Genomic DNA, 72,089 nt, shown 5'->3' with positions numbered 1-72,089 from the left:
CTTGACTAAAGCCCCTGATTATTCAACTAGGCTATCCAAGTAAAATTGACATACTTAATTCTGATACCGATATTTTGCAAGAACTATCGCTTGACTAAAGTCCCAGATTATTCAACCAGGGTATCCAAGTAAAAATGACATCCTTCATTCTAATACCGGTATTTTGCAAGAACAAAATTGGCCCCTTTTGTAAAATAATGCCAAATTCTACAACACTTCCTGGTATACATACATGTAAAGACAAAATCCTGCATGATCTCTGATACAAATCTACTAGGAAACCTGCAAGAAACTTCAAAAAGCAAGAGACAATATTCTTTTTAACTTGTAACTTTCCAATACTTAGTTATCGTGATTACCTTACAGTTATCTAACTTACTGTTGCTCTTTTGGGATAAAGTCAAGAAAGCTCTAAATTTCACATAATTTTCAGGGCATAACATACTGTTTATGCTAGTGAAAACTGAATGATTTGAACAATGAGTATGCTGAAAGTACAATGTATTGCCAAAAGTTGCACTTCAGAAAGAAAGTCATCTTATTTGGAATATTCAGACTTCCAAAAGTAAAGTTCATCAGAAAGAAATGAATGAATTCATTACATGTATTACAAGAGTCAGCTTAGCAGAAAATATCTACAAAAATGTAACACAAGACAACTAGCATCTCCTAAATTTTAGCAGCATGGACCTGCTGCATGGTGCACCAAACATTTAGCAAGATATTTCACCAAGACATCGTTCTTATATGTCCTTCAAAAATATACAGTGATTGGATTGATCTCCCAGTGTATTCAACAGCACATTGCTCCCAGATAATTGACACTTCCTACCTCCAGAATTCCGTTAAGTTCAGTAATCGTGATATCAAGTATTGACAAAGAATTTACCTGAGGCTTGTATCCCAGCTTTCTAAAGTAAGTAAGGCATCTCAAAATAATCTTTTTATCAGCCTCCCATTTTCTCTGCAGAAAGAGGTAACCAGCACACTGCATTGCCCAACCTAAAAGTGCAATGAATTTCAGAAGTTTAAAAGTGCAATGAATTTCAGAATTTCAAGCCAGATTGTCACATTCTGTAAGCAATCAACTGTCTGCTGAGTGAATTTTAAATCATTAATATTTCCCTTATTTTCAAATAAATAAATATTCAGTTGAATTTTTCGAAATTAAAATTAAACTAGTGGGTATTGTTTTTTTTTACAAAAAAACACATGTCTCCCCTTCTTTACCAACATTAACGAGTGCAAATATATGATCAGGGTAAAAAATAATAATGCAGTGCATCTCAACTCAAATTCTGTGTACAAAATTTCAAGTCTTCATGTCAAACAGATCTCAAGTAATGGTCTGGTTGTGTTTTTCTTAATTTGACCTTAAAGAAAGTGGTCAAGGTCAAATATTTTGATGCAGTGCATTTAGTCTCGATGTTGTCTTTCCTTGTTCCAAGTTTGAAATCCTAATGTCAAAAAGTTCTCAAGTTATGACCTAGACTATATTTTCAAGTTAATGATTGACCTTGACTTTATTAATAAGTCAAGGTGAAAAAAATGTTGCCATTCACCCTTCCTCTATACCACCTCTCCATGTTCCAAGTTTGAAGTCTTAATGTCAGGGTTCTCAAGTTATGGTCTAGTCATGTTTTCTCTATTTGACCTTGAAGAAAGGGGTCAAGGTCAAAATTTTGAAGCGTTGCATCTTGTAACAATGTTTTCTTTCTATGTTACAAGTTTGAAGTCCTAATATCAAAGGATACTCAAGCTAAGGCCTGGACTCTATTTTGATGTAAAAGATTGACCTTGACATTATAATAATTGGATCAAGGTCAAAAATTTTGGTGGCATGCATCCCTCCTTCATACCACTTCTGCATGTTCCATGTCTGAAGTCTTTATAACAAAGGATTCTTAAGTAATGGTCTAATCAAGTTTTTTCCCTATTTGACCTTGAGGAAGAAAAGAGGTCAAGGTCAAACATTTTGGTGTGTTGCATCTTGTATCAATGTCTTCTTTCTCTGTTACAAGTTTAGGTCCTAATATCAAAGGGTACTCAAGCTATGGCTTGGACTCTATTTTGATGTAAAAGATTGACCTTGACCTTATAATAATTGAATCAAGGTCAAAAATTTTGGTGGCATGCATCCCTCCTTTATACTACCTCTGCATGTTCCATGTTTGAAGTCTTAATGTCAAAAGGTTCTCAAGTTATGGTCAGATCGTGTTTTTTCCCTATTTGACCTTGAAGGCAGAAAGGGGTCAAGGTCAAAATTCTAATGCAGTGCATTTTGTCTCAAGGTCTTCTTCCTATGTTACAAGTTTGAAGTCCTAATATCAAAGGGATCTCAAGTTATGGGCTGAACTCTATTTTGATGTAAAAGATTGACCTTGACCTTATAAATAGGTCAAGGTCAAAAATGTTGGTGGCTTGCACTCCTTCTCAATGTCATCTATCTATGTTCCAAGTTTGAAGTCTTAATGTCAAAGGGTATTAAAGTTACGGCCTGGACAAAATTTGGATGAAGAAGAAGAAGAAGAAGAAGAAGAAGAAGAAGTAGATGAGATCTCGTTGCGAGCAATGAGTAGGTCTTCCGTCCGATTTTTCGATGAGATGAGATGTGATTTTGATTAAGTTTTTGTTTCCCCCCTTAGATTTAATTTTTTTGATTTAAATAACATAATCTTGAACATCTTTTGTTCAATATTGCTTTTCAAAATGTTTCCCCTTTTCGAGATAGGAAGCGCAAAAGAGTTAACATTCTGGCCCCTTATGGCTCCTAATTACGCAATAGAGAATCAAAAGTTTACTACATATTGTTGCATATAATTAAGTTAAGCATTTTTGCTTCAGTAATTGATAACAAATTCTTGATCATTGAAGAGTTACATATTAGTCTTTTGGCCCCTCTGAGCCCCTACTTTGAAGAGTCAGCCCCTTTTTCTTGATATCAAATGAAAGGTCTTGTGATTTTAAACATTTTTTGTTCAACAACTATTCAGAAGTTTCTTCTCGTTTTCGAGATATGTAGAATAGAAATATTTAGGGGCCAACCCTTCAAATCCTTAATGGGGCCGTTATGCAAAAATTGAAATGATGCATATTGTTCAGATCATTATTCTGAACATCTTTTGTTCAATATTGCTTATTAAAATATCTCCCCTTGTTGAAATATAAAGCGTCAAATATTTAGCATTCTGGTCCCTTTTGGCCCCTTATTATGCAACATATGATCTTCATTTTATAACATATAGTGGCAAATCGTTAAGATGCGCAATTTTGCTTCAGTAATTGTTAACAAAGTATTGATAGTTAAAGAGTTATAGATGAAAGACTTTTGGCCCCTCTCAGCCCCTAATTTGAGGGGTTAGCCCCTTTTTCTTGATATCAAATGAAAGGTCTTGTGATTTTGTAGACTTTTTGTTCAACAACTATTCAGAGATTTCTTTTCGTTGTGGAGATATGCTGATTTGAAATATTTAGGGGCCAACCCTCCAAGTTCTTAATGGGGCCGTTTGACAAAAATTGAAAGGGTGCATATTGTTTAAAACATTATTCTGACCATCTTTTGTTCAATATTGCTCATCAAAATATCCCCCCTTTTCGAGATATAAAGCGTCAAAGATTTAGCATTCTGGCCCCTTGTGACCCCTTATTACGTAACCTATGATCAGAATCTTATCATATATTGTTGTAAATCGTTAAGATAAGCATCTTTGCTTCAGTAATGCATTACAATTTATTGATCGTTAAAGAGATATAGATGAAAGACCTTTGGCCCTCCTGAGCCCCTAATTTGAGGGGTTAGCCCCTTTTTCTTGATATCAAATGAAAGGTCTTGTGATTTTAAACATTTTTTGTTCAACAACTATTCAAAAGTTTCTTCTCATTTTCGAGATATGTAGAATAGAAATATTAAGGGTCCAACCCTTCAAATCCTTAATGGGGCCGTTATGCAAAAATTGAAATGATGCATATTGTTCAGATCATTATTCTGAACATCTTTTGTTCAATATTGCTTATTAAGTATCTCCCCTTGTTGAGATATAAAGCATCAAATATTTAGCATTCTGGCCCCTTTTGACCCCTTATTATGCAACATATGATCTTTATATTATAATATATAGTTGCAGAATGTTAAGATGAACATTTTTGCTTCAGTAACTGATAACAAAATATTGATAGTTAAAGAGTTATAGATGAAAGACTTTTGGCCCCTCTCAGCCCCTAATTTGAGGGGTCAGCCCCTTTTTCTTGATATCAAATGAAAGGTCTTGTGATTTTGAAGACTTTTTGTTCAACAACTATTCAGAGATTTCTTTTCATTGTGAAGATATGCTGAATGGAAATATTTAGGGGCCAACCCTTCAAGTCCTTAATGGGGCCGTTTGACGAAAATTGAAAGGGTGCATATTGTTTAGAGCATTATTCTGACCATCTTTTGTTCAGTATTGCTTATCAAAATATTCCCCCTTTTCGAGATTTAAAGCGTCAAAGATTTAGCATTCTGGCCCCTTTTGGCCCCTTATTACGCAATATATGATCCTCATTTTATAATATATAGTTACAAATTCTTAAGATGATCATTTCTGCTTCAATAATTTATAACAAAATATTGATAGTTAAAGAGTTATAAATGAAAATATTTTGGCCCCTTTGAGCCCCTAATTTGAGGGATTAGCCCTTTTTTCTTGATATCAAATGAAAGGTCTTATCATTTTGCACATCTTTTGTAATATATGTTTTAACAAATATTTACAGATAAAAAGATAAAAAGGAAAATGTGTCAAATTTTGCGAGATGCTTGTGAGCCTATTTTTCGAGCCCAGGCGAGCTTCGGCGCCTTTTGAGCTGGAAAGATGTAGATGCCAAATGGCACATCTACAATCTTTCCTCTATCTTCACTGAAAATCTTATCTCTTTATCTCTATTCGTTTAGGAGAACACTCCAGTACAAGCCGACCCTCTGAAAATCAGAAAATCGTCCATATCTCACAACTGGAAGTGACGTCATGAAAAAGCAAAAAAACCTATCAAGATCAATAGAATATCTTTTACATCTGAAAGTTTGATGTAAATCGGCCCAGCTGTTTCTGAGAAATCGCGTGCACAAAATCGGTTGGAAGAAAAATAATAATAATAATAATAGGGAAAAAGAAACCGAACGAAAACAATAAGGTCTTCCGTTGGAGACGGAATACCTTAATAAGAAAATCGACAAAAACAATATGTCTCCCCTGGAAGGGGAGACATAATAATAAAAATTCCCCTTTTTCAGGGAAATATTTGCAATATTTTAAAGCTACAATTGATTAAATCAATTTCTATTTTAAAAAAGAATATTCTAGAAATAATATACAACGCAAGGGATATATTACCAGGCCCTGGTACATATTTTAGAATGTCTTTCATGCTGATCTTAAATCTACGTAGAGGCCCATGTCTCAGGATATAACAAAAGATAAATAGCCAATCAAAGCGCGTCCTGTGGTTCATCAGGATGATGGTGCTATCGTCACAACCCACTGGTTCTCCTGTGATCACGACCTTTACCCCACACAGTTTCTCAATCAAAAACTAGAACAGAGAATAAATGTGTACAAAACATTATTTTCATAAACAATTTTATAGGTACATGTTTATTTTTACTGTTTACCTCTCAAAAGAGAATAGACACTACTATAGTCCTAATATTAATGCTATATATGGCATATTTTCGATAATTTCAGATGACAGAAATGGAAAAAAATTTTCTATCTATTTCATTACTTTATATAAAGAGAGGACTTTTCTGTAAATTACACAATATAAATCAATTGCCTTTCAAATATATTAACAATTTAAAACAATAACCGATTTATTTACTGACTCCACAAAAATAATACAGATTTGAATAACTCTGCCTTAATTTGATGGCTTGACACTATATTTAGACAATCAACAATAATGACGAACAATGTGAAGGAGGGGTAGACCAGCAAACACAAGCAGTTTAACAGATTCAGAGAGAAAACTGAGGAAGAGATATCATAGGCAGATATGGAGAAAAGTAAAGAGGAAATTATGTTATATCAACAGTATTATGTACATTTATATCTCTTCCACCATCATGGCTTTAATGCTGTATTTTCCTGCAGTCATGCGCATGGCAGATCTTATTAATATTCAGCACAATTACAGCAAAATTTAAAGTCAATTTAACTGTAATGGTTTGGGCTGTGGATATCAGCCTGGGTAGCTCAGTCGGTAGAGCACCTGACTAGTGATGCAGGGGTCCCAGTTTCGATTCCCAGTCCAGCCATACATTTTCTCCTTTCTTGTTACAGATTTGGTGCCGTTGACCATCCCTGGACTTGCAGGTGAAAGTCCTGCCAGGGGCAACCAAGAACTTGGGTTGTGTCTTCCAGGGCAAAGACAATTTAAGGAGGGAGGAATGTAATGGCTAGGGCCGTGGATATCAGCCTGGATAGTTCAGTCGGTAGAGCACCTGACTAGTGATGCAGGGGTCCCGGGTTCGATTCCCGGTCCAGCCATACATTTTCTCCTTTCCTGTTACATAACCATAGAAACATGAGATTATCCAAGTTCAAAATCAGTGAAAATTTTAATTAGTACATCATGTATATATATTCACACTCAATTTCGTATTATTATTTTTTGGACAGATACACCATACATAGCTTTAACAAAGTCCTTAAAGGGCAGTGCTTATTCAATTTCCTACCTTAAATAACACTGCTCGTTTTGCTCTCACATGCAGTTTTATAAAAATTGATACTATGACTCAAACCAACAGGTGCTTGACATCACAAATTAGGACTCAATAATTTACCAACTGGAAGTAATTTTTAGAAAAGAAACTCACCACAGCATAAATTTGCCAGATCCAGATCATTTGATCCATCATTTGTCGTCCCACTTTTGGTTGAAAGAAAACCAAAGGGATGAGAGGAGTTAGGAAAAAAATTGCACCAAAAGTGCTGCTATACAACATGAGAAAGGAAAACAAAATTCCTTTGAAACGCGACATGACTTATTTATAACGAATTACACCTAAACGTGATCACGTAATGCGGCCCACCATATATGAGCAGGCGCGATATGCATCTTAAATGATCTTTCCTGTTTTCTGCTTTCCTTGTGATAACGACATGACGATAAACTAGTACTCGTCTCTTGTTTACATGAGAACCAGACATTCACCTTATCTATACGCTATACGCCAACAAAAACAATTTAAAAGAAATCCTATTCCTTTATTAAATTAAAAACATAGTTTTAAAAACAAAGGTTAATGATATAAAATACTACTTTAATATTTATATATTTTTGCAGCCTATTTAAAAAAGGGGGGGGGGTGTGGGTGGTATTCCGGATTTTGTTTAAGTTGAATCTAGCAATTACAAGGTGCTTTTTCTTAATCTTGTGAACGTTTTTAACAACGAGTAAGTTTAAGGTGATCTTAAGCTTTATTCTGGGGAAGATTATATTTTTGTTGGCAAGTTTTGGCAACGTTACTAAATCCTGGATTTTACATGTAAGGAAAGATTAATGATATCGTGATAAAAATTGAATGTGGAGAGTGGAAGTCATTCTCCTGAATTGATTCTGACGTTTTCCAGGCGGTCATACGCCTGCAGGGGGGAACACACACAGACACTTGTTTAGTATACAGGGGCACCCCCACCCTTCTCTTTCCACAAAGTACCTAACTCAATTTCAAGCACCCCTCACTTCAAGCTTCTGTTTTTATTTATTTATCAATCATTAACATAATTCGCTCCGAGAGACTTTTTAGGAAAGAGAAAGTTGGGGGTGTCCTGTAATACAGGCTTTATACGAAACAAGTGTCTGTATGAAAACATGTCTGTAAAGATAATCCTTAACATTTGTTGTTTTATTTATCCAATTCTTATTTTGTGATTTGATGTAATACATTTGGTGGTGCAAACTTTGGAGCAAGCACTGTTGTGTGTTTTAATAGCGAGCACAGTGAGTGATGTTAAGCGCCACTCTCACTTTGAGCTCTTATGACAATGCCTGGGTGAAGAGAAAATTTAGACTTCACACATTGATCCAAATGAATTTTTTCCACAGTAACAACTGGATCCACAATCCTTTGCAAATTGCATCTTGCTGCAAACTACGTTCTGGTAGTAACAACAAAAGTTCACCAAAAAATAAACTCACCATGCTTTAATGGATAAATAGAAGATTAAACATTCTTAGTTAAAATCAATTTACTCTTTTCAGACTTTGTTATGGTAATGCAACTAACATACGATCTCATGTGACATCACAGTCTTGATGTTCCAAATGTCACATGCATTTTGAAAGGGGGATCTAAATTAAAACTTAGTAGGTATCTGCTCTTGTCCTGACTGTCCGACCGTCTGCATAATATAATTTATAAATACCATTAGGGATATATATACTAAAGTAAAACACATTCTTATAATGAATTCATGCTTGCAGCGAAGTCATTTTCATTACCAGTGGGTTTAACTCATATTATAAACTCAATGGATGTAACGATTTAATTTATTCATAACGAAGCAAAATTGCTCATCCCTGGCACTTCGCTTTAAGTGTGTTTCCTTGATACCATCACAGGTACTTGCCGACAGAATTGTCCCTTACCCCCCTCCCCCCCACCCCTCATTCTTTTTGATTTCTAATCTCTTACAACTTCTTCTATATGTTTCTGTTTGAAAATAACATATAATAAAACTCGGATGCATTTTCTGTTCATAGTTGTTTCACATACAGTTCCCCTAACAATGAAAAATCACCCTTTGCTTAAAAGTGCTCAAAAACAGCAATGGTTTAACTACCAGTAGCCCATGATACAAATATATATAGTCTTAAACTTGTGACTTTTTGTTTATATAAAAAACATAATCCTAAAAAAAAGAAAGAATGCATTTCAATAAAAAAAGCAGTTGAATAGATTGTTTCATCCTCACAATGTCAGGGGTCCTGAGTCAACACGTTGCCATTGGACCCCGACAAAGAACAAGTCTCAATAAGGCTTATCTGTGGTCCCCAGTTACTTGTCATACTTTAAACATTTATTAATTTTTTTTAGAAATTAAATTTTATTACTAACTAATGTCTATATTATTTGAATCATCATATAAAAATGTCAAACAATAGGTATAGGCAGCATACGAAGCTGCTCATTGAAGGTAGGGTCCTTTGATTTTCATGAATATCAAAAGAAGTCAGTGACAGGTACACACAGGTTTGTTCAGAGTCGAGTTTGAAATATAATGTGTATGTTATATGTTAAAGGTTGAGTGAAAATATCTTTGTTGAACAACCTTGTGCTCTATGTTTTCTGATTAAGCTAGCGCTTCATGAAAAATATGCCTACGTGCAAGTCTGTGTGATTTACACACCAATAATTCACACTAAACTTAAAAACATCCCTTATATTTACATTTTAATCTCACTGCCCTATATCGTCATATTTTTATTAACGTTTTTGTAGCCTTATTGTGACGTCACTTTACAGCAAGTTTCTCCGTGTATATTTCTACGCGTGAGTTTACACAAAAATGACTTTAAAATCAATTTCTTGGTTGGCTTAGTAGAAAAACACAGCAAATGTAAATATTTAGAAATATTTTGTTATACACAATGAAAACAAACAAAATACCGTCTGCTAATATTTAACCAGTAAACCAAGGGTGTAAAAAGGGACCACAGTACTATACTAAAGAAGAATACTCCTTTTATTCAATATTCTATGGGCTGACTTCAGAGACATCTTTCTGGGAAAATATACTAATCTTGATTGTTTTTCATATCTCTTTACCAATCACATTAACCCTTTTGGTGACAAACATCCTGTAACACATGCATTGACGAGTCAACTGCTTACTTTCTGTTAATGTTTTATATCAACTGATGAAAGCCCTGATTTGATTGGTGCTTCTCAATAAGAGAGGCAAGCCCGTAGAGTATCAAATAAAATATGTCAGGGGTCAAACTGCAACGTGTTGACTCAGAACCCCTGACATTGTGAGGATGAAATTGTTTTGACAGTCATCTTTTCCTCAGGAAGCATTACTTACTTAGTCCTCTTTGTGCTGGTCAGCAAATAAGGCTGTCACCAGAGACTTCGATGTTGGTCTATCTTGTGTGCATCTGTGGACCTACCCCCATGATTAGTTGTTCTCTTTTATTTCTTTCTCTACCTATCTTCTCCAGGTCTCTTTTGGTCTTCTTATCTTTCTCTTACTGATTGGTGTCCATCACAATGCAACCCTTGTATGGAGGTTGGGTGCTTTCTACATATGTGTCCTATCGACAGCCATTTTCTTTTCTTTATAACGTGGGATAGAGGAGTGGTGTTAGTCCTTTTGTACAGCTCTTCAATTGAGATGATATTAGGCCAGAAAATGCGTAATATTCTGTGAAGGCAATGAGTCTGGAAGGCATCTAGCTTGTTTGAAATGGCTTTTGTTACTTTCCATGATTCAGCACCATACAGGAGGACCCCAAGCACATTACTCTTGGAAATCCTAACTTTGGTATTTATGCTGATCTTTGCTGACCTCCAGATGTTTCACAGTGCAACATACTCTACTGTGGCTTTAGGAATCTGAGCTAGTACATCTACCTCAAAATTCCCATCTGTGGTGATTTTGCTTCCTAGATAGACAAAGTCTGTGACCTCTTCTATTTTTACATTTTACATTATTTAGGGTGATGTGTTTGTCTGATTTAGTGTTGACCTTCATGATCTTAGTCTTGGTGTTGTTAATTTTCAGGCCAATCTTTCCTGCTGTTTTTGCTAGGTGGTTGGTTTTTTTCTTGCATATCATGATGTCGGTGAGCTAGCAGTACTATATTATCTGCAAAATCTAGGACTTGAAGCATTTCTGACATAGCCCAACTGATTACCATCTTGGTGGTTTCCAGTCAATGCAGAATGTGAAGAGAAGAGGGGAGAGCAGGCATCCCTGTTTTACTCCAGTCTTCAATTCAAACTCCTCTGATAGGTTTGATCCATAGATAATTCTGGCATTTATGTCTGTGTACAGCATCTTAATGATGGAGATGATTTTATCTGGGATCCCATATTGACTGAGAATTTTTTCTAAGGCATACTTTGACTAATCTGGATATTAACATATATATAAAATATATAAAAGATTACACCAGAAAAAAATATTAAAACCAACACAAAAAGTATTTCATGTAATTTAACTGCTTCCAACCAGAGGTGGCATTCTTGGGTCAATTTAAATACTTGCTGACTGCAGTAAATGTCAAATTAAAAACATATAGCTCAATGCTTCAAGGTTTAAGTTCTCACCGATGTCTATTTTAAATTTTTCTACCAGTACTTCTTGAACAGTCAGGCAAAAGCATTAAAACCTCAAGGTTTGTTTTCATTTGTGCATATGTGTGAGATATTGAATGTATGTTTAAAAAGTTTTATAGAGTACACACAAGAAATATCAGATCAGATAATTAGATTGATTTCTTTTTTTCCCCCAGATATATCATTATTATGGCAGAGAGCTTTCTATATAGTGAAGGTGATCTGACAGGTGTCTTGTCATCAGAGAGAGAGAGATATGATTCCAGTAAGGTAAGCTTTTGAGCAGTTTTAATTTAATTTTTTTTCAAAGGTTAAGCAATTTCACATTTAGAAAACATTAAATAAGTTTTTTTTAAAAATTACCAGTATGAAAAAATCATTGACTATACATGTATTTATTACAAAAAAGTCATTTGTAAAATTCTTAGACTGACAAAAAACATTTTGAGTAGGCATAGTTGAAATGAGGAGCAAGATAAGAGGTACTGATGGACCATTTAAAGTCATGTACAGGTGAAGTGTCCTCTAGCTGATGTCAGAAAGTCCATAGGCCCTAGAATGAAAGAAATGTAAAACAAAGAATTTGTGCAGAGTATGAATTGTTCAATAGCCCAGTTACGGTATTAAAAGAGGAGCAATTTTTGAAGATTCCATATTGTTTTAAGTTACCTGAGTCACTTGTGTGATATCTATTAAAGTATCCTCTTTTGAACATTCTCAGCTTTTCTCTAAAACCAATTTAAACTTTCTCACCGTTTTCTGAGCTTTGAAATCTTTATTCCTTACATCTAGATGACAAACTATTGGCATGCTGATATTGAACAATATATGTACATGTAAGTTCTCCACTAATATTGTGAAATACATGTCCATTGAGCTATGGATTTAAGTTTTGGCAGGGAAAATTGATCATCTATTAAAATATCCTCAGGATGCAGAGTTTATGCCTTATAGAATCCATAAAGTCTTCAAAATTGTCTTCTTTACCTGAGAACATTTATCAGACAGTCTATTTGATAATGCTAAGCAGTAAGCCCTCTCTTACCATTTGGAATTATTGTCCTGTGGATCTGGGTTTCACACCTCTGCAGCCTCAGAGCAGGGGCATGTTAGAAAATGAAAGAAACCTTTAAAAAAATCTTCACTCTTAGATATCTAGCAGATAAACTGATATTTTTATGATTTTTTTTTTTACTTTAAAAGATATTCTCAGGTATTTAAAACCTCTTCTAAGATTTTGTAAGCTGTGTCATCTGCATATATGGTTCATGCTGATGGCTTTGGAAAGTTTGAGAACATGATAAATCTTCAAAAGTCATCCCTCTTACTACTGTACCTCTAGCAGACAAATTGTCAATATGATAATAGGAAGCAAGAGTCTTAAAAAAAAACTTGTTTCTGAGAGGTGGCATATTTATAGAGAGCACGATGAGAAAAGTTGCATTGTCATAATTAGGTGATAGGGTGGGCTTCTTGTGCATCATAAAGCAAACCATTGAAAATACATGTATAAGTTAGCAAAAAGAAGTTGGCAGTTAGAAATCCAGTGGCCCTTTATGTTGCATGCTCTGTGTTTGGGGAGTTTTTTCCTTGTCTCACTTTTCTTGCTTACTAAGTTTAGCAGTTGGCAGTGAATTCCAATCATGATTTTAGAAAACTGTTGGCTTTTGTAAGAAAGATTTTGATGTTGTAGTTTGATACTCTTTTGCGCCAAAAATGGGATCAAGCAATGAAAGATGGTCATTTCCGATATCAACTTGACAAAGTAGAGAGTAAAATTATTCCAGGACAGAAGAAATATGTAGCACAGGTAATGAGTTGAAAAGAATTCCATAAAAGTATGTTTATAAAGCACACAATTATGCGTTAAACTTAACAACTGTTACAACAGGACATTTTTCATTTTCATTTAACTTAAATGAATTAAATGTCTTCAAACAAAAATTTATACAAAGTTTTGACAATTCCATTGTATAACCAAACCTTACTTTTTCAGTTAAATGTGAAAAGGGCCACAGAAAGAAGGAAACCACAGGAAATTACAATTGTCAACCAAAAGTTTGAACCTAAACAATTCAACTTCACCAAAATCAAATCTGAGGAAGTTTTATTTGAACTTGAAAAAGAGGAAGCAAATGTCTTATGTAATGGAGAAACCAAAAAGGTAGAACTTACAATCAATAAAGGGTGTCATTGTTATACATAGAAAGACAGGATCAATGACATTCCAGGCTATAGAGATGCTTTTGTCACTATAGTATTTATGTAGCCTATTTATTGTGTCCCCACCCCCTTCCCATTTTAAGTAAGAAGATCAGTGTAAGAGATTTATCAGAAAACAAATTGTGATTGTGTTTATAATTTGTATAAATATTTTTGCAACTGGTAAAATTAGAAAATACTTTTAATAAAACAAAATGTGTTTGTGAAACACTGATGCCCCCGTATGGCAGCTAATGGCGAAGGTTAAAGTTTCTCAAATGCAAGTCAAACTCCAGGTCAAGAGATAAAAAATGTTGGTACCCAAAGAAAGGTCTTGTCTCAACTGTTCAAAAGTTATGGCGAAGGTTAAAGTTTTTTTAAAAGTAAGTAAAAAAGTCAAACTCCAGATCAACTGAGGCCCCAAGGGAAGGTCTTGTCAAAAGTGATACACATGTTCGTGAAACATGAAAGCCCTAGAACCAAATATTTACATGTTATGGCCAAGGTTAAAGTTTTTTAAAAGTAGGTCAAACTCCAAGGTCAAGGCCAATGCCAAAATAGTTAGTATCCAAAGGAAAGTCTTATCCCAAGGAATGCACATGTGAAGTATGAAAGCTGTAGCACCAAATGTTTAAAGGGTATGGCCAAGATTAAAGTTTTTAAAAGTAGGTCAAACTCCAAGGTCAAGGTCAAATGTTCAAAGTTGTTGGTATCCAAAGGAAGGTCTTGTCATAAGGATAACATATGTGAAGTATGAAAGCCCTAGCACCAACCATTCAAAAGTTATGGCCAAGGTTAAAGATTTACTAAAGTAGGTCAAACTCTTAGGTCAAGGTCAAAGGGTCAAAGTGGTTGGTATCCAAAAGAAGGTCTTGTCACAAGGAATAGACATCCGTCCGTCTGTCTGTTTGGCTGTTTGTCCGCAAAAACTTGAACCTTGCCCCATAACTTTTGATTGGTTGGAGCTATGACTTTCATATTTCACATGTGTATTCCTTGTGACAAAATCTTTTTTAGGGTTTCATCATATTTGATCTTTTGACCTTGGCCTTGGAGTTTGACCCACTTTTGCAAAATTTTATGAGACTTTAACCATGGCCATAACTTTTGAACAGTTGGTGCTTTGGGTTTCAAACTTCACAAGTGTATTCCTTGTGACAAGACCTTCCTTTGGATACCAACAACTTTGAATTTTGACCTTGACCTTGGAGTTTGACCTACTTTCGAAAAACTTTAACCTTGGCCAAAACTTTTGAACGGTTGGTGCTAGGGCTTTCATATTTAACGTGTCTATTCCTTGTGACAAGACCTTCCTTTGGATACCAACCACTTTGACCCTTTGACTTTGATCTAGGAGTTTGACCTACTTTTGAAAAACTTTAACCTTGGCCATAGCTTTTGAATGATTGGTACTATGGCTCTCATACTTCACATATGTTATCCTTATGACAAGACCTTCCTTTGGATACCAACCATTTTGACCCTTTGACCTTGAAGTTTGATCTACTTTTGAAAAAACTTTAATCTTGGCCATACCTTTTAAACATTTGGTGCTGCGGCTTTCATACTTCACATGTGCATTCCTTGGGATAAGACTTTCCTTTGGATACTAACAATTTTGGCATTGACTTTGACCTTGGAGTTTGACCTACTTTTAAAAAACTTTAACCTTGGCCATAACATGTGAACGTTTGGTTCTAGGGTTTTTACATTTCACAAACATGTGTATCACTTGTGACAAGACCTTCCCTTGGGGCCCCATTTGACCTTGACATTTACTTACTTTTAAAAAACTTTAACCTTCGCCATAACTTTTGAACAGTTGGAGCTAGGGCTTTAAAATTTCACAGGTATTTTCCTCGAGACAAGACCTTTCTTTGGGAACCAACATTTTTGAACTCTTGACCTGAAGTTTGACTTGCATTTGAGAAACTTTAACCTCCGCCATAAGATGCCATACGGGGGCATCAGTGTTTCACAAACACATCTTGATATTTAAATGCAGAAATCATTATGTCATATTTCACAAGAAATACTTTAAACACCCATTAAATAAACGTTTGGTGTGGCATACCTCCTTAAACACTGTAACATTTGATATGCTTTGATAATTTTAAATGTACACTCATGTACATAAAAAAAATAGTTGAACATTTATTGATTTCAGAGACGTAATCTAGTGATAATCAATGTGAGCCCCCTGGAGTATGGACACATTCTTATTGTTCCTGACTCTGATGCTTTTTACCCACAAATTCTTACTCAGTTTGCCATTAAAACGGGACTAGAGTGTATGTTGCTGAGCAGTCATAGGTAGGGATTCACTTTATTATTATTGTTGAAGGAAATTTTCTAGTTTACATTCACTAATTATATCAATGTAAAGAACAAGGTGTTTTAAGAGTTCCCCTTTCTTAATCAATGACTACTCGGAACAATATAGTAATTTATAGCCTGAGATTATAACCATATCAATACGAGTATTGAGTTGTGAATCGTGTGATCAAATTTGAACAAATAGTCATGGTCATGATTTCTTGCAATTTTCAAATTTCTATGAATATTTTTTTGTCATTTTTCAAAGCATATTTTAGAATTCATGGGGTGCAAGCTAGTCTTTGAAATTTACATATTTTAATATGTGCTAGATTTAGCTACATTTTGTGGCAAAGATCCTAGATAGTGATTTTTTACTACAATGTATGTGTTTTTTGAAGCAAAATGTATTTTGTATCAAATGTTAGCCTCACTTTTATGACTGTATTTTACAGAGGATTCAAAGTTGGGTTCAACAGTCTGTGTGCTTTTGCTTCTGTTAATCATCTGCATCTTCATGCTTACTACCTAGAGCATGATTTATATGTGGAAAATTGTGTGAGTATGGATAATAATCATAGAAAGGCAAAACAAAAATATTTTTAATAAAAAATCATGTGACAACAAATAAAAAAGAATTAAATTTTATAAATAAGAGGCCACAATGCTCACCTGAGTAACTTTAGCCCTGCTGTTCTTCTTCAGATTTCCAAAAAGATTTTTACCCATGAAAAATTGTGGCCCAATATTATAGCCCCATTCTAACTCAAAGGGTCTCTGATACCACTCAACATGGGGATGCTACAATATCATTATGATCAACATGGCCTTGCCTTAAGGTCAAGATCTAGTAAATGAAAGGAGCCTACAGATTTCTCAAATTTTGAGAAATAATTTCCTTTAAAGATGCTTTTTTAAGTATAACTTGGTCAAATAAGGTGTATCGGGGCAAATTGTGTAGGTAAACAAGATGAAAAACCATATTTTAAACTGTCTTTTTTGATGAAAAATTAATAAAATCAGTCATGAATATGGGAGTTTTTTTCTTATCGGACAAAGGAAATGTATCCAGATTGCCTACAGTCTCTCAGAAAACGGTAATTTGTTTGTTCTTATCCTCTTCTTTAAATTAATATCAAAATAAATATAGGTTTCGAGATTAATTTTCACATGATTTCAAATTAAGTTCCATGAAAAAACTTTATTTTCTACATAATTCTATTAGAGCCGTAAAGTACGGGAAAAAGAAAGTTTAAATTGATTATGACGTCATAATGGATCTAGCACCAAAAAGACAGTCTAAAGTCATTTACTAGATCTTGACCTTAATGGAGAAGAAAATTCTTTTCGTGTATGCATACATTATGTAAAATTTGATCCCTATTTTAGCTAACCCAACCCAGGGTGCATAATTTGAAAAAAATAATCATCCACTTAACTTGCTATTGCTTGCATATGAATGGTGCAATTGTGGTTCTTGAGAAGATTGTCAAAATTTATTTCCTATTAAGTCCCATGTAAAACTTTGATCCCCTGTTGTGTCCCCAGACTCCCTGTCATATCCTCGGGGGCCATGATTTCTTCAGAAGATTTTATTAATGACCCCACCCTATTTTTGCCTTTTCTTGATTTTCTTCCCTTGGAAGAGAGCTTGGTCCTTTACCCAAGGATGCTTTGTGCCAACTGGTTAAAGTTGGCCCAGTTGCTCTTGAGAAGTAAAAATGTGAACAGTTTATAGAAGGACAGTCAGACAGACAGACAGATGCCGGGCAATGGGTGATCAGAAAATCTTGCTTGAGCTTTCAGCTCAGGTGAGCTTAAAAGTAGAAACTCGGAAAATTACGCAAGTATTTCAGTGTATCCTATAGAAAATTAAAAAATAATTACTTTTTTTTCCTACAGCCTGTAACACATTTAAAGGGACCCCTGTATGAGCTGAATGTCATGCCATGTCCAGGATTTGCCTTTCAGCTTCACAAAAGTACCACAGAGGATTTATCAAGGTAAGGAAGTCAGGAATATATCTCAGAAAGCATGAAAAGCAACACAAATTACAAATGTCTCTCAACTCCTTGTTCAATTTTCTTTGGAACAAATGTGACTTATGAAATTCCATTTCTTTGAAAGAGATATATATAAAGTTACCCAGTACTTATCTGAACATGAGATTGCCCACAACATGTTCCTGACGTACGGGGAAAGTTTTGATTCCCAATCCTCTGTACCTACAGTTCGGGTATATCTGTGGCCACGCAAGAAGTTCATAGGTAAGAAGCAGATTTTGGCGAACACAGTTTTAATGAATCCTATTACCTGAATTATCACAACTACAGTATTTGTGTAAATTTTTTATACCCCCGCTCTGAAGGAGAGGGGGGTGTACTGTTTTACCCTTGTGTGTCTGTCTGTCTGTGTGTCCGTGTGTCTGTCCATAACAAATTTTCGTTGCAGTTTTCGCAGCAACTACTCATCACAGATGCTTGAAATTTTAGGACAATCTTTGTTAGGCATGCCGTATGGTGGGATTCATTTTTGTTTAAATTCGATGTCAACTTCCTGTTTATCCGTGCGTCTGTCCATACCAAATTTCCGTCACAGTTTTCTCAGCAACTACTCAGCTCAGATGCTTGAAATTTTAGCACAATCTTTGTTTAGGCATTCCATATGTTGGGATTTATTTTTGTTCAAATCCAATGTCAACTAACTGTTTTTCCCTGCACCTGTCCGTACCAAATTTCCGTCGCAGTTTTCTCAGCAACTACTCATCACAGATGCTTGAAATATTCACACAGTCTTTGTTTAGGCATGCCATATGGTGGGATTCAATTTTGTTCAAATCTGATGTTAACTTCCTGTTTATCCGTGCGTCTGTTCGTACCAAATTTCTGTCAAAGTATTCTCAGCAACTACTCAGTGCAGATGCGTGAAATTTAAGCACAATCTTTGTTTAGGCATGCCAAATAGTGGGATTCATTTTTTTAGGAATTTAGTGTCAACATGAGAGGGTATATTCACATCAGAGCGGGGGTATTACTAGTGAGCATTCGCTAACAGACTTCTTTTTTTTATTTTTCACCACTAGTAAATGTATGTGATTGATACATGTATTTTGAATGCTAAAGTTAATTTCTATATCAGTCATTTAATAGAAATCAATGTGCAATAAAGTTTCAAAATCGTTTTGTTTAAAACTACTCTCACTAAGAGCTTTATTTTTTCTTGTTTATAGGTATAAAAGAAGAGGCTGCTTTTAATGTAGCTGTTGTTGAATTGGGAGGACATTTGCCAATCAAGGGTAATCTTCCTTACTAGTTGTGTATGAATATGAATTTTTAAATTTAATCAGACTGAATGCTTCCTCAGTACCTGATTTTTTTTTTTACAGTTGAGGAACTGTATGGAGGATTGACAGAAGACTCTATAAATGAAACCATAGAAACAGCGAAGCTAGAGGACAAGGAATATCAGTCAATCAAAGATGATGTCACACAACTGTTCAGTTGATGTTTGTGACTCTAGGGATTCTATGGCTTTTTTACTTGTAATTGTTATTTTCTTCCAAAAGTTTTTATTATTTTTAAACTATTTTTAAACTGTACGACATGCAGTTTTCCAGTATTTTTTTAATCTAGTATTATTATATATTGATATATACAGTACATGTATTTCAATGAATTAAATTCTTTGTGGGAACAATTTATCCATGTGGAAAAAATGATGTTTTTCTCCATGTATACTTAATTTATCTACTTAAAATGTAGTTAAAAATATGCATAATAATACATGATGCAAAAGCAAACATTTGTTCTGCTCCTGTTCATGAAAATTACATCATCCTTGGATAGATTTATACATAGATTTATATTGAAGCAGTGATCATGATTAAGTACAGTAACAATGTGCAAATGACCAAACTACAAATCTCATTTGTATACTAGTTATGCTTGTATGTGAAACATTTTATATGCCTGTCTGTGATGGGATGTATTATGGTATGGCAATCATGTCTGTCTGTTACATGTAGCTTTTTCATGTCTGCCCATAACATATATACTACGAGGCCTAGAATCATCAAACTATGTCAGCAGATGCATCTTGTGTAGAAGTGTGCCACACTTTAAAGTTAGGTCACTATGACATTTAATTAAAATGATATGGCCAAATATGGCAAAATCCTGTTTGGCTCATAACTGGAAAATTATTTGACCTAACTTGGATAGATAATGCATCTTAGGTGGTAGGTGTGTCACACCATACTTTAAGGTCACTGTATGGCCAAATATTGCAAAACCTTGTCCGACTCATAACTGTAAAATTATTTGGCTGGTATCTTCAAACTTGGATCAATAATGCATGTATAAGATGTGTTGCACCCTACATTTAATGCTGTGATCATTATTTAAGGTGATATTAAAAAAAAAAGATTTGTTTCAAGGGAGGTAATCCTTACAAATGTAAACATATACAAAAAAGTTACATCAAGAAATACACATTTTTATGATACAGTACCAACCAGACCCAACCTGACACCTAAGCAGTCCCAGAAAGCAGTCCCCGGGACTGCTCTGGGACTGCTTTGTGTCAGGTTGGGTCTGGTTGGTACTGTACATGTATACAACTATCTATTAATTTTCAAAAATAATTCTATTCAGACAAAAATGACATGAGTATGCAATAACATTGTACTTCAAAGATGCTAAGACTTAACTTCAAACAAGATATTGAAGGATCTTGTTGGAGTTCAGTTGAAAATGAAAAGGATATTTTGAAAAGGGACAAATTGCATCTGTCAAGTTAAGGATTAATTAATGAGTTTAATGTAAGAAGTCTGCCTTCATCGTTTTTGTGGGAGCATCTTTGATCAAATAGGTTTTGTCTACCTGGGTATATCTCCCAAGGGATGGGGCGAAAACCATCAAAGCTAATACAATCTTTAAAAATCTCTTGGGAATGGGAGAAAAAAAATTGGCCTCTTAATTGCAATTCATAGCATCTATAAAATTGAACTTCTCGATTGCCAGCCTTTGTTTTCAAAATTGATTTGGTATAAAATTATTAAAATTGCTTTAATATTGTATAATATCTCACTCAGATGATGAATGCAGAAGTTTTGTCAGTATAACAAACATAATGATTAGTATTTCAATGTTTATCAGGCAGTACGTGGCATTGATCATCTGTCATAAACAATACAATGAACAAACAAGTTATACATTGGGCATTTCTTTTACAACCAGTAAAGAGAGATATGACCTACTGTTTGTTATAGAATAGGTCCACACAAACAAAATCATTGCAATCCTTGTACCAATGTTCACATGATTTTGTTCCATACACACTTAAACGTTTATGAAAAATAAACAATATCTGACGTGTGTCATGTGCCTTGATTGTGCACTTTTTAGCTCACCTGAGCTGAAATCTCAAGTGAGCTTTTCTGATCACATTTTGTCTGTAGTCCATCTGTCCGTCCGTCTGTCTGTAAACTTTTCACATTTTCGACTTCTTCTCCAGAACCACTGGGCCAATTTCAACCAAACTTGTCACAAAGCATCCTTGGGTGAAGGGGATTCAAATTTGTTCAAATGAAGGGCCAGGCCCTCTTTCAAGGGGAGATAATAAAGAATTAGTGAAAAATTAATAACATCTTTTAAAAATCTTCTTCTCAAGAACCACAGGGCCAGGAAAGATGAAACTCATGTGGAAGCATCCTCAGGTAGTGTAGATTCAAGTTTGTTCAAATCATGACCCCCGGGGGTGGGGCGGGGCCACAATGGAGGATCAAGTTTTTACATATAAATATATAGGAAAAACCTTTAAAAATCTTCTTCTCAAGAACAGAAAAGCCATGATGAGTCATATTTATATGGAAGCATCCTCAGATAGTGTAGATTCAAGTTTGTTCAAATCGTGACCCCCAGAGGTAGGGTGGGGCCACAATGGAGGATCAAAGTTTTACATAGAAATATATAGGAAAAACCTTTAAAAATCTTCTTCTCAAGAACAGCAAAGCCCTGATGAGTCATATTACATGGAAGCATCCTCAGATAGTGTAGATTCAAGTTTGTTCAAACCATGACCCCTGGGGGTAGGGCGGGGCCACAATGGAGGATCAAAGTTTTAAATAGAAATATATAGGAAAATATTTTCTTCTGAAGAACTGCAAAGCCATGATTAGTCATTTTGATATGGAAGCATCATCAGGTAGTGTAGATTTATGTTTGTTCAAATCATGACTCCCGGAGATAGGATGGGGCCACAATGGGGGATTGAAAATTTTACTTGGGAACATATAGGAAAATATCTTCTTCAGATAGTGTAAATTCAATTTTGTTCAAATGATAACCCCTAGGGGGTAGGGTGGGGCGCAGTGGGGGATCAAAAGTTTTACATAGGAACATATAGAAAAAATATTCCTTCTCAAGAACAGAAAAGCTATGTTTAGTCATATTGATATGGAAGCATCCTCAGGGAGTGTAGATTCAAGTTTGTTCAAATGGTGACCCCTTAGATAGGGAGAAGCCACAATGGGGGATCAAATTTTTACAAAAGAATATATGGGAAATTTTTTAAAAATCTTCTCAAGTACAACAAAGCCATTTGTTATATTGACATGGAAGCATCCTCAGGTAGTTTAAAATTCAAGCCCCCCCCCCCCCCCCCCCCCCCCCCCCGCAGTAATCTTTTCAATACTGAACTGATTTGTGCTTTTGCCTAGCCAATGTGCTCAGGTGAGCGATGTGGTCATGGGCCTCTTGTTTTAATTTTTTTTTTTTGTATATAAATGATCAGTTCAGTACATATTTATTCTTATCTATTAATCTACAATAATGTAAATGTCAATTACAGGGTATGTAATTATATACCATTTCATGTGCAAGAATTTTTTATTTTTTTATATTACATGTGTATTTTGCTATTACTTATTTTCTGCTTACACATATCATTTTCAGGGTTTTACAGTTTATGAAATGTAAAAAAATACATGGTGTTGTACAACCATGATTTGTTGAGTAGTCCCTAAATAAACATACATGTCTACTGACTCTTCTTGACATATTTAATTGGATTTATATGTATCAATTTTAGCTCTAAAAAATCTTATTTGCACCTAAAACCATTTTCTATTTTCTGTGGAAAAAAAATTCATATGAAAAAGTTAACGACTTCTGTTTGTCTTTCAGTGGCAAAATCATTTCAAAAAAGATTCTTTAAAATTCCATTAAATTAGATGATAGTGTGTTTAGCTTTCTGAATGAAAGTGCACTGTTTGGCCATGGATATTTTTCAGCACACTCAAGGAACATTGGTCACTGAATTTCATTAACACTCCATGTAGTCTAAAGCTCAGGAGAGTTAGAAATGTAAGTCACTAGACAGTGTCCCTCCGAGACACATTTTGAAAACAAACCCTAAATGATGGGTCTGATTTGAGGACTTCATCTTAAAATTTTTTGCACCAGATATATAAAATATGAAATGAACTGGAATGATTCATAAGGCAAAGAGAAAATGGCAAAACACCTCTAATATAAAGAACAAATGAAGATCATACATAATGAAAGGCAATAATAATGGATACCTCTATACAAGGGCATCAGAGTTTCGTCTTTGAAAGATAATATCCAGATAATAGAAGCAGTGTTTCAGGTTTAAGTTGATTGGGTTTCAAAAATACAATGTTGATGCAGGTATAGAATTTCTCCAAAGAAAGAAATTCTCATTTAAAAAATCATAACAAACTTTATTTAATATTTTCATACTTTTTTATTCATTGAATTTGTGTAATTTTGATTAAACATATACATGTTGACTAGACATGCAAATTTACAAGTAGCAGGAAAGTCTATTCATTAGATTGACCCACTCATCACAGACTGCTTTTGGAAAGCTTGGATATTGTCCAGAATGTAGGACCTGCAAGGAGAGAACATAATTTATCATCTCACTGCTTGGCATAGGTGGAATCTTCAAAAATAATTAGCATATAAAGTAATAAAAAAAGCTCTAATGGGTCTAAGATCAACATTTTCAGCTGTATTTTTTAGGGATGTCAAATCGGCAAATTTTCCGATGGAGTACCTGGTTGTTACAAGAGAAAAATGTAAAAAACAAGTCGGTTACATGTACAAGTATATTGATACCTGTTCAACCCTACAGATGTATTCTCCTGAACCCATCAAAAGTATCATGCATGTATTGATACTGTGAGCGAGCTCACAAAATTATAACCCATGCTGCAATTTTTCTGAAGAAAAATTTCTATTTTTAGTAACCATGGCAACACTGTTCATTGAAAACAAAAACCAATATACAGAATTATGTATTTAAGTGTAGTTTACTTGTGTACCAAGTTATATTGAAATTGGACCAAAACTGTAGGAGGAGTAGCATTTTGAAAGAATTTCACATAAATTTCTATTTTTAGTAACCATAGCAACACCGTTCATTGACATCAAAAACCAATAGACAGAATTACGTATCTTAGTGTAGTCTACTTGTGTTTTAAGTTATATTGAAATTGTAGCAAAACTGTAGGAGGAGTACCTTTTGAAAAATTGTTTACAAACAGAAGATTAACGACGGACATCTTACTATCGCACAAGTTCTTCTGGTCTCTAACCAGTAGAGCTAAAAACTGACACATCCTCTGGTCCGAAGTTATTTTTTTGGTGAAATATGGATCCAATGTTTCTCCATTAGAAAATTATAGACCTGTCATAAATTTTACACTTTTTAACAGTGACCTTGAACAGACTTGCCACAATGACCTTTGATCAAGGTTTTAATACATCCTCTAGTCATAAACAACCTTTGTACCAATTATGAGTTTACAATGATTCTCCATGACACAAAAGTAAAACCTGGACAAGTTTTTTTTTTTCTGCCAGTGACCTTAAAGTTGCCAGAATGACCTTGAGTCAAGGTTAAGACACATCCTCATCTCAGCTTCCCATGATTCTCCATTTCAAAGTTATAACCTGGACAAGAATTTTATACTTTTACTGTCAGTGACCTTGATCTTTCCAGAATGACCTTGGGTCAAGGTCATAACACATGCTCAGTTCATGAACAATCTTTGTTCCAAGTATGAGTTTCCAATTACAATGGTGCACATTTAAATGGTACAATTTTTCATTTGAATGGAATGTTTGGGTCTTTCACATCGAACATCAATTGTTACACAATGACATGCCCATTTCTTTAGAAATAAGAAACCAATATTTGTTGCAATGTTTCCACTCTCTGAGATTAGCAACATCAGTTTTCCTGAAAATGCGGATTTTATGAACCTGGGGGAGAGAGAGAGACTCCACCCTCTGTAGAACTCACGTATTGCAAAGAATATGTATACTATGTATCAATCAAATAGGTGTTTACCCGGTGTTTAAGTAGACTGTCAATCTGATTGGCTATTGTATTTATAGGATACCTGTTCTACAGGTATTCGAATGAAGCATTTGAGAAAATTTACGACAATCTAGGGCTCTCTTTTTCAGCGCAGAAATGGTGTTTTTCTGACTACTCTCCCCTACAATAAACCGATTTTTTCCTTTCTGAAGAAATGGGTGTGTCATATTTTACCACGTCAATGCGCATCATTGTATTCTCCATTACAAAGTTATAGCCTGGACAAGAATTTTATACTATGCAAGTGACCTTGAACTTGCAAGAAAGATTTGGAGTGAAGGTAATGTCACATCCTCTGGTCATGAACAAGTTTTGTACCAAGTATGAGCTTCCAACATCAAACACAACAATAATTGCACAGGTGATGTCATCTTTCTCATTTCCTCAAACTCTGCAAATTTACATAATTCTTAAGAGTCAGCAGTTTACTTTCTTCTTGTGATTGAGTTGTAGGGTAAATCGGGGTAATTTTGACCACTTGCTGAAGTATTGGCTTTGAAACATGACTGTTTTTAAATGTATTTTTTGAAACAGATTCATAGTAGTTAAGATTGTTTTCTTCTTGTTTTTCTGCATAACAAGATAAAAATGCATTAAAAATAACAAATTGGTTTTAAAAATAAGTAAGCATGTTGCACAGGTGAATTTCAGGGTAATTTCAACTACCATAACTTTAAAAAGAAAGATAACTCTTGCAATGAAAATAAGTTCTGCCTTTCGCTGTTTATTAGAAATTTATGGTCCGAGAAACTACATTACATTACCTTTTTTAGAAATACTTGTATCTCTCTTAAAATATTAAAATGGATAATGATGCATGCAACCATGTTTGTTCATTCAGTAAAGACTTGGGGTGGGGAAAAGTTTTTCAATATTAATAGGTATTAACTGCTGCCTGTGACAGTGCATCTGTTGTATAAACACAGCCACAAGCAATAACATTTACTGGAGTGGGTGATGCCAAGGTGTACTATATATACATGTAGAATGCATTTTTAGAATTTTTTTACCGATGTTTTTAATAAATAAATGTGCTTTAAAATACTAAATACTGTACATCAGAGTTGCGGAGTACAGATTTTAGTATTTGATACTCAGATGTTCGCTCGAGCACTCGGTATTACATTTGTATCGCATGAATCATTAATAAAGAGTGATACAAGGTGTAGTTCTATTTACTATATTATTAACACTAATTGTCAAACTGACTTGATTCTGGAGACCATCTCTGTTCCACTCCACCTAGGACTGTATGGATATCTGTCATGTATCTCAACATAAGGCTTTTCCTTAGACTCATGATAAATCGACTGAAAAGTCAACACTGGAGCCTCTTGTGGAAATGACTGAGGTAACTCAACTGAAATATAAATTCTTGATGATTACACAACTGTATATATTTCCATTTCTAATACTCTGTATAATAGCTCTATATTAACTTTAAGGAAATGGCATCATATTTTTTTTTTTTTGGTGAATTTTCTTGTCTTCCAAAAAATGACCAACTTTTGCAGTGCTCCAAAATTACTTGATATGTGGTATATTCAAACCTAGATAATCATTATTCAAACTTATCAATATATAAAACTTTGTCATAACTACATGTATTACTAATATTGATTAAGATACTACAGTAACTCACCATACAAAATGAAGAAAAAATCATTCCACTCAAAGAGAAATGAAATTTCAGAGAATCCCTCTGCATCAAACTCCAGCACTGATCTAAATTAAAAGAAATTGAATTCAACTGAAAAACATGGCCTGGGTAGAACTGCATACCTATTACTGTAAAATCACATATTGTCATGGGGTCAAATTTTTGTGGTTTTGAGGAAAAAATATGGGTTCGTAGGGATTTAATTTCATGGATGAAGAATTGTTGAGTAGTTATGTTTTACACTTCGTTATGGACATAAATTTGTGGGTCTCTTCATACCTCGAAAACAAAGAAAATTACACACCCCCCCCCCCCCCCCCCCCACCGAAAATTAATGATTTAACAGTAATCAATGTACCAATTCTGACAAATGTCAAGAATTGCAGGTTGCACACCAGTAATTCCTTCAACGTTCATGACAAAACACAGCCAAGGCAGAATAATGAATTTTCTCTTATGAATCAGTCACTTTTGCACAAGAGAGTACTAAAGGATGACTGCACTTAAGAACATGCCAAAATTGTGACAAAATAAACTTTAAAAACAAACATTTTTCTTTTAATTGCAGGAATGGTTAACATCTAATCTACAACTTTACATAATTACATTAAATAAGAGTATATGTATTTATGATGTATGAAGCTGTTTTCAAAGGCAGGGGTCATCACAATTTCTTGAATCTCCATACAATAATGAGGATGTCCACTTTTTCATTGACTTTATACATAGTCAATGCATGTTTGTCTATTGTTCTCAGTTTAACAGTAGATGTATATTTGCATAAATAATGCTGTGTCAAAAGGAGCGACGGAAAAAGACCCAAAACCCAGCGTTAAGTGCAGTTATCCTTTCATGAGATAAAAAGTACATGAGTGTAACTTTTTTATGTATCGTTGTAAGCCACAGGTTGTGTGTCCATTCTATTTCCACAAATATGGAAATAGAATGGACACACAACCTCTGGCTTGTGATAATGCTTTCTACTTTACAAGATTTTTTAAAATTCAGTGTGTTTCATTTTTTGGTGGTATTTTTAGGAAGGAATGACAACATCATTTGATTTTTTCACTTCAGTGAAAACAAACTTGTGTGTTTGATAGATGGCAATGTGATTTTTTTGTAATAAATTGATTAGAAAGATTTGTTTTAAAGGCTGTGAATAAGAATCTCTATAGAAGTCTGCATTAACAGTGTCTTCTCAAAGTCAAATAATATCTTTACTTGGTGTTTAGAAGGCCCTAATATTGGTGTCTAAACCTGGAAAAGAGATGATGCACTAAAGGGGAAGAACTCTTCATCTGCTTCTTACCTGCCAAACTGACTTAAAAAGGCAGCTATTAAATCTTTTCTTTTTTCAAACATCTGAATTGTTTTCTCCACCTAGAAAAATGAAATATGATGTGATCATTTATGAGCTTGTTTATCTAAAAAAGTCTAACACAAAACTTCAGTGTTAATGAAGTAAGTGAGCAACTTTGCATGCTGAATATTCCCTACCTTATTTTGTAAAAGCTTATAGACATTGGGAACATAATCTAACAAACAACCTCCATTGGGGAAGGAAGGTATCCTTAAGTTACTGGAGCCACCAAAGGCACTGTAAGTGAAAATACTGCTGATTAATAAATGTATAATAAGACACATTGTCTAATAAGTCCCCCTAAATCCTTTAATCTGTAGCTACACTGATATATTATGCACATGTACATGCCTGCATAACATGAAGATCCTTCTTTTAATTTTTTTTAAAAAACAAAACATAGTAAAGTTTCAAAGAGCAGTGATGTCCAAATTCAGAGGCAAAAGTGTGAGTGAAAAATTGTACATCTTCGCTAGCCAAGGGTTTTCGGTCCACTCCGCATGGGGAGGGGAGTGGACCGAAAACCCTTGGCTAGCGAAGATGAAAATTGTATAAATGGAAAGTATAATTACCGGGTACCCCCCCCCCCCCCCCCCCCCCGAAAAATACATAGTAAAAAAATTGTTCCTGTGTGTAGTATACTCACTGAAAATTGACAAATACTCTAAGAAAATGTTTACTCTACTCAGGAAACATTCTTTACAAGTTACTAGTGCTGTACCTACCGTTCCACTCTTGGTGATAAATATAACTGAGGAGTTACTCTAGAACTGTCTGGGGATGGAAAAGATATCAGAAGAACTGCTGAATTATCACCTGGGTTATCCTACAATTGTTAAACAATCACATATTATGGAATATAAAACAATTTTAAAGACTTACGGTTCATTATCCCTTTGTTCACTCATACATGTATAAACTTTGCTTTCTGTTTATTTTCAAAAGAAATCTTATTTGTTTTCTAAAAAAATCTAATTTATTTTCTAAAGAAACTAATTTATTTATTTTCTAAATTCTAAATTCAAAATCTAATTAATAATTAAAATGCACACAATTCAGCATACCTTGTGGGGCAAAATTTGACAGAAATGGCCTGTTAACTTGACAATTTTATAAAGGAACAATAGCCATTTGTTCCAGTGAGAGTTATCTCCCTTACAAGAGAATTGATGAACCTTAATAACAAAATTCAGTTTGGGTTGCTGATGAATGTTAAAAGTATACTTCTGAATCTTGAAATATATTTTCATTCTGTGCATAAAAATACTTACTTTTGTGAGGTATGGAGGAATGTCTGTAAAATCTATGGGAAGTTTTATGAGAAAGTTTATTGGGCCCACTCTCTGCTGTAAAGCAAAGTATTTTGTAATGAGACTTAACTATGAACACAATACTATACATGCAAAGTTTACTTTAACAGCCATTGCCTCAATCAATTTCTGATAGGAAAAAAATTAAATATGTATATAAATCTCTTTCATGTTTTGTACTGTACACATGCAGTACATTTATATTCTATAAGTCTTCTTTTTAAAGTATCTTTCAAAACTTTATTTGCTTTTTGAAATAATATTCTCATCAAGGTAATGTTATTTAATGTATTATGTAAACCTGCAGATTTACTTAAGAAGAATAAAATTATCTCTAATCTACATATTTAATGCAAGTAAACTCAATCTTACTTCTGATCTTTCTGAGTACACTTCAATTAGATCTCGAGATAACTCGGTGTGATCCACTAAGGAGGTGTACTCAAATTGCAGTCTAGAATGGGCTTCTAATAATCTCTCCTGGAAAGTCTTGTAATGCTCCAGCAGTTCTTTGATGACCTCAATCAAACAGTTAGGATTATCAATGTCCCAGTCCAACAAACTCTATAAAATAAAAGGATCTGTCCTGTAATACTTTCTACAGAATTATACTATGATTTTCTCTGAATTATGTAATATGTATTATACATGTAAAAAAAATTATGTAATTATGTAAAACATTCTATAGAAATCTCTGACTTAATTTAAGTTCGAGGTAAATTATTTCCTCATAAATAACCTGAGAAGACAGATTAGAAGTTCCTCTAACTCTGCTGTTTATTATTATCCAAAGATGTCTTGATCTAATCTTTAATCATTTTCTGGAAACAACTTGGAATCAGTAAAGAAAAGGACAAAGAAGTTATAATTGAGTTGGAGCTCATAACTCAGAAGGATTAAAAGATATATGTAGTTTTAACAATTATCATAAAAACATTCCAAAAATGGATGAAAAACATTATACTTTATTTACAAATCATAAGTTCTGTACCCTAAACATGTACATGATATAAAGCTAATCATGTGGACATTAAAAAGAGCATTCAAATATGGCCAAACAAAGCAATTGATAGATATCTCTTATGTATCCTCAGAGGCTGCATAGTCAGATTAGTCACAATGTCAGAGGTCCATAGTCCACTCCTGACTGTGGGACTCCAAACAAACTTCATTCCTTTTTTTTAATGGGCTAACTGCAGTGACATCTTTCAGGAAAGTTACAAATCCTGTTACTTTTTTCTCTTGACCAATCACATTAAGCCTTTCAGTGAAAACAACTTGTAACACATGCACTGAGGTGTCAAATGATTCCTTTCTTTTACATTTAATGTCAACTTATGAAAACCCTAATTTGATTGGTGCTTCTCAATGAGAGAAGCTGCCCCCCCCCCTTACCCCCCCCCCCCCCCCCCCAAAAAAAAAAATTCAGTTTGTCAGGGGTCCCAGGGCCTCGAGTGAATTCAGAGGATGCAAAGACTGTAGAAACTTAAATTATCCAATTAAGATGAAAGAATTAAGATTTAGAGGATACATCATTGAAATCTATAGGTGAGATAGTGGAGTGTGACCAGACAAACTGTAGAATGATAATGCTCTTGTACTAGGAAGTGGAGGATATTTCTTGAAAATTTATGATCAGCAAATAACTCAATACTTAGTGACTATGTACTAAATCTAACTTCAGTGACTATGTACTAAATCTAACTTCAACATGAACTATATTCAGATATCAAACAGTTTATCAGAAGATGTTGTGAACTCCAAAGCATTATTGGCATGCAAAGATCAACTTTACACAAATGCTGGGAGTGCTAAAATATGTCCATTACAGAGAATCTGACAAAACAAAAACCTGCTGACAAGTAACACCAGGTTTGCAACACGAAACTATGAGAGTGAAAGAATTGTCATTTCTCAATATACCTTGACATCTGCTACATTTGGGCAAAAATCTGTTTCTTCAAAAATGAAGTCTGGTGGCTCCTCTGGGCAGGAATTTTCTAAAATAACTTCCCCTGAAGTATTGTGATAACAGTGTAAATTATTTCTGTCATTATTTATGACCATCATGGGAAGTAACTGGAAAGTGAAATAAAAGAAGTAAACTTACAAGTTAGTGTTTGGCCTGCATAGGGAATGTACACCTTAAACCGATCTCCACAAGGTCCTTTATGTGTTGTTCTGCTTCTGCAATATCAATTTGAACAATTCAAAGATATTTTTAAATAAAAAGAGTACTAGCCATCATCAGGTCCTCGTGCAACATCCATCAATTTTATTTAAGGACAGTAAGGCAATACAAGGACATATAAAGATCCAGGAATTTTTCCTGGGATGGGGCTGGGAGGTCTATACCCAGTGTATTCAACTAAAAAAAACACAGACAAAAAAACTTAACATGTTTAGACAAGCACTCTCATATATGTATTAGTTCTTCTTTTCTTTAATGGGAATGACAAAAACATTTTAACATTCAAAATTGAATTGAGGTCGGCATTTTTGGTATTCTCCACTACATCATGGTTGTCCCAGTCAGAGGACCAAACACATCTTTAATTTGAAGAGTTCCAGTAATAGAAATCGAAAGTATTACCAGGGACCTATATACTAACGGGACAGGCAACTCCTTCAGCACCATGTTTATTTACCCAAAACAGCACACACAACATTGCAAGTTTTTCAAACTACGTTTTTTTCCAGTAAAAAGCGTGTTTTCCGATTAATGTAATCTGTTCTTTTTGTGTATCGGAATGGATATTTAATAAATTTTAAAGCACATGTTATAAAATAATTTAGATATCAAGTAAACAACCACCAAAATCAGCGAATTCTCAGAAATACGGCCGATCAGGGGCACGCACTGATTTTTAAATAAACGTAATTACTACTGAGATAAGGAGTAAAAACAGTGCTAACAACAAATCTTGAATAATATTTTGATAGATAAATTAAGGTTTTATTCTGAAATATTTGATAGCAAAAGAGATATATTTAATTAAAATTGACTTACGAAATCCTGCAACTTACGAGATATCACGAGACTTGCGAGAGTTACCTATCCCATTAGTATATAGGTCCCTGGTATTACAAATCTTGTCATATGACTGGTTTTCTTATTTCTTGACCAATGATATCAAACCTTTCAGTAACAATCTTTAACATGTGCATTGAGGTGTTAACTGCCTACTTTCTGTTTACATTTTATATCAACTTATGAAAGACCTCATCTGATTCATGTTTCTAAATAAGAGAAGCAAGCCCGGAGAATATCGAATGAAATTTGTCATGGGTCCAATGGTTACAAATGGACTCAGGACCCCTGACATTGTGAGGATGGTATTATCTTTGATAATTAAAAAAATTTTTCTGTGATTTAAACAGCACAAGATTTGAAAAGTAAGCAATAGGGCCCACAAGAATCATTACATTTCAAACAGTTGCAAATCATACTCTGCATGTTATGTTCAATTAAGACAGGGGCTGTTTTTCCAGACCAGCCTGCATTGGTGAACGGATATATTTTGCTATCTTAAGGTAGAGTAAATACTGGGTTTCATTAGTTGACATCATGTAATACACTAATGAGATTTTTCAAGGTCATGTCCAAGTGTTATGGAAATCCAGACTGGGAGAGTCGAGGAGAAGGTTGGGAAATCCAGGGTTCTCATTAACACAAGAATCTGCGTCCTAGACTCAGCAAAATTATTTGGGACGCAAGGTTCTTAAAAACGATGTGTCCGCAGACTCATGAGTGGATGCGTCCTTTTCAGCAAGAAAATTTGGGTGCTTTCAAAAACCGGAGATTTTAGATATTAGGATTTGTCCAAGAATTATTTAATCGAAACCTTCCTATAACTATCATAAAGTTTATCCAAGAAACAACTTTTCTTGTACCTATTTCTATTTTTTTTAAACAGGGATTGATTATAAGATATTTCACCCAGTGCAGACCAACAGGATTAGTTACGCCTCATTGCACAGTGACACCTGTGATCGTATACAGTACGTCAACTTAAGGGTACTAATTGATTATGCAACCGTTAATTTTAGCTTTAGAAACACCAAGTTTATTTTTATGGCAATTGATTACGCATGTTTTTTAGAATATCATATTCTATATTATATGGCTTCAATGCATTAGCAGTTTACATACTTGAATATGTTAATATTGCATAAACAAACTGTTAAAATAATAAAGATTTTTTTTTTGTTTGGATGGAAGGATCCTGCAATAATTCAGTTGGGACTCAACATAATATTTTGGGATGCATCAAATTTAGCTGGTACGCAACCTTCTCAGAAATCTTGAGTCCTGGGACTCAAGTTAGCAAAATCCTAGTGAGAACCCTGAATCGCTAGGAAAGGTACTAGGTAGCCATGGGTAGTCACATTTAACAGTTTAAGATCAATACATTATTCAATCTGATTAAAACACCCACCCTGATTTCACATCGTCGATTCTGACTATTCCATTGCAGACACCAAATTTTCCATCTACTATCAACGACTCAACAATTCTGTTGAAATGTGGCGAAATCTGCATTTTTCTCACTCTGTGAGTCTCAATCTCTGAGTCTGTCTCTTCCTCAATATAATAAAAATTGTAACAGTGAAACTCGAAACGGAGATCAAAAGACGTTAACGGGCAGATACTTAATTTTTTGGATAGAAGTGAAAACGTGTTCGAAAAGCTTTCATTTGGCTTCATAAATGTGAATTTTTACTAAATGAATTTGACAGGATTTTTCATTGTTAACTGATACTCTAAAACTACTATCCGGCTTTTTATTGTCTTCTTATCCAATTTGGCATTTAGCTTCCTTAATTTACTTCCAGTTGCTGAAATCAGCGTGTTCACGGTGTTGACTGTTTTAGCAGCAATATAATAGCAAAAATATGACTTTCCTCAATTATTGCAGTATTCCATTATTCAAGCTTAAACCTTCTCGATAATTTTAGATTTTAATTAAGTTGAACAGAAGACATCAAAGTGAACGGAAAAGAAGTCAAGGTTGGGACGATTCTTGAGCTCAACTATTTGTCCAAATATTTAAAGGTATGCTTATATTAAAAAGAGATTTATCTTCTTTATCTTCTTTGTGAGTGTAAAAAGAGATGTGTCTTCTTCCTTGTGTGTGTGTTTGTTGTTGTTTTTTGTTTGTTTTTAACCAAAAAAAGCTTTATTTTACTTTTTGCTATAGGCAAACGCAATATAGATTTATAGGATTCATATTTTTTTTTCAGGTAGACTTTATTTTACCATTCCACAGATTCGCAAGATCTACTTAAGTCTGATGTAAGATTTAGGTAAGTGCAAACACAAGAGTTGACAGATAAGGGTTAGTCTTGGATTTGGGTTAGTCTCGCACCCACTTGAGAGTGTAGGGTAAGTCTTTGCACACCATTCGAAAGAACAATCTTTAGGTAGACTTTACTTTACCGGTCCCCAGATCCGCAAGATCGGCACGCTCATTGCACTATGACGTAAGATTTATGTCACTCAACTGATTAGAGTTTGTTTTGCACATTTTTCGACTGGTTAGGGTTAGTCTTGTACCCACCTGAAAGATTAGGGTTAGTCCTTGCATAAGTTTTTGACTAATTAGGGTTAGTCTCACATCCATCCGAGAGACTAGGATTAGTCCTCACACATGGGTTAGTCTAGCATGGTCTAGCATCTGCATGGGAGATTTGTGTTAGTCCTTGCATACCATCTGAGAGATTAGGGTTAGTGTCTTGTTCTTTTAGATGAATTAAGAAATTCAGTTGCATCTGTATTTTTTGCAAGATCTTAATTCAGCTTCAACGACGTCTTGTTGCAGGCGCTTCGTTCACAATTATTGTTTGTCTCCTTTTCACTGAATGAACAACATTTATTACTTTTTTCAGAGAATGAGATTAAATACTTCGTTTAAAAACGAAGTTTTAAACTAAAATTTTAACCGTAGAATTCGAATTTGGGGTCAAAAAGGCTTAAACTTCATATTTTTTATTTTTTTTCGATCGCTCACGCGATCTCGTATATATTGAAGTCGCCTACGGTGACACTATATTTTAGCGCGTTTTTCTTGGGACCTGTAAAGTAAAGTCCTTCCCAATCTTTTTATTAATCAATAAACCCAATTGAATTAATCATTCAATGATAAACTACAGACCCTATTTTTCAACTTCAACAGCATCACTTTTATTTGTTTACATTACAATGGTCAAACTACAAAGGAAACATAAGTTAACATGCACTTCAGGGAGATTTTTTTATTGTTGATTTTTAGCCGGGCTTTGCTGAAAGCAAAGTCCTGGCTGTAGGCATCGTGATCGACTGCCTTACTATAAATAGCACATGTTCAGAAAAGTAAACAAAAAGCCTAACAGCGTCAAAGCAGACGCTTCCGATAAACAAAATAGTCACATTGAAAGACGATACTTAAACAAATATTTTTTACATCTCAATCTACGGAATTGTTAATTGATCAATATTTTTGTTTGAGAATTAAATTGAAAGAGGAATTAGATATTTACTTTATTAGGGTAATCGTGATATAACAATTTGTGCACATACGCTACTGAATGCATATTGTAAGCGAACTATTTTCAATAAGCGCGGGCTTTTCGACAGGTTGCCTATATTTCATATCGTTTTCGTCGATGTTATGTGAGTGGTTATATTCTCTGTTTTGTCTTTCAGCAAATAAATAGATAAGTAAATTGGAGTTTAAAGAATTAATTAATGTGCGTTATGCCTGAATTAGGTCGCCTGACAATTGTACATGGTGTATCTGGTGTATCTAGTCGGCGATAAAAGTACTGTTTATTTGAAACTTTAAGAATATCTCTAAAAATATGTGCATTTCTTTAACTATGAATTACATAAATTATTAAACCAATATGAATATAATTTTTTTAAATTAAATTCTAATTCAAATATATCTAAAGAAAAATCAGCAAACCATATGGTTCAACATTCTTTTATAAAAAAGTTTGGCATGCAATTGACAGACAAACATTTTTTGTAAAAAATTAATTGTTTTCTTAAAAGTTAAAATTAGTGACCTTAAATGTTTAAATTAGTGACATTAAATAAAACAAATGACTTATATATTCTCCTCACTAGCCATATGTTATTGGTAGAATTAAAAAAAATTGTATGACATTTTTTGTTCGTTTATTGATATAGTATAATTAGTCTGAATTTACGTCCGTGATGCATGTATAAACAGTAAGCTCACTGACAATGTCGTGATATCTGTAATTGTTTTTTTTTAAGATCAGTATAGCATTAAGGTGTCTTGAATGGCAAGAAATTTAATGTAATAATGAATTTTAAAAACATCGGTGGTCATTTATCAGATGTAATTTGGTACGATACCGTTTTAATTCCTGCTGATATTTTCAGGGTTGATCTTGTGAAAACGGCTTAACAGGAGACAATTTATTAAATTTTTCCTTTCAAAATAATTGCAAAAAGATGATGATTTTATGATTATATTAACGGCATAAAATAACAGCGAACACCGACTACTTGCAGCAAACAAGTGCGCCGCCATTACGAATTCGTAAAACAAAGAGACAGTTACGGATACTCGTAATTTTCTGAAAAAAAAAATGTGTAGGAGGTCAGTCGGGTATAACCGGAAACAAACAAATTTTTTTTAGCCTAATGATGTATGTATGTAAATATTCATGAAGATTAATCTTACAGTTGTAATACTGGTAATGCTGTAATGTTTTCAATATATTACTACTCAAATAAAAAAGTTAAAATTTGAATGCGTTTAAAGAAAAGGGTTTGAAAATACGGTATTACTTCGATAACCCTGAATGCAATTAAAATAACTTTCTCCTTTCTAATAAAATAATTTCGAACAAAAATCCTTATGATGGTTAAGATCTTGTGTTTGTTTGTTTGTATGTTGTTTAACGTCCCTCTCGAGAATTTTTTCACTCATATGGAGACACTACCGCTTGCCGGTGGAGAGCTCCAAATTTTGTCCTATACTCGGCACTTACGGCCATTGAGCAGTGAGGGATCTTTTTCGTGCAAGCACCTATTGCGACACGGGACCTCGGTTTATACGGTCTCAACGGAAGGACCGGTCTCCACGTCCCACAGTGGGATTCGAACCCGCGACGTAAGGATTAACTCCTTACTTCGCGACTCTAGAGCAGACGCTCTTACCACTGCGCCACCCGAGCGACTAAGATCTTGTGTAAAGGTGATGTAAATGAAGTTCAAAACTATTTGTTTTCTTTCATAATATGAAATAAACAATGCGATTCCATTTGGTTAATATTTTAATTTAATAGTACTAATTTAAATGACTGGGATAAAGATTTATATTCTGTGAAGCATGGAATAAAAATAAATAAAAATTTAAACTTTAAGATAGAAATTTCATGTGAATATGTTTATGTATAATATATAAATTATTTATACCCGTTTAACAATCAATTTAGCGTCGAAAATTTTTATGCTTACAAATTCAGATCAAATTTTTGGTGAAAAGTCAATGGTATGTTTTGAATGTGAAAATTTTGTTCGAGACTTCTCACCTTGGATTCATCTCGCATGTGCTCCCAAAGCGCTTTACAGTATATTGAGCGTGCGCGTGTATTCCAAAAAAAAGGTCTTAAAACACATGCAAGCTCTCAAGGGTGCTGGGAACTAAAAATGGTTTATGTTAATATATAATTAAAAGAAAACAACATATAAAAATGTTCATTAGTCTTTATCTAAGTACAACACATTATAATTTTTCAGAAAAAGTTGGTTAGTCTTTGCTTCAAAACTTCCTGTTCAGAATGAAGAGCCATCTATGTACGAGCCATAAAGACCTGAATACATCATGATTTTTCAGGCAATGACCATTATGGCCGAATCTGGAAGTAGAACTAGACTCATATTCATGTCATAAAGATTAGATAATTATAATTTTCGTGCAGCTGGTTTCCTAGAGGACCAAAAATAAAGAATATTTCTTTTCTGATTAATACAGGCATGTAGTATCATTATCAGAAAAAAGGAGAATTGTCCAAACCCGAAAATCCTATTCAGTTGGAGAAGGAGTAGGGATGGGCTACAACTTACTTTCACATTTCGAATTTCATTAATTCATTACCAAATTACCGTACTTTTAATATGCTACAATAAAATGATGGTACAATCTAATTAAAATTAGACTATCCATTTTGCTTTTAGTAAATCTGTTCGTCGCTCGTGATAAATACCTGGTTTATATTACGAAAAGTGAGTTGAAAGTTCTAATTTAAATTTGATTGCGAAGAGTCAATCAACCTTTCAATGTACATTGTCCATTGTAAAAGTTTATGTTTGAAAAATGGCGACACCCCTAGCTCCTCCGATACTATATATGTGCCTGTATGAATCAGCAAAACCACTCAAAGTGCACTGTTACCATGCATAACCATTGTGAGCTTAATGTTTAGAAAGGTATAAATGTATTTTCATTAAAAATATCACCAAGTCCTATCCTGGGGTCTTAACGTTGGGTTCTGGACCGTAAATTATTGGTAGATGGGTTATTGTTAATCATAATCATACAAACTCTACCTGTTAAATATCAATGATCAGAAAGAAAGATTTTCAAATATGTACTAATTTAGGATTAGACAATACAATCGAACATATTAAAGCCCGGCTTTCAGTACTTTCAGTACTTTGATTCACTTTGTAAACAACATTATTGATTTTTCTTTTAAAAAACATCGTTAATGTTGTTCAAAAAGTCCCAAAGCTCATATTTTTTAAATTCTTTTATTGCTCACATGATCTCAAATATGTTACTTGTATGTTGATTGCCTTTTGCAATACTGTATTTTCTCCATGTACAAAGTGAGTTGTAGGCATGGATGAAAATTAACAGGGAAATCATCAGGTATTTTGGCAGTAATTTTGAGTTTGCAATGATTTTTTTAACTAATAAATTTATTGATAATTACACAATCAGTGTTTGAAACTTTGATGATTATAAGTTGTAAGTCATCAAACAATTTTCAAAAAACATGACAATGAGGATAATAAAAAAAAGTAAAAAACACATAAAATATAACTTTATTTTATTTCAAATGGTGCTATCAGTTGAAGACAATAAGAAATACCCAGTAATTATCAAATTCTTGGTGAAAAACAGGTTCCATGTTACCATGTGACTTACAACACCACACATGTTAGAAGCAAAATTGTTCATTAAAACATTTAAAGCCTAACAGTAAAACACTAAAACACAGTTACAGTGAATGCACTTATAATGAATACACACTTACTGTGAAGTGATTTTCATTCCCTGTAGTGTTAAAAAATATTACGAACTTATATGATATAATGAATTATGAATATAATGAACCAAAAGTGTTTGTCCCAGACATGTTTTACTGTGTTTAGTATTTTTTTTTTTAAGGAATGGCTAAGGAAGTCCTTATTCAAAGATGCCTCAGTTTTGTAATGAAAACCTTCATAAGACAGGTAAACAAAAGGTTTTACAAGAGGATTATAGCTTTTTAAAAAAAACAACAAAAACTATCAATATTAAGTTACTATTTTAAAAACTTAAATTGTAATGCTTGTATTTTTTTAATTAGAAGATGACAGTGAAAGAAATCCCAAGATTGACTGTCCCTATAAAAATGGCAAGAAACATTGAGAAAGTAAAACTAAAGAAAATCATTCATGAAGAGGGTCTGAGAAAACAAAGGAAAGGTGCACTGCTGATTACCTGTAAAAATAAGAAATATAATTTCCATATGAATGGGAAATTTGATGAGAACAATCCAAGAGAACTGGCTTCACATGGATGGAAGCATTATAAGTCAGCCATGGCCAGGGATTTCTTCACCATCAATGCTCATGCAATGGTACATACAATTCTATATTCAATGTTATAAATTTGAAGTATGATTTATCAAGTAATTGTTTTGATTCATTTTCCCCATGCCAGATAAGTGAATAGTTTCTGCTGGGTATTACATGTATACTACCATAATCTATTTTTTTTTAGAATCCAGCTCTATTAAATGACACAGAACAGTGTGGATTTTCAGATTTGAAGATTGGTGAAGAATTATGCCAGAGATTGAAGGTAGCAGGGATAGAGGTCCCTACAGATGTTCAGGTCAGCAGAAATCATTTTTTTCAAAGGGGAAGGGGGGGGGGGGGTATACAAAACTACTGTACCTGGTATGGTTAATTAGTAAAATGCATCATATGACATGCTATATTTTATATTAAAACATGCCATGTACTTGTTATTTATTTTAGGTTTAACTGCATTGAGTAAAGCAGTATTTTTACATCTTTATGAAATGAAATATGTCATGTTTACATGTATCTTCTGCTGTACAACAAATTTGAAAAATGCAAGTGAATGGGAATAACATGTGTAAATATGAGATTTTGTCCAGTTACTGTGTTATCTTCCAGCTTTGATTGTTCATCTACTTCATAGCCAGATACCCAGTCAACATTAATATGTTGGCCCAACGTTCGGCCAACAAATCTCATTTTGTTGGCCCAATAATGAATGCCAATATTGGCCCAATATCTATGTGTAAAGTGGGCCTTTGTTGGGCAAAATATATGTATCCTGACTGGGTATTCACTTAAGAATTAATCACAGTATATGAAGCAGACCCCCCAAAAAGTTAAATAAACTTGAAATAATCTATTTGGTAAAAAATGTATGCCAAGCTTCCATTGAGGTACATTTGTACATGTAAGTGGTTTTACCTTAGGGATGTCAGTTAGTGGCACATGAATTAACATCTACAATGTAGTAACAAGATCACTAAAGCCTTATTACTTAAGTAGACTTTTGAAATTAAAGGTAAAATGGTAACACAGTAAGTTATTTTTTGTTGACAGAAACAGACAATACAAGAGATACTGCAAGGGAAGAATGTTATGTGTGCTGCTCAGACTGGTAAGGGGGGCTGATTGTATGGACACCTAGGGGAAAAAGAAAGGGGATTCAGATCTCAAATCCATAAAAGTAAACTCACAGAAATAGTTATATTTTTCCACATTAATTGTAAGCACTTTTATTTTTCTTATAAATGTATATCTGCATTAAAATGTTCTATATTAACCAAATTGAAGATAATAATTATCCTGTGTATATTTCATGTACTTACAGGAAGTGGAAAAACTCTTGCCTATTTATTACCCATCATAGAGAATATTTTAAGACAAAAATATTACACTTTGAGAGAGGGACCTGACTGTGAGGATACCAATGCTCCCCGGGCTCTTATACTGGTTCCCTCCAGGGAACTGGCTCAACAGCTAATGGTAAGGAGGTTCTACCAATACAGAGATTGTAACAATTTTGTTTTCAAATGATATAGCCTGTTTTTTGGATAAAAAAAAAAGATTGATTCTGCAAATATGTATATACCTACTCTTGTTTGAAGTTCTTAGAAGACAGGATCCACAGAAGGGATAAATATATATATATATATACATTTGCTATGTTTTTCTACTAAGCCAACTGTGAAATTGATTTGAATGCCATTTTTGTGTGTACTCACGCGTAGAAATATGCACAGAGAAACTCCTGCTAAAGTGACCTCACAAAGAGCTATAGAGACGTTAATAAAAATGTAACTATAAAGGGCAGCGAATAAATCAAACATTTAGTATATTTTTGGTGCTTTTGAACATGTAAAATGTAAATATAAGAAATGTTTTTAAGTTTAGTGTGAATTATTGGTGTAAATCACACAGACTTGCACGTAGGCATATTTTTTATGAAGTGCTAGTGCGCTTCATGAAATATGCCTACGTGACAAGTCTGTGTGATTTACACACCAATAACTCACACAAAACTTAAAAACATTCCTTAAATATACATCATCATGTATAAAGAAAATTACTATTAAAACTATGATGCTATAGTATAACAGTTCTTCAAGTAATTTAATATAAAGTAACGAGATGGTCTAGGATTTACACTAAAAATTGAATATATATGAATCCGTCTACAATTAGGATGTAGCTGCTATGTTTGAGGATTTGCTGGTGTTTAGAGCTTGGACTGGTGGATCTCATACAATGGTGGGTACACAAAATTGATGACAATATAGTAATAATATGATTTTTAAAAAAATATATACTTATTTTTATACTTATTTCTTCTTTTATAAATGTTCATAATGCATATAAATTATCTTTTTAGAGAAAAATAGGACAAATTAGCTATTCATTAAACAACAACAAAAAATATGATTGAATCATGTAAAACAACTTTCTCTTGTACAAGAATGATTTTTGTTTTATAATTTATAGAAGTGTAGTGATGAAGCTGCATTCATTTCCAGAATTAGGAAATAATGAATAAAATAACTGTGGATTTTGATTGATATATCAATTTTTTTATTTATGAATTAATTTTTATGAATGTTTTTTTCCTTTTTTAACAAATACTTGAAGGTGAAAGCTAAATATACGAGACGTGAGCCCATTGATGTACTTATTTCAACCCCCGGAGCGCTTAAGATGTTTCTGACTTTAGGTAGGACTAATTGCTGGAGATGTCAAATAAAATCTACCTGATTATTACTGCGCCTTACCATTTTTCTTATTTGAATTGCCATAAAGCACTTAGAAATTCCATTCACCGTCTTCTGCTCATGAAAATTTGTGAAATGACCTGGGGCCCGTTTTACAAAAGAACTTAGGACTAAGACCAGAAACTTCAGTTGATTGTAAAATTTTGCAAAATTAATTAATGATTCTGTTTAAAATTGCTAGCTTAAAAGTATCTTTCTACATACCTTTTAAAGAGATTAAAACCATTTTCTGTTTAATATAAATTAGAAAGTTATTAACAGAATTAAATTTTGGTCTTAGATGTAAGTTCTTTTGTAAAACAGGCCCCTGATATGCAGAGGTCACTTGTACTGTGCCTCTAATCTTGGGGAGTACTTTTGTGAAGTAACTGTAGAGATTTGATGTTTTTGGTTTCAGGTAAAGTAAGGCCTTCCCAGTTGCAGCATGTTGTATTGGATGAAGCTGACACTTTATTGGATGACAGCTTTTTTCATGATATCAGATTTATTTTTACAAAGTTACATGTAAGATCCTTTTCCAAATCTTTATCTTGTTTTAATATATATATATATATATATATATATATATATATATATATATATATATATATATATATATATATATATATATATATATATATATATATATATATATATATATATATTGTGATACAATATTATTTTTCAAACGGTACATTGGAATTGAAGTTTTTAAACAGTTTTGTAAATTTATTTGTTATAAACAAATTATAATTCATTTTTTTATTGGATTTAATGCAGTGTTCTGTACATGTATGTTTGGTACTCATAGATACATGGAGGAAAAGCCATCCAGAACCAGGGGTCTTCTAGTATCCAGATCAATTTAATTAGTGCAACTATGCCCAGGGATCTACAAAATAACATTGGCTCTATGATATCAGTGAGATGATACATATTTTTGATATTTTCCCCACATGAATTAGAATACTATCATATGTACTGTCATGAGGGTATATTGTTTTATTTTTATCAATTAAATATATTTTTAGATGGATAGTATTACAAAAGTTATGTCAAGATGTCTTCATACTCTCCTGCCACATATAACACAAACATTTATAAGACTGAGGAAATCTGATAAACCAGGTAACTCTTGCCAGTATTTTATATACATGCTATGCACAGTATGATAATGAATTTTTCCCACTCATATACTTGTGCATGTATTACAATAATACATGTACCGGTAATCATTTATATGGCTTGGTATCATGTTAATTATCCTGTTGTAAATTTTGCATTTACCTCCACCCAGTAAATTCAAAATTTACAACATGATATAGGGATGCAGGTCATTGAAGTCACTGAGGAGAATTTTTGCTTTCTTACACTATTATATTTTTTGAGAATCATCGGTAGTAGGCTTGCAATTGTCATATTAAGCTTCTTAAATTTTTCAGCTTATGAAATGTCTGAACTAGTATCAACCATATTTGGTATAGGATAATTGTAGGCAAGGAAACAAAAATTGAATTTCATGGTCTCCACTTCCTTGGAGTCCAGGGATGGGGCCAAAACTGTAAAATTATCAAATAAAAATAAAAAAGTTAAGTACTCTGGGACATCTAGCAGGCAATCTGTTCGGAAGGATAATAAGTTCTAGGGATTACACATTTTGTAACTTTGTAACAGAAAAAAAATTATGGGATCATTTTGCACAAAAAGATAATTTTGCTGAAATTGATTTTATTTATTTGTGCCATACAATTCTGGCAAAGCAACATGAGCAACTAAATGTAAAGATTATCTAAACAATAAAACTCTGTCTCTGTTGTATAATAAGGGTATAAAGGTTGCGATTATTGCTAATGCAGATTATGAAAATAAAACTCTGAAGTGATTGCAACTGTTAGTGGATTTTGTAAAAAAAAAAATTCTGCAAGGATTGCAACTTTTATACTCTGAAAATACAGTTGAACTTCTATAGCAGTCTATATCTTGAATATGATGGATATGTCAAAGTGATTTGGAAGTTCCAACCACTTATTCTTTAAGTATTTTACCCTTAATATCTCAAATTCTCGGATATCTTGCATTTTTTCTTGATCCCATCGAGTTTGGGATGACAAGGTTTGACTGTATATGTGAAAAATTGAAATAACAATCAGTACATTACATGGGTTGACCTTTTGATAACACTTCTTCCATATTTGGAGCTACAGATGGCTTTAAATTCCAGATCTAACTACAGTAAAACTCAGTTATAGGGAAGTCCTGGGACCTGTTAATTTACTAAGTTATATCCAAAATTCGTCATAGAATTCATTTAAGTATACATAGTGAATTGACAATATACATTTTTTTCCTTCAAGTATGACTACTGAATATTTCAGGGAAGTATTAAATACAAACTCATATAAGTAAATTGGATTGCTAAAGTTTTCAGATGATTTGATTTTCAAATTGAAAATACTTTCGAAAAATAATGTCAGTTCCACATTTTTAATTTTGATGTATTTAAGTATTCAGTATAAAAGATGTAAATATCGTTATTTTTTATCTGTATGGGACAGAAGATCAGTTCAGTTTATTCGTAAATTCACTGTATCGAAGTTCATTTTAACTGTAAAATATTTACAATGAATTGCTAAGAAATTTGTTGGGGATCCCCAAAAACTTTGTTATATCTGTTAATTTACTATATCCATGTTCGTACTAAACAAGTTTTCCTATAGTTTAGAAGTCAACTGCCATTATTGCATTAGACAGTTTTTAGCAGAAATCGAGTGACATGTAAGCACATCATGAAAATTATTGTACAGTCATGTCATTAAGGTCATATCCCCTATGAAGACAATAAAAAACCCTCCAAAATTGATTATACATGTATTTATATCAAATCCACTAATATACTTCTGATAATAAAGAAAGTTACAGCCCTATCACATAAGTTTACCAAGTATACTGAACAGACATTTGGCAGTCTATTACATGATACATGCTCATTTGTTCATTTGATTCACATTCTGTTGTAGGTGAACTTCTGAAAATAGCTAGATATAACCTGGAAAATAAGGTTCCCTCCATGATCTTCTGTAATCACAGTAGTACCAGTTACTTTGTCATGAAATTCCTGGAGGAAAACAATATCCCAAGTACAATACTGAATGGAGAGATTAATGCACAGGTACATGTTCTTCTGAATGTATTGTATGATTTGATTTGAACATATTTTATTGTAATAATACATACAAAAGGATTGGATACAAGTTCTTTCAACTTAATAAATCCTCTCCTTATTATACAAACAATGAATACAATATATGATTGTCATAATAAATAAATTGAGATAATTTACGAAAATTTATGTTGTACATGTAATATATGTGAAAATTATAAAGACACATACTCTGAGTAATCTACTAGAGTTCTAATGTTACATATACACTGATTACAATGTTTATTGAACAAGAAGCTTTCATATTTGATAAAACATTTAAAATTTTCATTCTGCATATACATATTGAAATCAAAGACACTGTTTTGAATTAGAATCTATCTGATTCTCGAATAAATTTCTGGACACTACAGAAAATTTTAATATTTACATCGGTAGACAAAGATTCGTTTCCGCACAATAAAAAATGAGTATCTATCATATTTTGCTGGTTAAGTTGAAGAATAGTGTTTATTAAGTCATTTCTTGGATGTTCATATTTCTTGCATACAAAGAAAAAATGATAAATGTCTTCAGTTTGTATTGTATTATGGCCTGCATGAAGTGCAGGAGCCCTATTGGAATCGCATATTGTCTGTCTGTCCGTCTAGCTGTCAGGCAACCCTTTTGTTGTGATGCAATAACTCAGTTTTAATGAAACGTTTTCAAATTTGTATATATGTACTTAATTAGAAGAGCAAGACACCTATAGATTTTAGGTTTATATCACTGTGTTTCTATCTATACTTATAATTAAATTTATGTCTATATACATGACACTTTTGTTGTGATGCAATAACTCAAAACAGTTCTCAATGTAACATTTTGAAATTTTATACAGATATACTTTACATAAAGAGGAAGATTCTTATGACTTTAAAGGTCATATCACTTTGTCTGCCTGTCTGTATGTATGGCTGAATATACATCTATTGTGAAACAATAACTCAATCAGTATTCATCATATCTATTTCAAGTTTTATACAGAAAGAATTGGCTATTAGAATAAGACACCTGTTCATTTTGAGGTCTGTCTGTCTGTCCTTTTATCCAACTGTCTGTCTGTCAAAACTTTTATTGTGATGCTATAACCAAGACAGTTTTCAACCTAACGTTTTTTTTTTTTTCAAATTTTATACTTGAATACTTTACAGTAAGAAACACACCAGTAAATTTTATAGCTTAGTACAGTTTTCACTTCCTTTGAAAGCTCTTAGCAGGGCCCTCTCTGAATGTGTCAGTTTTCTAGTTATATTAAAATTTGTAATGATGAATGGAAAAAAGATGATATTAAGATTCTCTCAGTTTAAAAAAAAGAAGTTGAAGAAAATGCATACATGTACTTCAAACAAGCAAAAATTAGTACACTTAAAATTTAGTGCATTTTTCCTTATTAACTGTTTAGGGTAATCATTTACCTGTACATGTATTAGTGCATTAGGAACCAAGTTTCTATGTGTATTTGTTTTAATCATATGTTAACCTGTACTTGAAATAGTGGACAAGACTCAGCAAAAAAGAAGCTAGAATAAGTACATTTACAATACTGTGGTGTGCAAAAGAACAGTTCATAGGAAAGTATTACTGTAAATACTCTACTCTATGCAGGGTTTGACACTAAGGCACGTCCGACCGACCCAGTCTAGTAAATGTGTGGTCCGGTCGTGTTAAATGTTCATGAACTAGACCAACTGGTCGTGTGGATGAAATTAATGTTAACCTTCATTTCAGTCTTTCAAATAAATGCTCTAAAAACTTTTTAAAGAAATTTTCTTAATCTTCCGATTGCAAACACAGACATTGCTCTGAAAAAGAAAACTTCCCTGCATGACACAATCGCTATTTTTGATCCTGGCTGTAATAGACAAGTCGCGATCGAAACTAGCTTCATTCAGTATCATTTGGTATGAATAGTCATCCAATAATATAGTTTTTAATTTATTTACATGTATATTTATGGTAATAATTTTATTTAAGTTCCTTTAATTAATGTTCTTTAAAGCTTATAATATTCTCTCATTGACTCATTGGGCTGCTCCCTATGGGCTCAATGGGCTGCTACCTATGGAACAGTCTGTCAAAATGTATACCTGAAAGCGTGCAAGAGATACACTGTAGTATGGATCAAAACTTTTTTTTCATTATAATAGCAGGTTATAAAAAGAAAATTTTCAAGTTTGGTCAGGGCTAGTAATTTTATGGTCAGGGCTAGTAAAAATTATGGAAAGTAGCCCGACTGGTCCAGTACTCATAAAAGTTAATGTCAAACCCTGCTATGTCATTTTTTTGGGGAGTTAAAATTTGGTCCAAAACTCTTTATCCAACTTACAGGCGAGTTATAAAAAGATTGGTATTTTAGCGGGTCAATCCCTCTAATTTAAGCTTAAAAAATACAACCAACGTATATGTGAGTATATATGGTAGGAATGTGCAATACAAAGCTGTAGAAAAGGTCAAGTATATAGGATAATGTAATACTGTGGAAACCTGACACTTAAAAGAAAGATGTTATGTTCTTGAATATTTAAATATTTTCTCCCATAGTTCAGAGAAGGAAAGTTTGAAGAATTTCAAAAAGAGAAGTCCAATATAATTGTGTGTACAGATGTGGCTTCAAGAGGCCTGGACACCATTAGGGTAAGTTTTATTGAAAGGACAAATACAGAGAACAATTTATTGTTCTTGTATTCACTTAAAACTGGAAGCTCAAAATTAAATTGAGTTGTGTAAATGTTTTTGGAAAATTCCAACTTCCAGAAGTTAAAAAAGTCCCTGGAATCATAGTAGACTGATCTGCTGGATTAAAATGTGTACTTCCTATTTCAAAGTACAATGTAATCATGCAGACTTAGACAGTCTAAAGGAATTATATATCAACTTACATATTACATTTTCAAATCCCTTTGGCCTTTGGGTTTTTACTCTCTCTGGTATATAAAACAATTTAAAACATTTTACCCACTAAAAATAAGTGTGCATATTTTGTATATGCAATACATGAATTATTTTTAGCTAACCTGAAGTGAAGGCTCTATAAACTTAAATTTTAAGCAAATTTACCACAAAACATCCTTGGGTGAAGGGAATTCAAGTTTGTACAAATGAAGGGCCAGGCCCTCTTTCAAGGGAGATAATTAAGAATTAGTGAAAATTAAATGGCATCTTTCAAAAAACTACTGGGCATGAAAAGTTGCAACTTTATATGTGAAAGCTTCATTACATAGTGTAGATTTAAATTTGTTCAAATCTGACTCCCATGGTTAGGGTAGGACCACAACAGGGGATAAAAGTTATACACAGGAACATAATGGAAATATCTTTAAAAATCTTCTTCTCAAGAACAAAACTTTACTAAAAGTAAAGTTATACATAGGAATATATAGAAAAATATCTTAAAAAGTCATCTTCCGATGACCAGCAATGCCATGATCAGTAATATTAATATAAAAGTATCCTCATATAATGTAGATTCAAGTTTGTTCAAATCATGACCCCTGGGGGGTAGGGTGGGGCCACAACAAGGATTAAAGTTTTACATTGGAAGACATGGAAAAAAATCCTCTTTTCAAGAACAGCAAAGCCTTGATTAGTAATATATACAGAAGCATCTTCAGGTAATGTAGATTCAAATTTGTTCAAGTCATGGCCCCTGGGGTTAGGACGGACCACATAAGGAATTTAAAGTTTCATATTAGAGTATATCAAAGTTTCATATAGAATATATAGGAAAATATCTTTAGAAATCTTCTCAAGAACAGCAGAGCCATGTTTAGTCATATTAATATGGAAGCAAGTTTGTTCAAATTATCAGTTAGGATTAGAGTGGGACCACTTAATACATATTTAAACTTTTTAGTACTGAACTGATTTTATGCTTCATTCTTACTAAAGCGCACATGTGAGGTATGTGGTCCATAGGCCTCTTGTTTTTGTTTTATGCATTTTAATTGTTTGGAGGAACTAATTCATTCATCCATCAACCTTTTTAATCAAAGAAATTTACATTTTGTTTTGGACAGACCAGGCAGGTAGTTAACTATGATTTCCCTGATTTTGTATCTGACTACATTCATCGAAGTGGACGGGTTGGTAGAATTGGGTCACAGGGTCACGGAACAGTTACCAGTTTCATCTCCGAGAAGTGGGATGTGGATCTGCTCTGGAAAATAGAGGTATAAATGTCATTTATTTTCTGTTGATTAATATGTGTTTATCTTTGTTTTACATGTTGTATGTAGTATCTTGTATTAATATGTAGTCTGTGTTTATAAATTGGTACTTCTGACAAGATATGCCATCCCAAAAACTGATTTGGCAAAGTTTGCTACAGTAACCCAGACATTCAACTTGTAACCTTGAAAATCAATACCAAGCTCTCTCTTATGCTTGGGACTCTATTTTGAACACATTATTCCTGAAAGAAATAATCCAGAAACCAAAAATGCAATATACATATTTTTGGTAGAAATTCTTTTTCTTCTTTTTCCTGCTCTGGGTTATCTGTATGTATATCTGTATGTTTTTATATACATATGTATGTGAAGAGTACTGATAATAAACTGTGAAGTTTGATATATAAATGCTTATTAGTTCACTGCAGGAGACTACAGGTTTCCTTTCCATCTGTCTGCATGTCCTGTCTGTGAGTCAGTCTGTACCATTTGGGTTGTTGAATTTTTTTTTTGAAGCTTGCAGTTATTGAGGGGATATGTGAGTCTACCTTTATGAGTAACTAATCAGGTTTGCATATAATTCTACTTCTGTCCAATGATTTTTGATGAAATTACAACCTTTGGACTTGGAACATTTAGTATATTTACAGGTCTTTTACACCTTTTTTTCTAGACCATTGCAGCTATTGAGCTGATTTTGATACTGTGAGGCTACCTTGATAATCCACAGACTAAGTTTGTATTTTGTTCTGCTTTGATAAATTTTGATGGAGTTACAGTAGAAAATTAAGTGTATCTTATTTAGGGCTATTCCAGGAAAAATTGTGGGGGGGGGGGGGGGGGGGTTGGAAGGCACTTTTATTTTTACCCCACCACCCATACATTTTTAATTACCTTCTACCCCACCCCCAATCAATTTAAAATTGCTTTTGATACAACCACCCATCTAAATTAAAAAAAAAAAAATTGTGTCACACATATATATGCAATAAAATTTTATGTACTTTTTTCAGGTATTGTAATTTATCTGACTTCGAATGAGTGTTGGGTTTTGACATCTATCCAACCAGGGCCCGTTTTACAAAAGAACTTATGACTAAGATCAAAATGTTATTATGCAAATAAATTTCTTTTTTGCATTACTTTAAAAATATTTTAAATCTTTCTGAAAAAAAATAAGATAGTTTTATGCCAACAATTTTTAACAGAAATAAGTTTTGTAAGATTTTATGAACAACTAAAGTTTTCCCCGTGTTCCTGCTACAGCTTAAAAAAAATATGTTCCTTTAGGCCTATGATACACACCACTGAAAGCCTTTATTATAGTGATTTGTATATCTGTTCTGATGCATGACTTTGTAGTCTGTAAAGCTTAGGTAAAGCTTTTACAAGTATGTGTACACATGTACTAGTAGAAATGACATTCCTACAATTAATTAAAATTAATATTGTAAATTATAGCCTAGCTATCCTTAACAATTGTTGTTCACCTTGTTCATAACAAAATGATTCCTGCTTTTTTCTTTTTTTTTTGGGGGGGGGGGGGGGACTAAACTTCTGTAGGCAGTGTCTTTGATTAAAAAAATATATTTAATGAATTCTAAATCCCATCTAACAACTTAGACCATTGGTGCATACAACTTCGACAAGTAAACACGTTAAGGACTGGCATGTTTTTGACATAATATATTTCATATTGTTTTCAAACTCATATCTCATCTTCCTTTTACTCTGTATGTGGTATAAAGTAAAATATTTGACTTGCAAACTCCGTAGTCATGCTCTAAAACGTTCATTATCCGATACGTTTTTTCTCTACTTTCGGTTTAAAATAAAACGATCTTTCTGATTGTTTCTAATATCATTTAATTTACCAATGTAATCATGTTTGATTAAACTGGCGAAAAGAAACTAGACCAGGGAGTCCAAAGCACAACTAATCCGTTTTCCAATCCCCCACTGTCATTGCAGTCACAGTTGCACATGCTTTATAGCTATCTGCCCTTGTTTCCGTTTTGTTCGATTCTACTTTCACTTTCGATGTTAACACACTTTACAGCTGTTTAGGACGAAAATATCAGTATTTACCGACTTATACAAATGAGAGGAAAGAAGTACTTTGCACTTGATTATTTGTGAGGGTAAATACAACCACCCATCTAAAAATATATCGAGTGAGGACAACCACCCATACAAATTTAATTGCTCCAGACCCACTACCCATACAAAAATATATGAAGTGCCGTCCAACCCTCCGGTACATTTTTTCCTGGAATAGCCCTTACAGGCTTTTCAGACTACTTTAGCTCACCTGATCCAAAAGCTCAAGTGAGCTTTCTTGACTAAAGAGAGTCTGGCATCTGTTTGTCATGTGTCGTGTGTAAACTTTTCACATTTTCGACTTCTGCTCAAGAACCACTGGGCCAATTTCAACCAAACATGCCACAAAGCATCCTTGGGTGAAGGGGGTTGAAGTTTGTTCAAAGGAAGGGACACACCCTCTTTCAAGGGGAGATAATTAAGAATTAGTGAAAAATAATGGCATTTTTAAAAAATCTTCTTAATAACCACTGGACCAGAAAAGATGGAACTTGTGTGAAAGCTTCATAAAAAGTGTAGATTCGAGTTAAAACCATGACCCTTAGGGCCACAAAGGGCAATCAGTTTTACATAGGAATATATGAGAAAAAGCTTTAAAAAGCTTCTTCTCAAGAACTTCAAAGCCACGGTAAGTCATATGTATTTGGAAGCATCCTCAGGTACTGTAGATTCATGTTTGCTCAAATCGGAACCTCAAGGGGTAGGGTAGGGCCACAATGGGCACAATTTGACATCAGGATAGGTAAAACCTTTAAAAAAAAACTTTTTTTTCCCAAAGAACAGCAAAGTTATGATTATTCATATTTATATGAAAACATTCCCAGGTAGTGCGGATGTGCATGTAATCACCGTTAAAATTGTACATCAAGGTAGATTCAAGTTCATTCAAATCATAGCCTCTGGGGTTGGGATGGGGACATACTTGGCGATCAAAGTTTTACTTAATATATAGCAATAACCTTTTCTTAAGAACAGCAGATTAAGCCATGAGTGGTTATATTAACAGAGAAGCATCCTCAGGTAGTTTAGACTCCAGCTTTTTCAAATCATGACCCCCAGGGGTAGGGCGGGGCCACTATAGAAGATTAAACAGAGCTCATTTGGGATTGGATTTTGGTCTCTAAAATGGCATGATTCAAAGGCATGGCTTCTATGCTTGAAAAGGTATATTATACAATTATTGCTGGTTTTTGAGGTCAATACGATGATTTAGACACCTGAGGAGTACAATATTCACCGAGCCCGAAGGGCGAAAAAACAGCAATAATTGTTTTATTATATGATTCAATGATTAAATGACACGCACTCATTAAGCAATCCGTGCCATCTTACTTGTTCACATATACTGAAGTACTAGCCGAATATCAGAGAAACGGAGTTAAAAAAAAACCAGTTGTATTATTTTGAAATTTTTAATTCTAGTTTAGGTGCAATGTAGAAAAATAAATGTCAGGCACATATATAGGATTAATTTTGAAAAAGGGGGCATTAAAAAGGAAAAAAAATTGACAACATACCTGAAAACAAATCTTTGACTAGCCCCCCCCCCCCCCCAAAAGGAAAAGAATTCTCCCAAATCAAAATTTTATTTGGTGGGATGTAAAGGTACATAAACTTTTTGAGGGGAGGGGGGCTTACAATGAAATTTTTTATCCTTAAAATTTAAATTAAAACTTAACATTCTCAAAAGGTGGGGAGAGGGGCAGGACTCCTGCAACCCCCCCCCCCCCCCGACCCCTCACCCAAGAATCTATGTGCCTTAATGTTATGTTCATATGAGTGAATGTCATATGCAAGTGAAATAACTTTCCAAAACTATTTGCATCAATTTGGAATTTCCCTATCTATTTTTAGTCCAATGTAGAATAAATAATTCCTTATATTGACCTGGAAGATCACGTGCAGGTCAATATAACTTAGTATTTTTCTAACATTGTTGGATCTCAGCCAATCAGAGAGATGGGAATTATTCAATCATATAATAATTAGTTTTATTGCAATAAATTCAAACTAGTTAAGATCCCTCTATACACTGCACACTAAAAGTTCTGATTCTGTGATATATTTATATGCAGATAGAGTAAACTGCCCTTTGGTCTAGAATAAAATAAATTAAAATATAGAGTGTAATAAAATAAAAAAAAATATATACATTGTATTACTTTATTTGTAAACAAATCAAGCATTCAAAATATTTTGATAGGGTAAGATAAATAGATTGAACATCTCATTTGCAGGTATTTTGCCCACTTTTAAAAGTAGTGATTACTGTTCATCAGTACTTTATTGTCTTTGAATATTTTTTCTGGGGATGAATACCTCATACCCTATGTTGATAATATAACAGATAAGCTCAGTATTTACACCTTTTCATACTATAATTTTCTCAATGTCCAAAAAAAAACTTCCTTTAGTGTATTGAAGGTCCTTAAAGTAGGATATCCATATTTGTCCTTAAGCTAGGGTATCCATATTTGTCCTTAAGGTAGGATATCCATATTTGTCCTTAAGGTAGGATATCCATATTTGTACTTAAGCTAGGATATCCATATTTGTCCTTAAGCTAGGGTATCCATATTTGTCCTTAAGCTAGGATATCCATTTTGTCATTAAGCTAGGATATCCATATTTGTCCTTAAGCTAGGATATCCATATTTGTTCTTAAGCTAGGATATCCATATTTGTCCTTAAGCTAGCATATCCATATTTGTTCTTAAGCTAGGATATCCATATTTGTTCTTAAGCTAGGGTATCCATATTTGTCTTATGCTAGGATATCCATATTTGTTTTTAAGCTAGGATATCCATATTTGTCCTTAAGCTAGGATATCCATATTTGTTCTTAAGTTAGGATATCCAAATTTTTCCTAAGCTAGGGTATCCATATTTGTCCTTAAGGTAGGATATCCATATTTGTCCTTATGCTAGGATATCCATATTTAGCCTTAAGCTAGGATATCCATATTTGTCCTTAAGCTAGGATATCCATATTTGTTCTTAAGCTAGGATATCCATATTTGTTCTTAAGCTAGGGTATCCATATTTGTCTTATGCTAGGATATCCATATTTGTTTTTAAGCTAGGATATCCATATTTGTCCTTAAGCTAGGATATCCATATTTGTTCTTAAGTTAGGATATCCAAATTTTTCCTAAGCTAGGGTATCCATATTTGTCCTTAAGGTAGGATATCCATATTTGTCCTTATGCTAGGATATCCATATTTAGCCTTAAGCTAGGATATCCGTATTTGTTTTTAAGCTAGGGTATCCATATTTGTTCTTAAGCTAGGATATCCATATTTGTTCTAAAGCTAGGGTATCCATATTTGTCCTTTAGCTAGGATATCAATATTAGTTCTTAAGCTAGGGTATCCATATTTATCCTTAAGCTAGAGTATCCATATTTGTCCTTAAGCTAGGGTATCCATATTTGTCCTTAAGCTAGGATATCAATATTTGTCCTTAAGCTAGGATAACCATAATTTTGTTCTTAAGCAAGGGTATCCATATTTGTTTTTAAGCTAGAGTATCCATATTTGTTCTTAGCCGGGAAATCCATATTTGAATTCAATTCCAAGTATTAAACACTAATCTATATTCCATAATGAACGGTTTCTCTAAATTAATATGTAATTATATGACGGGTACACTCATTTCCAATTAAAAAAAATGGTTTCATTTACTAGTAAAAACATAACTAAGTTACCCTCTTTAATTTGTACAGGCATGAACGTATATACCCTGCTCACCAGTAAATGAATCAGTACCTGTAGCATATTTTGCTGGTGTTTGGAGGCCCTAGTACACATTCATATTTACTTGAGTTTTATATGTACACACAGAAAAAAAATCATTTAAATGCATTGGTGATCACATGAATTATTTCTGAATATTGATAAAAGCAATAATTATAACAAACCCATGTCTGATAAATAACTTTGATAGCACAGAACTACTAGTACTTCATATAATATTTACAGAATGATTACAATTGGATGCTTTGTAACATAATCTTTACATGATATGCTATGTTGTAAGAAAACTGACACTTGTTTTCTATCTAGATACATCTCAAATTTCAATGTTGATTGCATTTAAAATTTCCTTTAACATAAATCAATTCTTGCCCAATATTAATTTTTAATTAATTAAATATTTCATGGTAGAGGATCTTTAGTTTGACATTATATATATGTTTTATTTATATGCTAAGGAGGATTCTTGGGTGTGTTTTGAGATAGTGCATTCTTTAAGAAGTTAGTCTCCGTCAAGTGTCTGTGTGATCTTTCCTTTTCACAATTAAGTGTATATTTTTTTAAGAAGTCTAGTGGTATATAGTTAGAAATTTTCTGAAGGCCATTTTTAAAATAATGTTGGTTTGCCCTCTCCCTATTCGGGCTAAAAAAAATGCATCGGTACATGTAGGTAGGTCGAAAATGTTTTGTGAGAAATTTTTAACATCAGTTGAATTTTCAAAATCTGTTAAAACTGTAGGTATTTCTGAAATTAAAATAGTTGTTGATGGGATGAGAAAATTCTGGAATGAAAAAAAAAATGTCTTGGAGGTTTTAGAAAAGATTTGAGTCGGGCCATTTTAAGCTAGTTCGTGTAGAGAGGATAAACTAACAGGTTCTTAAATATATTTTTTTTTAATTTAATTTAATGTCCAGTGGTTTCATCATGATGCGCATGCAAGAGAAATTAAACCAGGAGCATTAAACTAAGAAAGGTATCTTGTTTTAAATAGCGATGCAGTGAAAATAAAAATGACCTTAATTCCTCTTTTATATAAGTATATTAAATACACAAATAATTTACATCTTTTCACTTCCGTAGATGACTTGAATTAGATAAATATATCGCTTTTTATTGCACTTTTCTGTGCACATAGTAATACCTGTAATCTTTGATGAGTTTGCCATGATGCCATATATATATATATATATATATATATATATATATATATATATATATATATATATATATATATATGAATTTGTATTTACATCCACTGAATATTTTCTCCATTATTTCTTAAGAAAACCATTTTCATTTATCAGTCAGTAAACACCGCTAAGCATACACTGTATCACCTGTATTGTTGAAATGTCGTATTTTAACCCGTAGTATAATAATTAGTATTTATTAAAGAAACAAGTGTCTGTGCCCCGAATACCTAAACTGAAATATGCCTGTTCTCGACTCCCTCTGAAATCTTGCAGCACAAACATACACAAATTGTTCACTTAATTTGCTTGAAGGTAGTAATTAAGACAAATTATACTGAATGATTTAAATTGTAGAAGTCCGATAATTTAGATTTCATTCCTTTTGCGGGTCTTGTAGTGGTCCAACTGGAGAATCTGAAATTTAATAAAGGTACAATAGTCAGAGAAAAATCAGTAACAATAAAGAATACATATCATAGCACTTTTTTCTCCTTTCGAAAAACTTAAAAATTCAAAAACATGCTGCATTATTACTTCCTGGAACAAGGCGACTGCGCGAATCACAACAATCAAATTAAATTGAAACATAAGAAGAAAACTAGAAATATATCCATTTTCAATAAGATTCTAGAAACATGGAATCTCCTATACGTAGATATTCGTGTCAATATAGTTATCTGATTTCAAATAAACGGCACAGGATACCTCCACCCCGTACTATCCTCTCGAACTTTTTGTTGAATCTTTCATAATAAAAAATCACATCTTGTCAAAACTTTAAAACTTGTTTGTTTAAACTTTTCGTAAAAATCTTAGCATAACTCCATACGTTATACTCATAATGTACAAATAAAAATAAGAACTTCATTTTTTTTTTAGACAGCGGTAAGAAGGGGAGAAACTCTACACAACGTGAATGCGAACATAAAACGAAAATTAAAAGGATTAGAAGACTCGTGGTGATCATTTATTGTGAAATTTACATTTGAAAACTTCAATTCTTGTGAAAAATGTTCTGTCCATGATATTGACAAAACATTTTGCCTATTTTATGGAGAATTATGTATAAGGAAATTTAAAGAAGGTCTAATGCTTTTGTGTTCTTGTTTCCTAATACGTCTGAACTTCTTGGAGTAATGCTGTACGATCCTGCTAAGCTGTTATCATCTGCTGGTGACATCACTGTATTTGTCGTGTCCTGCTATTCGTCAAATACTTTCACACTTAAACCAAGCAAACATCCCAGCGCGGTGCCAAAATCGCAGCGTTAAATCGAAGAAAATTTCCGTATCCAACCAATTCCAGAGTAAATACGTCAAGACAATACGCTGTGAAAGTGGAAGTCCATTGTAATCTACTCGACAGATGAACGTCGGGTAACCTATCACTGACTTTTTGATCTGTCATATTTTTAAGTGGACCAATTCAAAGACAAATATGCCGCTGCTCGATGTATCGATATTCTATTTACGTTGTGACACTGACGTATCGAGTTTTCCTGCATAATAAGTGCGAGTTTTTGTTTTGATAGTCTTTGAATTCTATAACCACGAGCCAAATATGATGTCATATTAAATGTGGACTTTTGTTGCATGAAATGACAGATATGATCGCTTTGGTGATTTCCGATGCTAAAAGAATACGGCGGTGTATAACAATGCATTCTCCCTGATTGCCACCGGAAATCATCAACGTAGTTATGATACTGCAAATATGTACATTTAACGTTCGATCGGAATTTTCCGGAAGTAATCGACAGCGCGAACACGGCCCGAATGTGAGTGATCGATAAGTAACGCGGCATACCTTTAGAACACCCGACCCGGTTCGCCAAATCGGACGGATGCCGGGAATCCGAGATTGATCTTGAATTGAGGCACTTTTAATAGACAGTCGTTAATTAGTGACGAATCGCCTCAGTGATCAGTGAAGAATTTTATTGGATTTTTGTTCTTCTCGATTCCGAGACATTGTACTTTTACAGGTAGTGAGTAATAGGTAGCTTGCAATTCCGTAAGACGACCCGTCCCTCAATGGTACCGTGCACAGCATACAAGTACCACTCGTTACGCCAGTGGCGATAACAAGCAAAAACATAACTAATTGAACAGATAGTATTAATAGTTTCTTTTCAAGGAAAACATTTTCCGCGTTACAAATGATGTTTTGCAGAAAAAGGAAGTACACAAATGCTGCCGAGAAATATTAAATACATGTTATAAGAGTTCTAAAGACAGACTTCTACCCCAATAAAAAGCATAAGCTGGGAGGAAAACCTTTCAATGCCATTTGTATGTACTAGTATTAAACATTTAACTTTACAGTTTCAGAAGAATGTTATATCATTGCCTATACGTCTGTTTTGAAATGTATGTTCAGTGGTCTGTCCCTGCAATGTTGTGTGGTGACTGTGGTCCATGATTTTGTAATGGAGAATCACTGGAAGCTTATACTTGGTACAAAGATTGTTTGTGACCTGAGGGTATGTGATATCCTTGACCCAAGATCATTTCTGCAAGTTCAAGGCCACTGGCAGACAAGGTGTTAGATTTTTATCAAGTTCATAGCGTCTTTATGGACAAACATTTTAAGTTCATACTTCATAGTAAGATTGCTTCCGACCTCAAGTTCACTTTATCGAAAATTGTTTAATTCCTGTCCTGACCATATCTTGTAATGGAGAACTTAAGATTTTGATACTTATCTCAAATATTGCATATGATCTGAGGTTATATATTGATCATGACCCAAGGTCATTCCAGCAAGTTCAATGACACTGGCAAAAAAATCTTTTGTCCTGTGTATAACAAATACATGTACTATTTAAGACACGAGAATGTGTTATAAGCTTGACGCAAGCTCATTCTGGCAAACCCAAGGAATAGGTATATATTTGTCAGGTCTACAACTTTACGGAAAAAATATTGGAAGTTCATACCTCATACAAAGATTACTTACAACCTGAAGGTGTGTATGACCTTGATCCAATGCCATATTATTTAGTCCAAGGTTACTTATGGAAAAATATTTAATTCCTATCCTGACCATATCTTGTAATGGAGAACATTAGAGGCTCATACTAATTATAAATATTGCATATGATTTGAGGATATGTATTGATCATGATCCAAGGTCATTCCAGCAAAGTCAAGGTCACTTACAAAAAAAGTGTTTTTTTTCCTGTCTATAACTCTCAAATGGAGGCTAATTGGAAGATGATACATGACACAAAGATTGCTTCTGACGTAAGGGTGCGTCATGATCTAAACTAAGGTCATTTTTGGGAAGTTCAAGGTCACTGGCAGAAAAAGAATTAAATTCGTGTCCGATTCATAAATTTCTAATGATTAACATTGGAAGTTCATAATTCATAGTTAGCGCAGTTTGGTACGTCGTGGGTTTGAATCCGCTGAGGTGCGGAGACCACTTCTTCGGATGAATCCGTATAAACGGAGGTTCCATGTAGCAGTAGGTGCTGGTAGTACATGTGTACTCCACCGGCATGTGGTAACGTCTCAATATGAGTGAAAATATTCTCGAAGGGTCGTAATACAAACGATTAAACAAACATACTTCACACAAATATAACTTACGTCTATAAGATGTGTCATGTCCTTGACCCAAGGTCATTCTGGCAAGTTCAAGATCATTTGCAGAAAAAAGTATAAAATTTTTGTTGGAAGTTGAAACTTCAAACAAACATAATTTCTTACCTTAAAGTATTCCATTACCTTGACCAAAGGTAATTATGTCAAGTTCAAGGTCACCAGCAGAAAAAAAATAGTTAAAATTCATGTCCATAATTTTCTAATGGAGACAGATTAGAGGTACATATTTCACTCAAAGATTTAATTTTGACCAGAGGGTGTGTCATTTTTTATTAATCAAGGTCAGAAGCTTCACTTAGCTGATGTTATAAATTATATAGAAACGTTTAAATTTTGATAACACAATCATGCAGTATTGGTTGATACATATTGGTGACATTAAAATTGATACAAGTTTTGGAATTACTGCATTATTGATTATAATGGTTAATGTTGTGGATTATCCAGATTAGAGGAATTAGCTGGTGTCTGTTAGACGGAATAATGCAGCAACTTTATGTACTTTAAACTCGGAATTTAGTTTCATTTGGTGGTCAACTATGAATGTGGGAAAACGCCAAATTATTGGAAAACAATTATCAGACTCAATTTTGATATCAATGTAATTTTTGTTTCACTGACGTGTAATGTTGTAAAATAGCTTTTATATAAGAGGAGTGGCCCGGGGATATCTCGCTGTGAATATGATTCACCCATTTATTTCGCTAAAAATGGAAAGTCTTCACGGTTATGACTTTGTATCTATCAACTTTTGAAAATCGGCAAAATTAACACAAAATAAATTTAAATTGGTACTTCATTTTTCTTTTATGTTAATTTTTTCTTTTACAATTTACACCATCTGCCAGGCTGATGGATTCCGGAGTGCTTTACGGGACAGGTTAGACGATGTGGTCATAATGAAGATACGCCGAAATTGTGTTGTACTCGTATCCTTTGCTTCCAGCTTGATAACATCTCCTTTTGAGATCTTGGAAACGTTGAAATGGAAAAAAAAAACCATGTTGAAATACTTTGAAATTATATGATGTGCAACATTGTACAGGTGTATGTTATAAAGGATGACTGCACTTAAGGACATGCGGAATTTGCGACAAAATAAAGTTTCAAAACAAGCATTTTTCTTTGCATTGCAAGAATAGTCAACATCTAATCTACAACTTTATGTAATTACGTTTAATAAAAGTGTGTATTTACGAAGTTCGAATCTGTTTTCAAAGGCAGGGGTCATCACAATTTCTTGAATCTCCGCTCGATAATGAGGACGCCCACTTTTTTACTGACTTTATACATAGTCAGCGCATGTTTGTCTATTGTTCTACGTTTAACAGTAGTTGTATATTTGCATAAATAATAATGTGTCAAAAGGAGATTAATAGACAAACATGCGCTCATGGTTAAAAAGAGAAAAAAACTGCTTTTTCTTAAATTCGCTCTCTGTGTTGTAACCAAGGATTGTGACATGTTGAATATTATAATTCACCACGTGATTTCTTACCTCAGGTAACTTTGTGAATACTAAATTCCGTCACGTGACTTGTAAGGTAGCATGTTTTGTGCTAACTAGGACACTGTGTTCGAACACGTTAAGTCATCTGGCATTGATATAAAATCTGCTTTAATTACATTGACGTGCTCATATTGTTAATTTCGTTTTGAAACCTTTGTCAGAAGTGTATTCGTGCCATACAGAATGGAGAGGGAGATTGGAAAGAGTGATCACCTTCGCTTTTCCAAACATGTCATTGTTATTTATCAAGTCTAATTTTAGACCCATTCTTACAATGTTAGCTCCACCTCTCATGCATATCTAATGTTCAATCAAGGGCAGGTAAGTGTAAATTCACTATATTTGGAAAGCAGTAAGGACAAAAAACATTGAATCATTTTATTGTATCACAGTCTAAAATCATTTTAAGATTTAAATGTGGTTCCAAATTGACAGTATTCTTTCATGAACATACAAAAGTGAGATAAGGTTCAGATATAAAAGCAACAGAAGCAACCGAAAAAGACCCAAAAAACAGGCTTTAAGTGCAGTCATCCTTTATTCCATTATAGTGAGGGAGATATGAGGATCTATTCATCCAAGAAAAATTATATTCCTCACTATCATGCAATAAATTCTTTATTATACCGAAACAATACCAGGCTAAAATATCAAACTGTTATTTTATTTTATTTTTTTTACAACACACAAGTTTAAAAGAAAACAAACTAAAATTCATATTTAATTTTGAACACATTTTTTTATCATCACAGGTAATTAAAAACAAAAAAAAAAATATTTACCGTGAGTAATAAATATCACAGATACAGATAACTGTTTAATGATAAAAAAAAAATATATGAAAAGACGACAAGAAAATCCATGAAGTTTTATTGCCCTCTCACGTGGCTGTCTAGAGCCAATCAGATAACGCGTTGTATGGAATAATCATAATGAGGTATAATAAAGTTTGAGACATAAGAAATTTAAATGATAACAAAAAGCGTATCCACTGTGAGACGCAAAGACCAGCACGGAAAGGGATTTTTAAAATGATTTTTTAAAGTTATTTTTGTGTAGTTTCCTAATGCTGTTCAAACTTGATCCCACAAGTCACTTATTGGGGGAAGAGGGAATAAGGATGTATTATTCCATGATTTTTTCGCCTTTTGTGACCCACTTCCAGTTTGAATATTACGCTTTCCTACCACTTCCATTTAAGCTGACTCTGTCTTATGCCTATTTTTACGAAGAATTTCTCTAAGAGTCTTATTCGCGACAGGGGAAATCGGGTATTGTTACGCTCCCTCCACCACTTCATTCTTGGAGAGGGAATGAAATCATTTGCGTGTCACACGGATGTGAGCGAAGTCTGTCTTTATCTGAGCTGTAGAGAGCGCGCCGCATTGAGGACCTCGCACCATCTGTAGAGTATTATAGTATAATGGAATCAGTCCGGCTAAATATGGGGCTAATACGATAAACTCTTCAGCACTAACAAATTTATCCAATTTGGAAAAATTGCAGACGCAACTATTTTATCTGTAGTTTTAGAAATTATAATCTACATCAATGTCGTGAACACCCTATACAGAGATACAGTCTAGTACTAGTATGTTAGCCTAATGTATGTCACACATCATAAGATAAATGTAAGAAAAAGAGATTTTTAATACAAATACAGTGGAGCTTGTCTTTGGCTTGCGACATCAGCGAAGAAGAAAAAGAATTCTACAATTCACGGGATACAAATTCCTTGCATGCAGATCTTTTGAAACGCACATTTTGGGATATACACCTTTAGCGCAAAATAATCTATAGAAAAATATGCTAAGTATATTATTACATAATATGTAATACATATACTTCTTACATTGGTTCCCAAGGTTGGACATGAGCATCTCATGGCATTTGGATTTTAAGGAAACTAATGCAGACTAGAGACTTAGAGAAATATAAGAGAAGTTAAATAAAAGTCATAAATAAATGCTTCATTTAAAGAAAAAGAAAAAAAATGCAAAGCTATATAATTCTGATTTTTAATCACGGCGTTAAACTTTTCACAAATGCAAATAACTTTTTAAATGGCGACAATAAAATCTTAGTGCGCCCAAAATCCCATTATATCTTTTATAGTTTTTTTCCATAATTTATTTTGGCTACGCAAAAAAATTATCGGATGTGGAAGCGTGCAAAATACGGGGCTGTATTTGGACAGATGCTTGGATCGGAGCAGTATGGCGCTATAACCATAGCGATCTAAATAAGTGCAGGTGTAAAGCTCATTTTATTGATCCTGTCAACACAAAAGACAAGCCAATAAGACAAGGCTTAAATTACATCATAGCTTTCCTTGACTAAACTCTACCTGTACTCTTCAAGTGCTCAATAAAAAAAAATCAAACTTGATCTGGTTTTCAAGGGGGAAAAGTTTTTCCCCCAAAAAAGTTGTTCTTTTCGTATGGGTATGCATGCCGAATTCTAACACTATAAGGATAAATAACACAAACCAATCGTTTTCTTCCCAAATTCAAATATCTTTGCTTAAAAAAGTTTGCTCTTTCACTAAAGAAGTGATATATGTTTAGTTAAGCAACTTCATGTTTGAATATAGCACATACATAGTATTTTGGTGAAAACTGGGAAAATGAAACTTTACAATTAAATTTAATTCTTGAAAAGTTTTTAAAATCTATGAAGTTTTATTACTATACAGTTTCTGGGAACATTTTCAAGAGTCTATTTTTACATTTTGCAAAATCAAAATTTCTTAATAATTAAATATACTGAAAAAAAATAGCAATGTAACTCTTCTGTGTTGGAGATAAAAATTTTTGTGGTATGTCTCTTTGAGATAAGAGAAATACGTATAAAATTTTATGATATTAAAAAATAAATAAATATAAAGCTACCCCTCCCTAATAAACTTTCAACTACAATCTGAAATAATTAAAAAAATATTTTAATAACATTATTAAATTATCCTTGTCATTAATTTGTTCAAATATATCAAAAATACATGGTAATGATATGAATTTACTGAACACGATATGAGAATTTATACCTTTTGTATGTTCCGAGTGGTTGGGTATAAGTATAAAAACTAAAAAATGAAAACTTGTCAAGTAACGTAGACAATGTTTTTAAATATGAAATTTTAAGATTGGCATTATTCATTGTAGTTGTTGTATATGAAAACACGTAATCTTAAAAAAAGATGTGGTGGGTTTTGTCTTGGTCATATAAATCTCGTTTTCTCCGACATTTCTGCGATGTAGTCCAAAATTAGGAAAGAAATCGATTGACGAAATGGCGGAAAAAAGAAAATGTTTCTTGAAATCAAAGAATTCCTTCAATGTCTGGTAATTTACTGGAAAGAGTCTTTTGTTTTTCCTCGACATCTGCTTCAAACCAAGTTCTCCTAAACAAAAGGGAGTCTGGCAGACAATGGGCGCACGCGATTCATATTGTACGCGTTCCCACCTGCACGTTCGATCGATAAGAGGTTTGAAGCTCGCGCCACTTCGTGCGATAGGCAGATGGTTGATTAGATGAGATTATCTGTTCACTATCTCTATTTTCCAAACCTTTCTACCGCTATTTCCTAACTGTACAACAACCGTCTTGTAGAATAATTATGAAAGAAAAAAATTCTGTCGTGAAAATTGCAGAAATTTACGTGTGTCGTTGTTTTGAACATATTTTACTGACAAATAATCAAAAGGATCCGAATAAAATTGTTTGAACTTTCTAGTTCACTCCATCAGTATTAGAAATTTTAATGGTTGTTATACAAAATAATTTTCAAAAAATCTTAGCCATTGCAATGACATTCTGAACATTGAGGACAAGAATAGTGTAGTAAATTTGTGAAAAGCGGTAAAGATGTCATTGTTCCTTGTTAAACTCTAGGGATAGATTTACATCTAAGCTCACCCGGTTTTATTGAGAGGTGTAACCTTAGTCAAAATAGTCAAAACGATTTTTTCGAGCAATAACATATTTTCTACCGACAATAAAGAAAAGAAGGCATTCTAGTGTCTACCCCAAGAACAAGAACTATCAATAATATACATATGTATTGCGTTTATATAAATCACGATTGAGTTCGCAGAGTTTTTTTCCTCTACAAAAATTTAATTTTTTTCAATTTAAATTTGTGTATGACAATTGAATTTAAATTTGAAAGATTCTTAATTTTTGTAGTGTAGAGGACGGTGCCTTATTTCAAGTATGTATTTTGATTGTAAAACGTGTACCCAATGCAAAATAAGAAGATGATTTTGAAGCGCTGGTACTTATAATTCTACGATAAAAATTGATTGAGATGGCTTCTTTTGTTTCTGATGAAACTTATGAATTTCATTTCGGTACAAATGACCTATGAAATACTTCTGTCTTGCCTTTTGGAATTGGAAATTTGAATTATGATATTTTTTCTCTTTTCTTAGGAACTGTTTTTCGTAAATATTCAAGCACGTCGCCAATATTAATCTTAAACATAGCTATCATTTTTGCTAGGTACTACCGGTTCTTCAGAAGTACGTTCCCATTCGTTTTGAATGTAAAAGGTGAAGATCAATCATAAATCGTGAACAGGACAAAAACATGACCCTTTGGAAACACCAAAGGTAGGATCAGGTGCATGGGACGAGTAAACATCCCCTACGTACTTTTTGATCAGGTAGACAGAGTACTCTTTTTAGTCAGATTTAGTATAAAAGCAATGACCTTACATGTCAGACAAAATGCGACCCAACGATAGGCTGAATTTGCAAACTTCGTCATATACGACTTTTACAGTCGTTCAATTAAAGTGTCATTATGGTTGTAATTTATTTACCGGTATATCGATATTCCACTGCAGTGTCTCGTGTGTTTTTTATTCTCTCAAACCAGATCACTGGTACAAGAGGTACATATATACAAACAAAAATAATAGTCAGAGGTCAAAAATAGACAAGTACATGTATATAAAGAAAAGGATGAAGTAAAACATATAATCAGTTATATATTTATGGAGGATTTAAGAAGGACAGACAGTTTTGAAAATTTTCTTAATACATTATCATATACCCAGTAGTAAGTACATTTAAAAATTCAACTTTTTTTAAATAATAATAAAAAAAAGATTGTGCATATTAAATTTTTATTTTCAAACCACATTTAATTTTTTTTTTTTTTTTTTTTTTTTAAAAGAGTTTTTTCTGCACCTCTCAATAAATGACGAGTAAAGAATGCATTCTATCAAAAACGATTTTGGGCTAAGATATTTTTAAAACCCAAGCCTTAGATGATTAAAAAAACAAAGATTTAAGAAATATATCAGATATGAAAATTAAAAAAAAAAATAACAAACAAACAACAAAGACTAGAATTTTGAATGGCGTGTCAGGAAATCATACTGTGATGTGTTAAAATGGAGTTGAGTTTCCTGAGTAATCTAGGAAGTTACTTCTGGGAGAGAGATCTCATCGCTAACGAGTCTTAATTAAATGTGTAACACTGAGGTCTGTGAAAATTTCATGACAAAGAATTTCTCTCATGGGAAAGTCAGTGTCGTGTCGAGAGACCGCGTAGAAACGCGCGCTGTCCTGTCCAAATACTGATACCGGGCTCGAGCGCGAGCTGTAGATGATGAAAGCCAAAATTACCGGCATATTAAATTGATTTTTTAAAATAAATGAAAAGTACAAGCCGATGCACGCGTCTTCATATTTGTTCGAGAAAATAATAAAAGCAGTTTTATGAAATCATTGTGTATTTATCCGAAATTATTTTTCCTGTGGGAAAACCTAGACAAATGAAATTTAACCTCTTTTTCTTTTTCGTTAAAGCGTGTCGGTCGCGCGACCAGTTTAGTCAACTTACATATGTAAATGGTCGTTAAAGCAAATGTATCGACGATTAAGCATAGTCGGATTTTATGGCAGATATCGAAGCGGAATAAAATGCCGTACAGGTTTTTCTTCTTTTATTCAATATTCTTACATGATCTTTTTTGTGTGTTTCCCGCTTCATTAAATTCCAATAAGCTATAGTAGTCTAATAGCGGAGCGCGGGCACGCGCGCCGAACACCGTATCACTCTTCCAGGGAACACCTGCCCCGAATTTCATCTCCAGTATAGAACTAACCGCCTCCTGCACGCGCGCATAATGAGAGGGCAGGTGATGCCAAATTAGGCACAATATCGTTCGTCTGAAAATCTTATTCAATCTGATTTTTATATAACTAAAGCTCTTTTATCCCAACTTCTCCAATAAATATCCCAAAGTGTTTGGAATCTAAATAGACCCACTGCTGTTCCTGGGTTCTAATTACAAGCATCGATCACAGTATATTTAAATCCATAATACTATTCAATTCTCTGACCTGTTTCTAAACCAATTTTTATTTTAAAAAATTCAGTTACAGTACTAGAAATTCAAATCATTTTCAATTATACAGATCATTATTGATAGCCTAAAATTTTGCAAACTTTGAATTTTACAAAATGTGTACCCAACTCATTCAAGAAAAAAAAAGGCAGTATGAAAGTGAGAAAAATTAACATAATAATAATAATGATAATAATAATAATAAATCACAAGACTTCGTCTTACTTTTTCAAAACCGAGCAGATATATAAGATGGCAATCCTGTATATTTATAAAAAGCAAATTTTAAAAATCAAGCAAAATAACAAAATACTTGATCAGATCAAAGTAAAAATACATGTAATAATAAAAACAATAATAATAAAACAAATATCTGTGAAATATAATGTCATATTTGATTACATGCCATTGTAGGATTCATATTTGGTGGTTTATCATTTTATTTCATAAACAAAAAGTTAATTTCCCCTAACCTCAATACAACATCGAGGAATATATTAGAGACATGGCAATAAAACATAGTGCGCACCCTGTTTTCGTTGCCTTCCAATGGATAAAGCTTCACTCTGATCGAGTCAGTCTGCACTTAAAAGACTTCCAGGAAACCGAGACTGAAAATGAAATCTCGTACCGCGAGAATCACTACAAATATTTGCCAGTTTCTGACACCCGCGGCGGAATTTTGCTACAAATCACGGCGCAGTACTTGGCCGTTGAGATGGTGATGTCCTGTCAGCTGAAGATATGACTGTGATTGTGGCGAGCACAGCAAGGTGACTAATGCCAATCCGGTACTTGTGTTAGTATTTAATCAGTTTCAGTAAAAGTAATAACCGATAAATCACCAAGGACGTTTCGAAGTATGCGATTAAATGAGGGAGCATTTATAACACTTTTTTTCCTCTCGAGTGAATTTATTATTTTTTTTATTCTCTCATTTTCTTTTTTTTCTTTTGTTGTGTCGAAGAAATGGTATATATAAGCTTTATTGGAGGAAGTAGTAGAGATTTTTTTCTCTCTCTCATGATTTCCCATATGTTGCGGAAGCTACGCTCAACAACTGTTGCGACGGAACTTGGGAAGAAAATTGTAAAAACTTTGATCGGTCAAAAGTAACACATATCGATATTCACCTTTACAAATGTTGAAACCTCGTCATCAGCTCGTTTTGTTATTAAAGCTACAGGACAACATCTTTGTAATGTAAAGGGTTTATTTCATGCAGTATTATGAGATTTAAGATAAAATTATGACAGCATTTTTTTCCCAATAAGTTAAGGGTGCACTTCTTGAAATATGCATTCTTTTATTTAATTTGGTTTCAAATTATTAAATCGTCACATGAATGCCTTGATGTGTAAATTAATTTAAGCATTTCTTAAAAATATTTAACTTTTGCACATGTTATCCTTTTCCCTTTTCCCATCACATACATTCATCATTTTCTTTTCAAAGGAAGTAGGCAATGTTGAGTGAAAATCAGAGAATTAAGCGAAATTTACAGCTTAGAATTTTAAATTCCTATTTGTTTTGTTTTCGCTGTTTAAGTTTGCTGTTGCCCAACAATATCAACATCTGTCGTCTTAAGAGTTTATTTTCACTTTTTTGTTGAAATAATTTTACTTTATGTACCGCTAAATGTGTCAGTATTGTTGATGGATTATGACCTTTAGTGTTCATATCAAACAAATTTTGCGCATTATAGCTATTGTTCCTGGACAAAAATTCCACAAGTGTTGGGTAGTGGCGACACCAATGCCGCGAAGTCTGACACAGTTGCGACATTGAAATTATATACAACCGAGTTTGCTTTAGACTCTAAAGTCCCTGTATAAATTTAGGGCAACAAAAGCCGAGGGTATACCCAACAATGTATTTTGTGGCTGGGAGAAAGTTAAAGGTTGGCACGTGCTGTCGACATCTGTCGCGTGCCACAGGAGTTTTGTGTCGTCTGCGGTCTTTGAGTTTTAGGGGTAACTGTCCTCACGAAGACGAATCATCCTTTATCTTTTTATGAAGGATTTTTTCTTTCTCTTTATGTTTTTTTAACACCACCACAGGGCTTCGATCACGCATGGAACCAATTGATCCTGGAGAATTGGATTCTACGGAATTTTGCTTATTATAAATTACTAAAGATTGAAATTCCATATCAACATTTATAATACCTAGTAGTTTTAATTCAATTCACCAAATAAATTAATAATTGAGGCTAGAAGCAGAGAGGTAATGACAATATTTCACTATTGAAAAGATCGTAAATAATTCAATAAACAGTTTGATTTTTATCAGAAAACATCAAAGATAGTGGCCGCTGCAAATGGCGGGAATTATCTTGCACCCGCCAGTGTAGTCTACAGTTATATGACAATTGTCAATTTTATAACCATCCTTGAGGAATTGATCCCAGGATAGCGCCCTTTTTCAACACAACAGGTGGCAGAGCAGAGCCTCTTCTACAAACGGCACTAATCAAATATTGATGGACTTTAACAAATTCAATATTCTAAAAAAAAAAAAAAAAAAAAAAAAAAAAAAAGTGAGAAATGGTCATCGTTAAGGATCAGTTGTGTAATGCACTGCTTGAATTGTTTGCAATGCAATTTTCGAGAAGAAATTTAATATTCATGATTTTTTTCTTCCAAAAGCAGCAATAAAATCTATACCATATTTTCTCCATACATTATGATTTTGGAATGTGCATGTTATTGATTAATAACAGAAAAAATGAAATTAAGAAAATATTGTAATAAAGTTCGAATTATTTTGGACACATTTATTCTTGTTAATTAAATTATATTTAACAAATTGAAGCTTAAATTTAAACAAGAAAAAGTACGATCAACACACTCAAGATTTTCTTAAATATGATAATGAGAAAAGTAGATGGATTCAGGGATTTTAGATAATTTATTTTCCTTTTTTTATACAGATTACTTCTAAAGCTATTACGGAAAGGTAATTGATTTGTGTTTTGCGAACTTTTAATATAATACGTCATATATAAAAGGTCCAGAGTTGATGTTTGACTGCTGGTACAATGGCTC

At 33.4% G+C, this 72,089-nt stretch overlaps 4 protein-coding genes across 4 annotated transcripts in view; 2 read left to right on the top strand and 2 right to left on the bottom strand.

Annotated features, from left to right (window-relative positions):
* LOC133183457 (lysocardiolipin acyltransferase 1-like) overlaps positions 1–7,095 on the bottom strand; it is a 10,213-nt gene extending 3,118 nt beyond the window's left edge. The window contains exons 1-3 of the mRNA XM_061318416.1: positions 6,857–7,095; positions 5,370–5,568; positions 890–1,002 (exon numbers count right to left, since the gene is read on the bottom strand). Coding sequence (XP_061174400.1) covers positions 890–1,002; positions 5,370–5,568; positions 6,857–7,021 — 477 coding nt within the window. The 5' untranslated portion in view covers positions 7,022–7,095. The remainder of the gene's footprint in view (positions 1–889; positions 1,003–5,369; positions 5,569–6,856) is intronic.
* Positions 7,096–7,460: 365 nt separating this feature from the next.
* On the top strand, positions 7,461–19,521 carry LOC133183456 (GDP-D-glucose phosphorylase 1-like). Its single transcript, XM_061318415.1, has 10 exons — positions 7,461–7,528; positions 11,503–11,596; positions 13,020–13,136; positions 13,323–13,490; positions 15,696–15,841; positions 16,300–16,402; positions 17,747–17,847; positions 17,972–18,111; positions 19,074–19,139; positions 19,230–19,521. The coding sequence occupies exons 2-10, from the start codon at positions 11,516–11,518 to the stop codon at positions 19,346–19,348; spliced, it is 1,041 nt and encodes a 346-aa protein (XP_061174399.1). The 5' UTR covers positions 7,461–7,528; positions 11,503–11,515; the 3' UTR covers positions 19,349–19,521.
* A 4,088-nt stretch (positions 19,522–23,609) lies between these two features.
* Positions 23,610–34,159, bottom strand: LOC133182042 (BRISC and BRCA1-A complex member 2-like). The gene is made up of 11 exons (XM_061316749.1): positions 34,025–34,159; positions 31,696–31,772; positions 31,509–31,600; positions 29,958–30,149; positions 29,547–29,621; positions 29,001–29,101; positions 28,413–28,512; positions 28,225–28,295; positions 26,898–26,980; positions 26,465–26,615; positions 23,610–23,761 (listed from the first exon to the last, which is right to left on the bottom strand). Exons 1-11 carry the CDS (start codon positions 34,126–34,128, stop codon positions 23,698–23,700), a joined length of 1,110 nt encoding a protein of 369 aa, XP_061172733.1. The 5' UTR covers positions 34,129–34,159; the 3' UTR covers positions 23,610–23,697.
* A 310-nt stretch (positions 34,160–34,469) lies between these two features.
* Positions 34,470–59,831, top strand: LOC133182039 (probable ATP-dependent RNA helicase DDX28). Its single transcript, XM_061316744.1, has 16 exons — positions 34,470–34,641; positions 34,830–34,892; positions 40,001–40,065; positions 40,182–40,454; positions 40,598–40,711; positions 41,461–41,518; positions 41,732–41,886; positions 42,586–42,651; positions 43,027–43,108; positions 43,564–43,670; positions 43,957–44,067; positions 44,177–44,273; positions 46,163–46,314; positions 48,889–48,981; positions 50,364–50,516; positions 58,446–59,831. The coding sequence occupies exons 3-16, from the start codon at positions 40,003–40,005 to the stop codon at positions 58,527–58,529; spliced, it is 1,608 nt and encodes a 535-aa protein (XP_061172728.1). The 5' UTR covers positions 34,470–34,641; positions 34,830–34,892; positions 40,001–40,002; the 3' UTR covers positions 58,530–59,831.
* Positions 59,832–72,089: the final 12,258 nt, after the last annotated feature.

The sequence above is a fragment of the Saccostrea echinata genome, unplaced genomic scaffold (assembly GCF_033153115.1).
Source record: "Saccostrea echinata isolate AGI-Se365-2 ecotype Australia unplaced genomic scaffold, CSIRO_AGI_Sech_v1 ptg000009l, whole genome shotgun sequence".
In the NCBI taxonomy this organism is placed as follows: domain Eukaryota; kingdom Metazoa; phylum Mollusca; class Bivalvia; order Ostreida; family Ostreidae; genus Saccostrea; species Saccostrea echinata.
This window is presented reverse-complemented; position numbering and strand designations above follow the sequence as displayed.

Coding starts and splice junctions, on each gene's coding strand:
- LOC133183456 (XM_061318415.1), top strand. CDS start 11,516: ATGGCAGAGAGCTTTCTATATAGTGAAGGTGATCTGACAGGTGTCTTG. Junction 13,137..13,322: donor AGAAGAAATATGTAGCACAG/GTAATGAGTTGA, acceptor TTACTTTTTCAG/TTAAATGTGAAAAGGGCCAC. Junction 15,842..16,299: donor ATGTTGCTGAGCAGTCATAG/GTAGGGATTCAC, acceptor TGTATTTTACAG/AGGATTCAAAGTTGGGTTCA.
- LOC133182039 (XM_061316744.1), top strand. CDS start 40,003: ATGGCTAAGGAAGTCCTTATTCAAAGATGCCTCAGTTTTGTAATGAAA. Junction 40,066..40,181: donor TGAAAACCTTCATAAGACAG/GTAAACAAAAGG, acceptor TTTTTTAATTAG/AAGATGACAGTGAAAGAAAT. Junction 43,671..43,956: donor TTATTTTTACAAAGTTACAT/GTAAGATCCTTT, acceptor TGGTACTCATAG/ATACATGGAGGAAAAGCCAT.
- LOC133182042 (XM_061316749.1), bottom strand. CDS start 34,128: ATGCAGATTTCGCCACATTTCAACAGAATTGTTGAGTCGTTGATAGTA. Junction 28,513..29,000: donor TTATCACCAAGAGTGGAACG/GTAGGTACAGCA, acceptor TTTCACTTACAG/TGCCTTTGGTGGCTCCAGTA. Junction 23,762..26,464: donor GAGATGGTCTCCAGAATCAA/GTCAGTTTGACA, acceptor CTCTCCTTGCAG/GTCCTACATTCTGGACAATA.